This window comes from Hibiscus syriacus, unplaced genomic scaffold (assembly GCF_006381635.1).
Source record: "Hibiscus syriacus cultivar Baekdansim isolate YM2019G1 unplaced genomic scaffold, ASM638163v2 tig00009942_pilon, whole genome shotgun sequence".
Taxonomy (NCBI): Eukaryota; Viridiplantae; Streptophyta; class Magnoliopsida; order Malvales; family Malvaceae; genus Hibiscus; species Hibiscus syriacus.
In genome coordinates, this window is record NW_024062205.1 from 97495 (window position 1) to 169583 (window position 72089).

Genomic DNA, 72089 nt, shown 5'->3' on the forward strand with positions numbered 1-72089 from the left:
ATAGAGTTAATATTAATAGAAGTAGGAGGGATGATAGATCTTATAGGGATGCTCTGTTGTCTAATGGGAATAGAAGGGGGAACAATGATCTAATGTCTGAGGATATCCAGAGGAGGAATGTCAAGGGAAATATTTGAGATGCATATCCCAACAGACAGCGCCAACTGGGTGAAGAGGTCGTTAACAGGGATTATCAAATACTCCTTTCAAGTGGAGCTCATTCGGACGGCATTATTAAAAGAAGGCCATGATGTTCAAATTGCGAGATGGGGCTATGTCTGGAATTCTTGTGTGATAGTTCTTAAATCTCATGAGGAGATGCTGGAGTTATGGAGTAAGAAGGAAGAAGTTTTAAAACAGTGGTTCGAGCGAGTGGAACCTTTACTGAATGAAGCCGGGGTACCAATGGCCTTCTGCATGGCGGAATTAAAAGGTGTTCCTTTGTTATGCTGGAATGAACCCTTCTTCGAGAAGTTGGCTGGTAGATGGGGCAGTGTGGTAGATATCCATGATAATACAAGGAAAAGAGAAGATCTCACAATGGCAAGAATCTTATTGAAGGTGGAAAGTCCTTTTGATGTTCCAGAGGTTATTACTCTTGGATCGTATGGAAGATCATACAAAGTAAGTATCAAGATTGGATCAGCTAGTGAATATTCTAGTTCGTTTTTCAATAATTTTCCGGTGGAGGATTCCGGTGAGATATTTTTGAAGAGAGGATGTCTGAGAAGGATGAAGACAGATTGTTGTCAGTCATGGGGAAGGTGAGACTTGCGCAGAAGGGGAAAATCGTTTGTCAGTGGACAATTGGATTGACCAGGGAGTGTTTCGTGTTTCTGGAGGAGCTAGTGAGGACAGACAGCTAGCAAGACTTTCCTTAGATAGGAAAGATAGTAAATGTGGTCTGTCAGAAAGTCAGACTGTTGGAAAGTTTAAAGTTGGTGAGTATGCAGGTTTGGGGATTAGAAGTCAAAATTATTCGGCTGATGGATCTCAGGCCCATTCTGAAGATTCTGGGCAGTCTGGGTCAAAATACTTTTCGGGTTTATTTCTGGGCCAGCATATACAATTAATAAGTTTGGGGAATTGGTTGAAAACATTCATTTATCAGGAAAAAGCAGGGGAGTGTCCAAGGTATTGGAATCGAGTCCAATTGTAGAGAAGCCATTTAGTGTAGAGATAGACCCCGAAGAAGAAATTAAGACCATTGGAACAGGTTTCAAATAACAACTCAAGGGGGAGGCAGTTACTTCGCTCTAGAAGGGAGTTTACAACAGAGAGTAATGTGCTGGAAACTAGAAGTCTGAGCAATTGCAAAAGGGTTTACAACAGGTCGAGGGAAAGAAGATACTGGTATGGGGATTTGTTGAACATCTCGTCTGAAACAGGGGTGCCGTAGTTAAGCAGAGGAGCTAGATGTTGATTCCAGTACTAATTCAGTTCTGTTTATCAGCAGAGAACATTGCTGAGGGGAGTCTTGATCCTTATCTTGACAATGGATATGGGGGTGGGAGTGTAGGAAGGGAGATTGAAGGTTACTTTTCAGAAGGTGATTGCTTAAAGTCCAAATCTGGTTTGCTGATTAGAAGGAAGAGAAGAACTAAAAGGATCCTGTATCGTGAAGCCCTAGACCAGGTGAGCATTGATACAGCATCCTCCTCAGCTTTTTCGATTCTGTTGAAAGAAGCGGTGGAAACTTGGGAGGTTAGCAAGCTTTTGGGTGTGTCTTTTAAGGAAGGGAAAGAAGCCTTTTTGGATAAAATCATAGCTTTAGAGAAAGGCGTAAATGGGGTTAATAATGGATTGGTTGATTGAGGAGTGTGTCTGCACCTATTTCCTTTTGATGATGACAAAGCTAGTAATATGTTCATGGAATGTTAGGGGTTTGGGGAAAAACGAGAAAAAGAGGGCTGTTCAGAATTTAGTCTCCAACTTTAATCCTACTTTTCTTTGGCTGCAAGAAACTAAGACTGAGAAATTTAGGAAGTCTTTTTTTAGGAGAAGTGGAATTAATAAACTAAAAGGAATTTTGGAATCTCCTTCAGTTGGATCAGCGGGGGGCCTGTTGTGTTGTTGGGATGACAATGTTTTTGAGCTGGAGAATCAGTTTGTTAGCAGGAGATTCATAGCTACTTTCGGTAAACTTCGGAGTATTGATTCCGGGTGTGGTTTCATTAATGTCTACGGTCCAGCAGTGGAGGAGGAGAAATCTGGTTTTTTTGAAGAATTGAGCAGTTTTCTTAGTGGTCAGACTTATCCCATTTGTGTGGGAGGGGATTTCAATGTATATTTACAAGAAGATGAGAAGTTGGGAAGGGGTCAAAGTAGGAGTTCAATGGAGATCTTTAATGAGTTCATTCTTCATACGGGCTTGATTGATCTTCCTTTGAACGGGGGTAGGTTCACTTGGTGTAATAACCAAGATAATCCCACTTTTGTTAGATTGGACCGTTTTTTGGTTGATTGTCGTTTCCTAGAGCTGTTTCCGGGCGTTGTGCAGTCGCTTCTACCAAGATCTTTGTCAGATCATAATGCTATAGTTCTGGAGAATAAAGGGGTGGACTGGGGTAGAAAACCCTTTAGATTATTCAATTATTTGATGGATGAGGAGGGTTTTGAGGATCTGGTTGTTTCTTCTTTTCAGAGTGGTAAGGATAGTCAGAATGAGGCAGGCGTTTTTAGTCTGATGAGGAACACCAAACATGCAATTAGAAGTGGTCTGGGAACAGAGAGAAGTATCCAGGTGCTTTGATTTCTGAGTTAGAGAAGAAGATTTCGTTGATAGAGGATGACATTCAACAGAAGCAAGGAACTGTTGACAGTGAGGTATTAATTGAATTGAAAAATCTAAGAGCAGAATTGTGGATGCTTCACAAGATTCAGGAGCAGATCTGGTTTCAGTACTCGAGAACTAATTGGATTGTTGATGGGGACCGCAATACTAAATACTTCCACACTTGTGCTACGATTAGGAATAAAAGGAATGCTCTACTTGCTTTAAACTTCAAAGGGGAAACAGTTGAAGACCCAACGGCAATTAAGGCCATAGTTAAAGAGTATTTTTTTAAGATCTATAATGAACGAACTACTTTAGAGATTGATGATTTGAATCTGGATTTTCCCAGAATTTTTTTGGAGCAGAAGCAGTTCTTAGAACAGGAGTTTTCTGAGGAGGAAGTGTGGGAAGTGGTGAAATCTTGTGGCAGCAACAAAGCTCCGGGTCCTGATGGCTTTAATTTGGGATTTTTTAAGAGGTTTTGGCAGTTCCTTAAGGTAGATATTATGAAATTCTTTCATAATTTTTACTTGGGGAAGGAATGGGAACATGGTGTAAATCACACTTTCATCACTCTTATTCCTAAGATTTCTAACATTGCTGGTCTGGACGATTTTAGACCTATAAGCCTTGTTGGTGGATTGTATAGATACTCTCGAAATGTTTGTCAAGAAGACTTAGGAGCTGCATTTCAGATTTGATCAGTCCAAGTCAATTCGCTTTTATCCCCGGTCGGCAAATCCTGGACTGTTCTCTTATAGCAAATGAAGGGATTGACTTTTGGAGGAAGAATGGTTTAAAAGGGTGTGTTTTTAAGGCTGATTTCAAGAAGGCATATGATACTCTTGACTGGCCTATTTTGTTCAGAATAATGAAGGAAATGGGCTTTGGTTCTAGATGGATAGGTTGGATTTCGAAATGTGTCACTTCAGCGACTGTTTCAGTTTTGGTGAACGGAGTTCCTACTGAGGAAATTACTATGCGAGGGGTCTTCGGCAGGGCTGTTCCTTGTCTCCATTGTTGTCAATTTAGTTGGGGAACTATTGAATCTATTAATAGCGAAGGCTGTTTCACGAGGGCTTTTTTCGGGACTGGTCATTAGAAAAGACGAGAGGGATTTTAATTTAACCCATTTGCAATTTGCTGACGACCTTATTATGTTCTGTGGGGCGTCGGAAAAACAGATCTTGAATGTAAAGAGGGTTCTCGGGTGTTTGAGATTATTTCTGGTCTCCAGCTGAATTTAAAGAAGTGTAAATTATTGGAGTGAACTTAAAGGAAGAGGAAATTAAGGGTTGGGCAGCTATGATTGGATGTTCAGTGGGCTCTTTTCCCTCAGAATATTGGGTCTCCCTCTAGGTCCACATAGGAACTCCAACATTCTATGGGATCCAGTGGTTCAAAGCTTTAATAAGAGGTTAGCGGGCTGGAAAGGCTCTCTGTCACTGGCAGGCAGGCTAGTTCTAATTAAATCAGTTCTATGCTCACTCCCGATTTACTTTTTGTCAATGTTCAAGGTTCCAGCTTCAGTTTACAAGACTCTAAATTCTATCATGTCAAATTTTTGTGGGGTGGTGGTGATGGGAGAAAGAAGATACATTGGGTAAGCTGGTCCGATGTTTGTAAACCAAAAATTGAAGGAGGATTGGGGGTTCCTAATTTAAAGGTGGTGAATAGGGCACTTTTGGAAAAGTGGGCTTGGAGGTTTGCTATTGAGAGGGAGGCGGTTTGGAGGGAAATGCTTGCATCAAATATAAATTGGATCCTTCCTTGATGCAGTTTGACAGTAAAGTCTCTCCTAAACTATCCTGGATGTGGAGAGATATGGTGAGAAATCATTATAATGCTGATTCGTTGGGCTGTAGTATCAGAGGTAAATATAGCTTTAAAATTGGCAATGGGAGGAACATTCGGTTTTGGCAAGACAATTGGACAATGGATCATCCTTTGATGGTTTTGTTCCCTAGAATATTTTCTATTGCAGTAAATAAAGAAGGAAGATTATCTCAGTTTGGGGAGTTCAGTTCAGGGGGTTGGATTTGGAATGTTCAGTTGAGGAGAGAGTTGAATGACTGGGAATTTGAGCAATGGGCAAATTTGATGGTTGTTATCTCTGATTTCTCTATTTCTGCTGATGCCACTGATGGACTGTTTTGGAAGGGGAATGGGGAAGGGGTTTTCACTGTGAAATCATGTGTCAACCTATCTTATTCGGGTTCTCCCGATTCAGAGGAAGCTAAATTTTGGAAGTATAATGTTTGGAGGGTCGGTTGCCTCCAAGAGTTGAGACTTTTCTTTGGCAAGTTATATTAAAGAAGTTGGCGGTCAAGACAGCTTTGGTTAAGAGAGGTGTTCGGGGCATAAATGATACTTTGTGTTCTTTCTGTAATCTTGAAGACGAGTCTTCATCGCATTTATTTTTTTCCTGTTCGTTTGTTTGGCCAATTTGGATGAAATTCTTGGGATATTGGAATTTTCAGTCGGTTTTTCATGCAGATGCTAAAAGATTCCTATTGGCTTGGAATGACTTGAAGACCAACTCTCTTATCTGGCCATTTATTCCTGGAGCTGTTCTATGGACAATTTGGAAGACCAGGAATTTTATTGTGTTTGAAGGAGGGAAGCTTGACCGAGCAGAGATTTTCTTTCTAGCTAGGTGCAGGCTTGCTTCATGGTTTCTAGCTAAGGAAACTCAAGTTACTATTTCCAAGGATGATATTATTGCTGACCCGTCCATAGTGGATTCCTACTCATCCCATTCTTATCTGGTTTCAACCGTGTTTCCTTGGTCCCCTCCTCCAAAGGTTTTGTTAAACTTAATGTGGATGCGGCTACCTCAAGTGATTGGAAGAGGAGTGGCTTAGGTGGTATTTTGAAAGACATGTCTAGTTCGATTCTTGGCTCCTTCAAAGAGCCGGCTGGTCCGGGGCCCCCAACTTTAATGGAATTGAAGGCTATCCTAAAGGGTTTAGATTTTTTTGAATCTATTCGTCATAGGGTTAAAGATAGATTGATTATTGAGAGTGATAGTCAGGTGGCAGTTGGCTGGATTAAGGATGTGGTCTCTTGTCCTGTTGTTTATGTTCAAATAGTTAAAGACATTATTCAAAAGCTTAGTGTTTTTGAAGGTTTTATTAGTTGGGTTAGTAGGACAGCCAATATAGAGGCGGATGTCCTAGCTAAGGCGGGTATTGGTTGAATTATGCTCTGTTAAGGGCTGTTTCTTTTTGGTTTTATATCTCTTGAGGGAGATGGTTTGTATTACTTTGTTATATTTGAGTTTATTGAATCCTAGGGCACTCCTTTCCTCCTTGTGTGGATTAAGGAACTATTTTTAAGTTCCGTTAACCACCAAGGGGGTTTATTGAGGCCTTTTATTCCTATCAAAAAAAAAAAGATTATTCATAGCACAAACACCAATCATCTTCCTTAACTTCTGAAATGCTTCTAGTTTCAAAGGCTTGGTTAGAATGTCGGCCATCTGGTCTTCAGTTTTACAGTAGATGAGATCAATAACTGCTTCTTTTGTAAGATCTTTCAAGAAATGAAACCGAACGTCTATGTGTTTGGTTCTCCCATGTAAAACATGATATTTAGAGAGTTTGATGACAGAACTATTGTCACAATAAATTGTTGTAGCACTCTCTTGCTTAAAATGAAGATCTTCAAGTATTTTCCTTATCCAAACTGCTTGACAAGCACATGTCGTTGCTGCTACAAATTCAGCTTCGGTTGTTGATAAAGTAACAATTGGTTGCTTCTTTGAACACCATGAGTAGCTGCTGAATTCATCATGAATACATAATCAGAAGTACTCTTTCTATTGCCAAGATCACGTGCATAATCACTGTCAGTGAAACCAAATAAATTTGATTTTTCACCTTTCTTGTAGAACAACTCATATTCAATGGTTCCTTGCAAGTATCGAAAAATCCTTTTAGCAGCCAGAAGATGTATTTCTCTAGGACACTCCATATATCTGTTAAGACGACTTATGGCATACATTATATCCGGTCTTGTGGTTGTCAAGTACATCAAACTCCCAACAATTTGCTTGTACATAGTGTTGTTGATCATTTTTCCGTCAGGATCTTTCATTAGCTTAAAATCTGCTTCAGTTGGTGTGCTAACATAATTGCAATTCTGCATTTGAAATCTGTTTAAGATGTCTTGCACGTATTTCTTTTGGGAAATAAAGATACTAGCAGTGGATTGTATCACTTCTATGCCAAGAAAATAGTGCATCAAACTAGGATCAGACATATCAAACTCAACTATCATGGATTGCTTAAAATTTTCAAGAATGGCACTATCATTTCCAGTAAAAACAGATCATCTACGTATAAGCAAATAATAAGTAACTTCCCTTCAACTTCAGTTTTGACAAAAAAATGTATGTTCATATGGACATTTGTGAAAACCTTTCTTCAAGAAATAAGTTTCAATACGACTATACCAAGAGCGTGGAGCTTGTTTTAGTCCATAAAGTGCTTTATTCAGCTTATATACTTTATGCTATGTCCAGATTTAATGTAACCAGAAGGTTGTTCAACAAATACATGTTCTTCCAAGTCTCCATACAGGAAAGCCCACTTCACATCTATTTGAAAAATAAGTCACGAATTTTGTGCGGCTAATGCTATCACCAATCCGACTGTATCAAGTCTTGCAACGGGAGCAAAAACTTTTTTATAGTCAATGACGAACTCTTGCTTATAGACTTTAGCAACTAAGCGTGCCTTGTACTTATCAATTTCGTCGTTTTCTTTCAGTTTTGTCTTGTACACCCACTTCACACCAATGACCTTTTGTCCCTCTGGAAGTTCTGTCAACACCCAAGTATTGTTCTTTTCAATAGTAGCAATTTCATCATCCATAGCCTTTCGTCATTTTGAATCTTTGACAATATCTTTAAAAACTGTTGGATCACAATCTGAAAATAAGGAAAAATGAGTGAATGGATCTTCATTTTGGTCAATTCCTTGTACCTCGTAGTCCTCCATCCATGCATGCCATCTTCGAACTCGTTGAGGTCGTTCATCTTCGGTTCGTTGATTGCTTGCTGGTACGTTGTTGCTCATTTTCTGTTGGTTGTGCATTCTCCAAAGGCTGTTGTGTTTGTTCTCCATTTTCACCATCAAAATCTGCTTGTATTTGTTCTTGAGCACTATTTTCACCCTCAAACTAGAACCTTTCTTCATTAAAAATCACATCACGACTAATAACAATTTTCTTAGTGATAAGATTGTACAATTTGTACGCTTTTGACTGTTCACTAACACCAAAAAAAATGCACTTCTCAGCTTTGTCATCAAATTTGGTCTTCTTTTGATCCGGAATGTGCGCATATGCAACACAACCAAAGATTTTACTCGGCCGTTTTCCGCTCCATGCTTCTTCAGGCGTCATATTTTAAACAGTTATTGTAGGACTTCTGTTCAACAGATGAATACTCCAACTGACAACTTCGGGCCAAAATCTTATTGGAATATCGCTTCTTGTTAAAATAGTTCTTACCATATTTAATATTGTATGATTCTTCCTCTCCGAGACACCAATTTTTTGCGGGGTTTAAGCTGTTGTTAGCTGCTTTTGAATTCCATGCTCCTCACAAAAAACAATAAAATCTTGTGAGTTATACTCTCTACCACGATTACTACGGAGAGTTTTAATAGGCATTCCTGTTTCTTTTTCTATGAGCGTCTTAAAGGTTTTGAAAGCTAAAAAAGCTTCAGATTTATCCTGTAAAAAATAAACCCAAGTTTTTGAGATATAATCATCAGTAAATGTTATAAAATAACGTTTACCACCATTTGATGTCGGATTGATAGGCCCACATATATCGGAATGAACCAGCTCCAGCACCTTTTTTCTCTCGTTGATTTTCCTTTTGGAGAGTGATCTCGATGTTGTTTGCCAACAAGACATTCTTCACAGACTTGAGACGGACTCTCAATTTTAGGAAGACCGGTTACTATGCTTTTCTGTTGTAGCAATTTTAGACCACCAAAATTTAGATGTCCGTATCGAAAATGCCATAACCACACTTCATTTTTCATTCTTGTTTAAAAGCATGATTGAGTGGTGTTGTTGAGATATAATGGGAACATCCGGTTTGTTATCATGTTTACTTGAGAAATTAAACTCGTATTTTCATCATGAATGCGACGAACTCCATCTTTGATAAAAATCTCATATCTCTTCTCTTGAAGCTAACCAACACTAAGCATATTAGTTTTAAAATCATGAACAGAGAAAACATTGGAAATAACTTTTGTAGTATTCTCCTTGATGTGAATTTTCACATTGCCTTTATCCAAGACAAAAACTTTAGAATTGTCTTAGAATGAAACAATGCTTCGGAATGCTTCATCTAATTCAAAAAACGTCTTATCGTCACACATATGGTTAATGCAGCTTGTGTTTAAATACCACATATTCTGGTGAATTTCTTCTTTCACATGACATGCCATCGACAGAGAAACTTCTTCTTCCTTTTATTTTTCTTCAAAATTCGATTTGTTCTGCATTCTGATTTGTAATGGCCATACATGTGACATCTGTAACATTCATTATTTGACTTGTTTACAAACTTTTGTTTGTAACCATTTGAATGATTATTTTCACGACCTTTGCCTTTCCATCTGGAATCCTCATCAGAGTTGTGTTGCTCCTTTTTGTCCTTCCATCTTGATTTCCATCTTCCAAGACCTTTTGGATTGGTTGCTGCCTTCAACGCTTGCTCCTCTTTCTCTTGCTGGATAATTTTTGTTCATGAACCAGCAAAGAGCTATGCAATTCATCAAGTGTAAAGGAACAAACATCTCATGATTCTTCTATCGAATAAACAACAAAATTAAATTTTGGTGTCATCGATCTAAGAATTTTCTCAATGATGACAACATCCTCCATTTTTTCTCCATGGATTCTCATCTTGTTGGCGATCACCATTGTTCTTGATAAAAAAAACAGTAACCGACGCATTGGACTTCATTCTTAAGTTTTCAAATTCAGCTCGAAAACCTTGCAACTGCACGCGCTTCGCTCTTACATTCCCTTGATGCTTTCTCTTCATCGCTCTTACATTCCCTTGATGCTTTCTCTTCATCGAGTCTCATATCCGTTTGGACTTTTCATTGCAAAGAATCGTCTTCAAAGTGGCTCGATCAATGGCTTGGAAGAGATAGTTCTTGGCTTTGAGATCCTTCAATTTCAATGTTTCCAATTCTCATTTCTGTGTAACTGTCATTGCAACTCCTTATTCTGGTTCTTCTACTCCTGATTCAACAACATGACAATACTCCTTAGACCTCAAGAAGTTCTCCATTAGCATGCTCCAATGGTCATAGTGACCATCAAAATGAGGAATTGCAGGCTGGACAAAATTTGTTGTCGCCATTAACATGGCTCAGATACCACTGATACAAAAACGAGAGAAGTGAACACTTTTAAAATAGAACATAGTGAAGGAACAAGTGAATGAACAACTTGATACTTTTATTCATCATGCTTAGCCTTTTATAACGAAACTTTGAGACTAAAAATATCTCAAACATTCAGAAAAATATGAACCGGATGATTTCCTAAATCTGAACTAACAAAGATCACATAATCCTATAAAACAAATAACAGAAAATTAAAAAACTGAATTTTTATTCAGATAACAAGAATTTACTATACTATATATGCCCATATAGCATCATGGTTTTGGAATGTATTCTAAATCTTCTTCGATGAACTGAAATTCTCACATCACATGACACGAATCAAGTGACTTCAATGGTTAAAGGGATAGTTATTATCTTTAGAGATTTCGAGTTTGAGTTGCAACAATTGTAGGGTATTTGAATGTTCATTATCAAATTATTGAAAGTTTTTAAAACATATACTTTGACTTGTAATCACTCACGATTAATAAAGAAAAAGAAAGGAACTCACATTACATAAACTTAAAATTATTTCTTATATTACTGGATAAGTGAAAATAAATTTTACATCTTTTTAGAGTCGTTAAATTAATTGAATTTAATGACTTGAGATTCAAACTTTTATATCAAACATAATTCATTTCTTTTAAATTTTATTTCAAAAAATTATTAATATTTGATTAAAGTAATAAAAGTAAAGAGTAAACTGATTTAAAATTTCAGATAACACTCATTATACGAGATTACATAAAATGTAGGTGGCTATGACATTTCATTATATTACACTCTACCCGTAATGTAAGATTATTATGTGCCTGCAATATAATAAAAGATTATCGTGCAAATTAAATTAGAGTAAATTACACCGTTTCTCACTCTACTTTACTCTCTCTTATTTTGCTCAACGAACTTTTAATTTTTTTTAATTTTGCTCACTGAACTTTACAAATTGAATCATTATGCTTACTCCCCGTTTTCTCTCTAACGGCTAATTTTATTAATATTATTTAATATAAAATAAAATTAGAAGGTGATCGGATGCCACCATCGGCCACCGTTGATAGCCGTAGGTGGTGGTCATTTTATCCAAAATGGGATGAGTCGCTTCGCCTCGACGTCATGAGTTCGAATCCTACCTCCATTTTTTTGGAAGTTGCTTCGAAGTCCACGAATTTGAGATTTAAAGTGAGGAAACTGAAACGTTTCTGTCCCAATTCACGAGTTTTGAGACATTTTTCGATGAAACAACCACCAGATTCGGACTCAGGGGGTTGAGAGGAACCGACCTATCCCATTTTGGGACAGAACGACCACCATCTACGTCGATCGATGGTGGCTGGAATAAAAATGACATGGTGGCCGGCGGAGAAAAAATGGAGAAAGAAGGAAAAATGGTAAATTACACCATGAGTCATTAAACTTTACTCTATCTCATATTTTACTCACCAAAACGACGTCATTTTAGAATATTTTTTAGTTTTTAAAAACGACATCGTTTTGATTCCTATGCCACGTCATAACATCATTAAAAAGTTAACGGCAAAGTGAGCAAAATGATTCAATATGTAAAGTTTAGTGAGCAAATTAGAAAAAATAAAAGTTCAGTGAGCAAAATAGGAGAGAGAGTAAAGTAGAGTGAGAAATTGTGTAATTTACCCATTAAATTATTGTTGTTAAAGAGAGTCTTATTTCTTGAGTTCAAGTATCTATCTTTATAAGTTGTGTACGTTGTCAATAGTTAGGAAAAAATTATAATCATATACTATCTTGTAACCACATGAGACTGTTAAAAAAATCATGGTACATATTAATCTTTGTAATTTTATATTTGATTTAAGATTATATCATGTAATATAATGTTGTTTTTCTTAGAGATTTTGATTTCGAGTAATTGTATCTATAAGGTATATTTGCATTATCAGTTAGTTAAGAATGTTTCGAAAATATATTACCTTACAATCACCTAGACTATTAAAATGTATTAAAGCTTGTAATATTTTTTTTTTTTGACAAATTCTAAAGCTAATCTTAATCCTACCAAGAGAGGAGGGAAAGAGAAAACTCTAGAGAAGGAGGGGGGAGTATTCCTGGTAGGTTTAGAACTCATGACTTAAAAGACATATGAGAAAATAAATATGAACAACTTGACCGACCGACCGATCAAATATTTTTTTCTCAAAACATATAATATTATTTAAAGTAAAATGTTTAAATATAATAACATTTTCAATAAAATCTCCATCATGTGTTCAACTGAATAAAAATATAATTATATGTATGATATTATATTTAATTTATTATTAAGTTGGGTAGTTGGAATAAAGATTTGAAGTTAAAATATTAGTCATGACTCACATGTAGTCTCTTCGTGCTAAAGTTGACAAAATCTTCACAATTCCCACCTTTCTTTCATTAATTTCTTTATATATATATAATTAAAAGAATTGCCAGTTGGCAGTAAACCCTAGCAGTAAAAAGAAAGAGCTGAGTGGAGCACCACTCATGCAAGTATATAATATAAATTCAAATATCTAATTAAGGATAATTTATATTAAAAAAGGTTAGGGGCCAAATTGCAGATCAAAACCAAAGTCGGGTCAAACTGCAGATCAAAGGTAAAAAGTTAAGGGCCGAAATGCATCTCAAAGCCAAAGCCAGGGGCCAAAAGATGCATTAACCCTTTAGCTAGAGAGATAACAAGACCATAAAAATTGTTGAATGGAGTGGCATGCATATCGCTAGATTCTAACCATGGCTTCTAACAGCAACTGTTGAAGTCATTAGACCTCGTCAAGATTAGTAAACGTTAAAACATAAAAAAACAAATCATATGTTTTTCACAATAACTAAAATCTGTCAAATCTCAACCATGGCATGCTGTTTTCTAGTATATATATATATATACACACGCACACAACTCTCCTTTTATCTATTAGTTGTCAGCCACCAACTCTCATAAGGTACGTTATCTCTATCCTTTTTCATCTGGCACAAGATTTTGATTTCCAGTGTTTGGTTTGCCAGAAAATCTTTTTATTGCAATGGCTTAGTTTCATATGTTTTTATAGGTGTAAGTAGTCATGGCTGACACCTTGGCTATACCTGTTGAACGACCAGCTAAAATGAGTGAGTCTTCTTCTTCAAGCAGTGCAAGATTTTTCTTCTTCTTTTTGTTTAAAATGATAAATAACTTCAGTGAGTTCGTGTTTTTTGCAGGTCCTGAAAAATCTGATATAGAGAGCTCTGAGGATGAAAGGAAGAAAAGGATTGGATCTTTTAAGAAAATGGCAGTTAGTGCGTCGAGCAGGTTCAGGAATTCTCTTAAAAAGAGAACCAGGAAACACAATAGAGTTATGTCGGCCGGAAGTATAGACGACAACATCGACGTAGAAGAATTACAGGCGGTCGACGCGTTCCGTCAGGCACTTATATTAGATGAACTATTGCCTTCTCAACATGATGATCATCACATAATGCTAAGGTCACACAATCTTTCATTGAATATTCTATATGAATGGTTGTTACATACATATTTCAGCTAATCATTAGGTTGCATTGCAGGTTTTTGAGGGCGAGGAAATTCGATCTCGATAAAGCGAAGCAAATGTGGGCTGATATGATCCAATGGAGGAAGGATTTTGGGGCTGACACAATCATGGAGGTAACCAAAAGCATATCATTGAATCAATCACACTGCTATACATATATATCTGTTGCAACTTTTATGATCTGCAATCTGAACTTGCTCCGTTTGGGTGCGGTTTCGATGTTAAGGACTTTGATTTCAAGGAATACAATGAAGTGATCAAGTACTATCCACAAGGATATCATGGAGTTGATAAAGATGGACGACCTGTTTATATCGAGAGGCTCGGTCAAGTCGATGCTAACAAACTGACTCAAGTCACGACAATAGACCGGTATCTGAAGTACCACGTAAAGGAGTTCGAGAAGACCTTTGCTGTCAAGTTCCCTGCTGCATCCATTGCTGCAAAAAGGCAAATTAATCAAAGCACTACCATATTGGATGTTGAAGGAGTGGTATGTGGACTAAGTCATATATGTGTGTATGTGTGTGTGTGTGTATGAATGTATATCTCCAACTTTTGCTTTGTTGCAGTCCTACTGCCTGTGTGTTACAATAAATTAAAACTTTCAGGGTCTTAAAAGCTTCAACAAGGCTGCAAGGGAGCTCCTACAGCGCCTTCAGAAGATTGACGGTGACAACTATCCCGAGGTAATCTTCTTAATCTCAGTTAGCAACAAAGTTCTTTTTCAGTGAAGGCAACACTAATTCAATGCCTATATATTGCAGACTCTGAACAGAATGTTTATCATCAATGCTGGCTCTGGGTTCAGGCTCCTATGGAGCACGGTCAAATCGTTCCTCGACCCGAAGACCACCTCGAAAATCCATGTAAGTACATAAATCCACCAAATTACTTGAAGCTAGATATAATTATAACGTTGATGAACAAACGAACAACTTTTGTGTTATATTTCATCAGGTTTTGGGTAACAAATACCAGAGCAAATTGCTGGAAGTGATTGATGCTAAGTGAGTCCCTTCTCAACCGATCGAATTCATCATTGTTTCTCGTTACATGCCTTTCTATGTTCAAAACATTCCTTAGCTCGGTTTTTTGTTTTTCGACAGCGAGCTGCCGGAGTTTTTAGGCGGTAGCTGTAACTGTGCAGACAAAGGAGGCTGCATGGTCTCGGACAAGGGTCCATGGAATGATCCTGAAATATTAAAGGTTACTCATTAACAAAAAGATTGATAAGTTTTTAATTTAATAATTTTGATTTGCTTCTTGAAATAATCAAATGGGTGCTTCATTTCAATGATCTTAGAAAGTACAAAATGGCGAGTTCAAGCGCAAAACGAGAAATTTGTCAGGCATTGAGGTAGAATCTGCAATTTTCATACTTAGCAATCCCAAGTCTCAATATCTAGCACCCTGCAAATTGACTGCCTAACTTACTCTTTTTGTTCGATGTTTCCGACACGAAGATGAACAGTTCCATCGAAGCCGAAACGGCTGCAGCCACTGCCGAATGGCATGCAGAGAACACACCACTATCTCCTGTAATTGAAGTAAGTTTTCTCAATATGTAATGCCATGTCAAACAATGCAGAGAAATTAGGAGTTCTGCGATTTTAACACTGCGCTTTATATGCATTGCAGTCTCCCAACAAGAAGTGTCAGGATTCGTTTGCCTATGATAAATGTGTTCCGATCATCGACAAGGGGGTCGATTCTGTTTGGCCTAAATTAGTGGGAGATGAAAAATTTTCCATTTCCAAAGGTTAATTCTTTACGTGAAGATAGTTTGATTAACCATCCTGATATTGTTGTAACAGCGTCACTTTGTTTTTCTGGACAACACTGTGCAGATTGTTACCAAGTGAAAGACGAAGGGAAAGGAATGAGCAGCAACGTTTTCGGAGGATTAATGAGCTTCGTTATAAGTATGGTAGCCATGATTCGCTTGTCTCGCAACATGCCGAGGAAGCTAGGCGAAACTGCGTTGTACAACGGTCAAGTTCACCATGCAAAGCCGATGATCACGGGGCGTACGGCCGATCAGTCGCAACTGCCGCCTATCACGAGCAATGACTACGTTGCCATGGAGAAACGCATGGCTAAATTGGAAGAGGCGATGAGTTTTCTCATGCAGAAACCGGGAACCATGCCGCCCGAGAAAGAGGAGATGCTGAATGATGCATTGAGCAAGGTCTACGCTCTGGAAGTAGAACTATCTGCAGCTAAGAAGGTATATATACATATACATACTTGGCTAAGTTTAAAAACTCAAAAATCTTGAAGAATCCGAACAAGGACGTGGGCATGTTTTCCGTGCTTGGATTTTAATTGCGTGTTCACTTTGGTTGAATATCCAGGCACTTCAGGAAGCCCTTGATAAACAGGAGGAACTTCGAACGTACATTGACAAGAAAAAGAAGAAGAAGAAGAAGCTTGTAAGTTACCAAAGCTTTTATACTCTTCATATTAGTTTTAATCCGTCTGTTATATTTCATGTTCTATTCACGTAAATCACACGCATTTTCTCGAAATCCGAAAATGCGGTGCATGTATACATCACGTCTCTTTTCCTTGGATTATGATTGCAGAACCCCTTCCGTTGGTAAGCTGGACCCTGATGTTGGGAGGCAAATGACAATGTTGATATTCACCCTCAACGTATGAAATCCTTTTGAATATTGATTTTGGCTTGCAAAATAATCTTTGGGTATTATTTTTCTTTAGTTTGTGTCTACATTTTCGAACAATTATTGTCTCAAAACTGGTTTTGTCTGGGCCTGGTTGTAATGTGTTGTTTTAAAGTTCAAAAATGCTGTCTCGTTAGTGTGAAGAACTAACTGATGTAAAAGATTAGGGTGGACTGATCAATGTGCATAGACTCCTCCCCCCTTTTAACTTCAAACGCAAAACCAAATTTGTATTCAATTAACTTCAAAAATGAAGAAGATTTGTTTGTATTCAATTCAATTATGAGCGAATTGTATAATAGAAACGAGGGTAAACACTTTAACGCAGCTTTTGTAGGTGGCATTTATAAATGCAGTAAAAACGGAATTTTTAAAAGTGTTGTACAAAAATATAATTTAAAATCTAAGTGTTTGGGATTTTTAAAAAGTGAGTTTGAAAAGTTAAAAGATTTATTATAGACATTATATTGTAAATTAAAAATATAACAATTAAATTATATTTACAATTATTAATACTATTATATATAAAATATATCAACTTAAACTATAATAAAAAATATTTTAAAATAACTCATTAATAATATTTTTATATATGAAATATTTTATTAAGAAAAAAATTATTATCAATACCTTTTAACATATGGATCATGGATGTTACAAAAAAAAACATTAGTAATTAAAATAAATTATTAAGTAATAAACTATTTTTTAAGGATGTTAGTATTAAATTATTAAAATAAAATGTAAATACATAATTGAGTGCAACCTATGCATTAGTAAAATTATAATTTGCTTTCAAATGCACAGTTTAAACTAAAAAAAGCTAAAAATTCTAACTTTTGCGATTGATTTAAAACCACGGTTTTCATCACAATTTTTTTTCATTTTTTAACCGTTTGACATATTTTATAATTAAAATGAACTTTTTAACTAAAGATGCTTTTAGAAAAGCACGCAAAACGGGCTTAAAGTTTTGTTTGGTTGAATGGAAAAATAGGATATAATAAGAGAACGGAAAAGTGAAAAAACACAAATTTTGAATGTGAAAAAGAAAAGATAAAATAGAAATGATCATTTTCTATCGTTATGTGTAAAAAAAAGAATTCAATTTTATTTATTCTTAAAAGCTTAATTTTATTTCCTCTTATTTTTCAACCGGAAAAGGGAATGTAATTTTCTTTTTGTTTTTCTACCAAGCGTAGCCTAATTAGGATTTATAGACTCACCATGGGAAAAGGAACATCACCGTTCTGAAACAGAGAGAGAAAATCAGCCATAAGAACATAGGAAATACCATAAAAAATTATTACCCAGAAAATCTACAATAAACAAGAGAAATTCCATACCCCAAGTTTGGCTTCTTCTTGACTGTCTATGTAAGCAAGAAGTTCTTCTTGCCTCATCAAAGCCTCGTGAAGAGCCTGTTCGATACATACAGAATGAAAATGAAGATCTCAGAAATAGAGAACAATAATGATAATAATTACAAGTATATTAAAGTAAAAAAAAGGGTAACCTACCACCTATCACTTAGCTTCTTATTTGGTCACCCGACTATTATTTTCTATAAAATCATACCTAACATTATATTTTAGTTTTGTTTTGGTCATCTGTCGTTAAAAAATCAATGGTGATGTTCACATGATATTTTTAATTATTTTTAAATGCTGACATGACATTGTCTTATGATTGACATATCAACATCACCGTTAATTTTTAAACGGTGGATGATCAAAACAGAAACCAAAACATAGTGTTATGTAGTGATAGGTGGGTGACCAAATAGACACTAAAGAAAAGGCTTTGTAAGCATGAAAAAACACGTGATTAATAACTTGATAACAAATACTCTTATAGAAGAAATTGATATTTCTAGCAATATCGTGTAGTCGCATAAAGGCAACGAGTTTGACACCATAAAAAGTAATAAATCCTTACAAAGAAAGTAATAAACCCAACATCAAAAGAAGATTTAACAAACTCTGCACCCATGCAAAATGACAATGGTAGCACTATCAGATGCTTTAATGAAAATGAGTTGACACAATTCATAATTAAAGTACCGAAGTCGAAACATTCATCACTCTAGCTCTATTTGTTTGAATGACCTACTAGATGGAAATGGAATAAGAAGCTCTAACATAAATATGGAAAAAAAATTTGGTGAAAAAAAAAATTAAGATTGCCAACAGTACCTTCTTGGTAGCGATTAGCTCTGCTTCTTCGCCATCAACATGACATACAGCAGCATTCAACAATTCCTCCTTCTCATGAGGCATCTCAGATGGCTTTGCTTGTAATGTATCAACTTTCTCCTCAAGCTCAACCATCTTCTTGAGCACAGAAGATAGTACATCTGCCTGAGAAGGAAGAGTTGGAGATGGGGGAAGCGCTTCCCTTTGAGCTGTGTCAAGGGTAAGTTCGGTACCAGAAAATGTGCCAGGAAGATTTCTGGTTATATTGAAGGCTGCTGAGTGCAGCAGAGTGTAAAATGTCATGAAAAAAGCCATAAGAGTCGGCAAAACCCGAGCTCGAATTCCTTCTGGGTTATGAGGAATTTCAGGCAATGTTAATGCACCTGAATTGGAAAATAGTTCATTTTCTTAATCATGTTACCAACGAGATGAGGAAGCTTTTAAGAAAAAAATATGTAGAATCTAAAAGGGTAACAGTATACAAGATTATATTTGTTAACCTCTGGAACCAGAAGGCATCAGGAGGGAGGTTTGTTTATTCCAACTAGCATCAACAGTTTTGTCAACCATTGGAACATATTCATCATAGCCTGAGAAGTTACCAGCATGGCTTGTTCTCCCAACAACCTTAATCTGCATGAATTACAAAGCCCAAGAAGAGTATTACCAACATTGCGAAAAATGCCCATGATACTAAATTTGGGTGCATAATCTGATTAGATGAATAATGAAGTCATCATGATAATCATTGTTCAAAGCATACTGTTGATTGAAAACGAAACAAAACAAAAAACCTATAAATGCAACTAGCTGACTGAAAGAAAAGAAAGCAAAAACTGTTTAACTTATAACCAGTTTCATACTGATGAACTCAGCATCCACAGCATTTTAATGATCCAAAAGCATAATTCTATATCAACTTCACTTGTATCCAACAGTATATATACTCATAATGAATGTAATCTGAGACATTATAAACAACAAGCAATGTACTTCAATTACATAACCGATATGAAGGATTAGAATGTCAAAATAACCTACTTCATGAACAGGGGTCAGCCTAAGCTGTGAGTAGTTCTTCATTGCTTTTGGGGATGTGATATCTTCAACTTCCGATCCAGATTCAGCCGTGAATGTATCACTACCTTTCAACTGCTTCACACGGCAAAATATGCAATGAGATAATGCAAAAATCTTATCTCAAAAGTCAAAAGCGGAATGTCAAAAATATGTCAGAACAAAAGGATCATTGGAAGTTAGAAAGAAAATATACCACTGGAAGATGTGGCTTAGCATAAGCAATAACTGTCCCATCACTATTTAAAACTTTTACGACTTGTCTAGGATATCGTGCCTCAGAATTAAGAACCATCTGAGAAAAAAAACAATAGTGTGTTTCTTCGTTAGAAAAAAGAAAAGAAAAAACACCGATCAAGCCCTTGAAATTAACAGCACCAACAACATACATAAACTAAGGCCAGGTTATAACCTTCAATATTTCGAGACTTTTCCAAGGCCCTTTATCAGAGCGAAGGCAACCTCCCTGATCTGCACAAGTACAGCTACCGCCCAGAAATTCTGGCAATTCACTGAAAGGAATTTAAATATCATCATAAGCTTTTTGATGGAATGAGGCAAGCAGCGAGTGTTAGATAGTAAAAATAATATATATATATATTAAGCGCAGAGTGATGGAAAAATCGTATTGCAAAATAGAGTAAAATAAAGATAACACTGTAATATAACATGTCATAGAAGTTCTAAGCCCATTTACCTGACATCAATAATCTCGAGCAATTTGCTCTGGCACTTGTTTCCAATAACCTGAAGTCAATGCACACATTACATGCATGTATAATTACAAATCACCAACAAATAAAGGGATTGAGAATTAAAAAGAAAAAAATGTATACTCATTTTCAAAAAGTATAGCAGAATTAGATATTAAATTACATGGATCTTTGAAGTTGTTTTGGGATCCAGAAATGTCTTCACAGTATTCCACAGAAGCCTAAACCCAGGTCCAGCATTGATGATAAACATTTGGTGAAGCGTCTGCAAAAGTAAAAGGACAACATAAAATTTTGGCTTAACATAAAATAATATATAAACTTTTGATAGAAGCATGACTTCGTAATTCCTCATGCCAGCACATTGATATTGCAGACCTCAGGGTAGTTGTCACCATCAATCTTCTGCAACCGCATAATCAGTTCCCTTGCAGATTTGGTAAAATTCTTAAAGCCCTAAGAATGGATGAAAAGAAAAAACAATTATCAGTTAGCAGACAAAATATTTATGTATTAACAATGCAATGAACGATCCCAAAGAACATACCACACCATGGACATCTAAAATTGTGGTGCTTGAATCAATGTGCCTCCTTGCAGCAATTGTACAAGCAGGAAACTTTACACTGAAGGCCTTCTCAAATTCCTGGACATGGTATTTTACATACCGATCCAAGGTTGTAACTTGCATGAGTTTGTTGGGATCAACTTTTCCCAATCTTTCAATATACACAGGCCTTCCCTCCTTGTCAACACCATGATAACCATGAGGGTAATACCTTAAAACCTCATCCAACTCTGTAAACTCAAAATCCTGCAAAAACGGATAAAATTGCAGTGAAAAACATTGATTACAACCAATACTACCTCATCCAAACAATTAAAAACAATTACCTCCCTGATGGTGTCAACACCAAACTCCTTCCTCCATTGGAGCATATCTGCCCACATGTGTTTAGCTTTATCTATATCAAATTTCCTTGCTTTCAAGAACCTATATAAAATTAAACTACAACTGATTATCACATGTTGCATCACTAGAAGTAGGCAAAGCAGCTAAAAGAGAGGATAGCAGCAGAAACAGCACCGAAGCCAAACAAAAATATACATCAGCAAGCGGACAGCAAATAAATTGTGTTCTAAAAGCTAAACAAAGAGCATGATAAATAAACTCAGAATTCTTCTTATGTTTTTCTTAATAAAGCCAATTAGATTCAAGTTAAAATTTTAACAATCAAATAACATTCAGGAATCATTACAGAAATAACAAAATAGCATATATAGAGTGCTTATAGCTAGTTTGTTCACAGCTGATTTGACAATAGAACAAAACCAATAAAACTCGGATCATAGTATCAAAAAGAATAATGATAAACAACTACATGGGAAAATATGAGAAAAAAAGTAAGAGGATAGCACCTCAACATCATGTGATAGTCATCATGCTTTTCAGGAAGCAAATCCTCCATAATCAATGCTTGTCGAAATTGATCGACTACCTGAAGCTCCTCAAAATCACGAATATCCTCGATGGATGAGCTGACACGGCCACCACTTTTCCTTCTACTCCTCCTGAGAGTATGTTTGAATCTAGTAGATGCATTTAGAGCTTTCTTTTTCAAGGATCCCATTTTTGAACGTCTTTCATCCTCTGAGTTCTCCAAATCAGATTTTCTCTCTCTCCTCTCGTCACTACCCGAAATCCCTTCCAAGCCTACCTCATAACATATACCAAAGAATTGCATTTACAAACAAGTATTGTCTTTAGATGAAGAAATAATAAGAAAGAGTTCAAAGCGAAAATCCAATTCTAATTCTTTTTTCATCTCATTTATCTCTGAAAATTCTTCAGAACCCCAGAAACAAAACAAAAAATCATCAATGCATGGTTAAAAATACCAAACTAAGACCAAAAACAAATAAATGAAAATAATGACCAAATTTTCCAATGTTATATCCGAAAACCAAAACAAGAATCGATTCCCTTTCTTCTTCGTCCACACTACCAGGAGTTTGTAAGCAACCAAACTGAACCCGAAACGATACAGCAGAAACAGTAAAATAAGTTCAAGAACCAAAAATTGTTAAACTCACAAGGCCTAGCGAATCGATCGAGTGGATCAGACATCAACGCTCGCGCAAAAAAAGAATCAAGACGGCGGCGGCGCCAGTAATCAGATTTCCCGGTGGAACGACAAAAGTACACGCGCGCCTTATAAATAGAAGTAAAAGGTCAACAAAACAATAAAAAGTCTAAAGAGAAGAGTCCAAATTCGGAGTGCACTTTTACTTTGAATTCAATTTTGTTAGGAATAAAACAAATTTGGAGCACTTACTGAGTAAATAATAATCGTGTCTCTGCGTCACGAGTCACGAAGAAGATCCAACGGTGTAAATTCCTCTGACCAGAAGTTTTTATTTGATAATATAATAGGGGGAAAAAGTATTTTTTGTTGTAAAATTCAACAACGTACGGGGAATCTTTTATGGATTTAATTCCTATATTACATATAAGGGAATAACCCTTTTAACTTAGAGGCGGTTTGTTTTCTCTTAATGGAATTATTCAGCGTTGAATGATGACTCGTTCAGTATTTACCGCGTTTGTTTCGTACCTCTAAATGATTCAGTGCTGACTGATTCAGCACAGAAGTACATTCTGAATGATTCAGCACAGAAGTACATTCTGAATCATTCAGAGCCATTATCAAACAGCATGTCACATTCAGAACTAATTCATACAGAGCCTCTGAATCATTCAGTATTTGAATTATTCAGCGCTTAATCATTCTGAAGTAAACAAACAACCCCTTAGTCTATTTTATTTATGATTTCAAAATTTTAATAATGATTCAACTTAACTTTTATTTAGATTTTAAATTAATTTAAATTTATCATTTTATCCTAATGTTTTAATGTCACCTTATAAGAAAAGTTTGTTAAAGCATATGGATATCCTCATAAATAAGTATAGAATATAGTTAAATTCCAAATTTTATAGGAATTAAAAAATGTGAGCAAAATTGCTTGTGATTATTAATTTAAATTTAAATAAATAAGCAGGAATCAAATGATTGGTTGTTATCCTATAGTTAAATTTAGATTTGTATAGTTAAATTATTTAATAAATAAGTACTAAACAATAATTTAGTGATTAAGGGATGATTGATATCCTTTGATGTTTTAAGTTCGAGTATAATATTTGTAGAGATGTTTGATTGTCAATCGTCAAATGATTGAAAATCGTTTTAGTAGATATTTTCTTATAATCACCCTAAACTTGATATACATTCGTCCCTACGTACCAACTTAAAAAGTAAAATAAATCTACTTTAATTCATTTGATAATATTACTATTGTAATATTTAAAAGATTATATTTTGAAAAATAGTAATAATATTTATAATTTAAATGTTTAAGAGATTATACATAATTTAAATATTATATAAAAACAAAAAGTTTTTTAATAAAAATATTAAATAAATATATAATAGAGTAAAGTACTCAAATCGTCCCCCACTATAGGGTATTGCTTTGTTGAGTCTCTTGACTATTAAAAGTTACAAAATAGCCCTCAACTATAGGATATTGTATTGTTGAGTCCCCTACTATTGAAAGTTACAAAATAATCACTCGATTATTCATATACTCCAAACTCAAAATTTTATGTTAAAATTTTGACGATAAGCTGAGCTAGACATTAACTTGCTGACTGTGATAAAATATAATCTTAAACTCTCAAACGACTATCATATCTCAATCAACATGTTAACTTCAAGCTAAGAATATCATTAATTTTTTAATCAAAATAATGAATTTGTAACATATGAATAGTCGAGTTATCTTTTAATAACTTTCAATAATCGAGAGACTCAATAAATTTATATCCTATAATTAAATATCATTTGCAATTTTTAATAGTGAATAGACTCAATAAAATAATATCACGTAGGTAAGACCATTAAAGTACATTACCCTATCTAATAATGAAGAAAATATACTAAATTAAGAGAAAATAATAGTAAACTATTTTATATTCACTTTTATCTCAGTCGAGAAATCTTGACTTCAACCGGTAGTGCATGACTACAGGAATATGTGTGGCAGTACTGAGTGTGTGTTTACGGTACTATTTATTTATTTGTTTGTTTGTTGAATCATATAAAATTACTAATTTCACAAACCTTCTCTTTCTGACTTTTTCTAATAAGGGTAAAGTATATAAATAGTTTTCAAACTTTTAGAGTGCTTGCATTTTGGTCACCCAACTTTTGAAACTTGCAATACAATCATCGAACTTTTAGTTCGTTTTCATTAAAGTTCATGTCATTACCTCCCGTTAGTTTTTTGCTGACGTGGAATCTCTTTTTCTTCTTCTTCTTCTTCTTCTTCGCTCACTTGTTTCTCAATCTATCATTCCATTAACTCTTTCACCATCTTTATTTCTTCTTCTTCTTCTTCTTTTTCTCTCACACCCCCTTTAACCCCACTTTTTCCTTTGTGATTTCATTTCTTTCTCTCTTATGAATTCATATATATTTTTTCTTTGTGTTTCGGTTCTCTTCCATTTTGAGGTCGATTAATCAATACTAGTACTGTGATTCTATCGGCTTTGTTGCTTCCAATGGAAAAGCTAAAAGGCCTCAAATCTGTCGTCGCTTCTTTTTCTGAGATCAGGTTTCTTTTCTTTTTTCTTTCGGTTTTGACTCAAGTATTTTGTCGTACGAGATTGATTTATGAAGTAACAAAAATTAATACCAAAAAAATCTGCAGTTTCTGATTTGTGTCTTCAATGAAAATGAGAAGAATAAATTCATCAACCTCGTCTCCACTATCTAAGGTACTAATATTCAAATCAATTTTTTTTTTAATTTTTATGTGAGCTTCAGATCCTTATATTTGAAGGTGAATGTCATTTGATTGAAGTGGAGACGATTTTACTGGAATGGAATTGTCGTAATCGTCTTTCGGGTGCGCCCGGAATTGGGCTTCGACTTGGGTTAAATGATTAGAAGTCGCCACCGATCATTTATTTTAAACAAAATAGGATGACCGGATACCTTATTTCTTACCTGATTTGCATCTTACCAGTGATGTATCGGATTCGGGAGTCGGTTACAGTCAAGAAAGGGTTAGTACCCTTGAACTGCCCTTTCGGTACTGTGTAATTTCCAGTTGTCTTAAATTAAGAAAATTATAAGTCTAATTTAAAAGGTAAAATAACGATCCAAATTACTTACCGCTGACAGTTTTAAAAGTGTACCCTTACAAAAGTCATGAAATATGTTAGAGAGAGAGAAATGAAAACAAATACAATTGAGAGAGAAAAAAGGAAATAGGGATTCAACATGAAGATAAAAAATGAAGAAAATAATAAATAAAAAAATGAAGAAAATAATAAATAAAAATATAGATAGAATAGTAAAAATCTATATACAATTAGCAAATAAGAAAGAAAGTAATAAAATGAACATCAAGAAAATATAAAACAAATAAAAATGGAAATAAAGTAGAAAAGGAAAAAAAGAAAAATATACATATATGCAATATAATCAAATAACAAATAACCAAAATATATAGTAATACAAATATCAAAAGTATATATACATAGTGATAAAAATATAGTAATATATAAAATATATAACAGTGATAATATATATATATATAGATTAAAATGACGAAAGAATAAATAATAATAAAAAAAGTAAAAATAATAATAATAATAGATAATAAAAATATATAATTAAATATATATAATAATAAATATATTGTTGGAATTAAAAAATAAGAAATAAAAAATATTAATAATAAAATGAAGCGACCGAATTGAATGAAAAAAATGTTAGTGGCTCAAATTAAAAGGAAAAATAAAAAAATTATAGGCCGAATTAAAATGGATTTAGGGGGGAGAATTGAATATTTAAAAAAGGAACACGCCTCGGGGGTATATCTAGGTTCGAAACTTCGAAACCCCACCCCTTTTTGGTCATCAGCACAACCCACGTTTTGGGTTATTCGAACCAAATCTCAAGAAAAATAACATGCACATGCGAGAAATGAACGAATCAAGGTAAAAAAGATGCTACCTTTTATTTCATTTTCGAATCGTTTACAATAGTTTTGCCTTTGTATTTTTCGTGCTTTCCTCTGTATTTTGTATGTAAATCGTGTCTTACAATAGTGAGTTACAATGGCTATTTATAATGCTTCTGGATCCTATTTTTAGGAGTTTGAATCGTAATATAACTTTATCCTATTTTTAGGAGTTTGAATCCTAGTAAAACTCTATTATATTTTTAGGAGTTTGAATCATAGTAAAACTCTAACGCTGTGTTTGTTTTCTGAATCCCACTAAATTAGGGTTGTTGAGAATATTGTACCCAGACAAAAAGGTGTGTTGACAACTGCCCCTCTTTGCCCATAGTCGTGTAACAGGAATAGGGCAAAGATTAAAAGACACACTTTTCGTTCGGTAGAGTTGAAAACTGACTCTGATGTTTCAATAACTCCATGTCGAATTGAGTTGCAGATGAAGTCGAGTTCATGATATGGAATTGAAGTTGTAGTTCAGAATTTGAATCGGCACGTGGCTTCTCGTTACCCTTCGGTCTTCTTTTTGGATCGGAATCGAACTCAGAAATCTTTGTTGACAGATAGTTTTTCTTGACTTAAGCTATGTTGTTTGAAAATGGTTGCTTGTCACTAAGGCACGGCTAACCCAGGAAAACTTCGATTGCAACCGGAAAGTAGTGTGATTGATTTGTCATCGAGCTGAATGGAATCGAACTCGACAATTTTGTTGGCAAATAGTCCTTCTTGCCTTGAGCTATGCTGCAAATTTGATTTACCTCTGAGTTGAATGTAATCGAACTCGAAGGTCTTTGATGACTGATAACCCTTATTGCCTTGAGTTATACTGCAAATGATGTGCCTTGGAGCTGAGCATAGTCGAACTCGAAGGTCTTTGTTGACAGATAACCCTTCTAGCCTTGAGTTATGCTGCAAATGATGTGCCCTCGAAGCTGAGCATAATTGAACTCCAAGGCTTTGTGTTTCAAGAGAAACATTTTCAAAGTTTTTTTTTTCAAGAGAAACAATTTCGAGGGTTTTTTTTTTGTGTTTCAAGAGAAACTGTCTTAATAGAGACAAAATTTGTTTCAAAAGAAATTGTCTCAAGAGAGACAAAACTTAGTTCTAAAAGAAACTGTCTCAAAAGAGACGAAATTTGTTTCAAGGAAAAGATATTCAAAGATTTTGTTTCAAGGGAAACTGTCTCAAGAGAGACAAAACTTGGAAACTGTCTCAAGAGAGACAATGGTGAGCACGATTCCCTTTGTCGTGAAGTTGAAACCGTGGGTGGCCCCTTCGCCGTGAAGTTGAGCCAGAAATTGGATATCCTTCGTCGTAAAGTTGAAATCCAAGTAAGTTGTATTGTTCTGAGTCCAATATCCTCCGCCGTGAAGTTGAAATTGGCTCTGGAACTGGGAAATTATTTGTTGACAACCAGCCGTCCTTTCGCTATGAAGTTGAACTTGTGTTGTCTCGAGTCCAATATCATTCGCTGTGAAGTTGAAATTGGCTATGAAACTGGGAAGCCCATTCGTCGTGAAGTTGAGCCTCAAAATGGCCCGATATCCTCCGTCGTGGAGTTAAAATCGTGGATGTGTGGGTACAATATCCTTCGTCATGGAGTTGAAATCGCGGATGGCCCCTTCGTTGTGAAGTTGAGACTTGACTTGGATATCCTTCATCGTGAAGTTGAAATCCAAGTGTTGTATGTTGCGGGTGGACACGATTCCCTTCGCCGTGAAGTTGAAACCGTGGATGACCCCTTTATTGTGAAGTTTGGCTTCGAGCTAAATATCCTTCGTCGTGAAGTTAAAATCTACTCTCGAGCAAATTGTGTCGCTTTGAGTCCAATATCCTTCGCTGTGAAGTTAAAATTGACTCTGAATGAAATTGGAAAGTTATTTGTCGATAGATAGTTGCCCCTTCGCTGTGAAGTTGAGTAACCACCATCAATTTCTGAATATGCTTTGAATCGAATATCTTTCGTCTTAAAGTTGAAACTTGACTCTAAAGCTACAAAAATTATGCATGTGAAGAAAATGATGCTCTACAATGCATGCATAATGAATTAGTTCTTGTTTTATTCATCGGACAAAATCTCATTTTTGCCTGCTGGTTCCTGCACATGGAGGAAAGACCTTCGGAAGATCTGATAATTCACATCAGGATATTGAATTCCCAAAGATGCCCCAATATTTGATGTTGAATCTCAAAAAATGCCCCAACATTTGATGTTAAATCTCAAAAACTGTCCCAGTATTTGATGTTGAATCTTCAAAGATGCCCTCATTGTTCCTCATTTCTTGCTTCAACATTGTTTCTAAGCATGAGCTTTGTGTTTGAGAGCCACATGTCATTTACCAATATCCACTTTAGAGAGATTGTCTTGTTTTGAAAAAAATGTTTTTCTCTCTTTTATTTTCAAAGTTCTAAAAATATCAAAAAAGAGTTTCGAAAAATGTTTAATCAAAAGTTTTAAAAATATTACACCTTTCACGGTTTTACAATTGAGACAAATCATAAAACTAGAGTTCATTGGATATCAAAGAATTAATTACATTGTTAATCCTTCAATAAATTATAGCTATTTGACACATGCCAAGATCAAATCTATTTTTGGGAAATGGTTAAGTAAAGAAATGATAAAAAAGTCTCAGGTTATTGTGTTTGGTCAAAGGTTTGGCATTTTTGTTTATTTGATGCTCAAAGATTTGATGGGGTAGCTTGTATGCTCATCTATTGGAAGAGTTCTCTGATTCCCAGCTTTCATGGTCACGCTCGGATTGTGCGATACCTTATCAAGGAATTTGTGTGATCGCCTCAACTGCCCAATTTTTGTATTCGAGCTGCCTTTTCAGGTTTTCAACTCGAATCCTCATTTGGTTTCAAGACGTCATTCGAAATTTACGTCTTGAACCCCCTTTGTTATTTTTCTATATCATGCATTAATTACACTATTTTTTGCAAATACAGATTAATCCTGATGGGCGGGATGAAATATGAAGATAGTCTCTTTTGTTTAAAACTTCATGTATGATTAGAATGGACTTTAAAGGCACGTAATGTAGGCCATGGTTCATGGTTATGAAAGAAAAGGATAAATAGGCCCAAACAAGTGTTTCAGGGTATCGAACCAAGGATCAATTCATTCTGATGCCTTCAATCCAGTCTTGCCCAATTTGAATTTGCTTGTATGTATTTATCTTGATTTTCTTTGGATGTTCCATGATCTTCGAGTAAAGTGATTCTAGAATGATTGTGCTTGATCAATCTCATAATTTGAATCTCGACGCGTCATTTGAATCGAGTGAATCTTTGCATATGCGTCTTGTTTGCTTTTTTCTTTGTTTTTGCTTTTTGCTTTTTTGTTTTCTTTTTGCTTTTTACTTTCTTTTTTCTTTTTTTTTTGTTCTGATTGGATCTTCGCACTTGGCATTTAGTATCTCATTTAGATTGATGTCTTCACTCATGTGAGCTGATTTTTTTCACCTTGCCCCCCAGTGTGGAGGGTGATCCTTGGTTAGGGTTGAGTTAGAAGAAAAATACTATAGGCTCAAAAGGGGACACAAGGGATATATATATTTTCTCCTGTTGTGAAGTGATGAAGAAAGAAAGCCGTTCATCATTTCATACATAGAAGTCTTCACATAAAAGGTATCCCCAGGGGATAGATTTTCAGGATTAATTTTATTCACATGAAAACAATGTAATTAATGCATGATAGAATTATTTCAAATGAATTCTTCTTTCTGCTTCTTGCTCCGGACATGTCTCAATGTTCAGGCTCCCTGCGAGATGCCCCAAGTTGTGTCTTAGAAGAATGCTCATGTTCAAAAGAACAACTCAATGTCTTGGGTTTTAATGGTATAAAAAATGTCAATTTTGAGTCTAAAAAGAAAATGGTGTGACTTTATTAACTAAAAGAAACGTTCAAAAGTTTCAAAGGGTGATAATGTCAAAATCTGGTCTTTTGGTAATGACCATGAGTTATTTTGGGTAAAGAATCAAGGTATTTTATTTTGGGATTTAAGATAGGATAAGAAAGGTCTTATCTTGCCATATGTCAAAAATCTATAATTCTTGAAGAATTAAAAGAATCCTTAATTCATTTAATATTTGAAGAACTAAAGAATAAAATTTGTTCAATAGCTTCATCTTAGAAAGTAGCATAAATTCAATCGTTTAAAAGATTAAGCAAACATGAAAGATCAAAGACGTGTTCAAACAAAACAATGCTCTAAGTGCAAATGGTATATGCAATGTCCCCTTCTTCGGCTATCAATACCCCTGAATCCATTAGGTTTTGGATCTTGCGCTTCGGTGCCTTATAGTTCTTTGAGGAGTATTTGAAGCTTCCTATGTGGTAACTGCATACAACTTCAACATCGTAGCCCTTAGGATATGGGGATTCTGTTCTTAGATTATCCTGACAGGCTTTGTCCAACAATCAGCTGATAAGGCTCCCACTGTATTGATTTCATTTTTTTAATTATTAAAATCTCGCTTCTATGTGGTGTCACGTGATTAGGACAACTTCATTGAATCCTCCATGAAGAAATTTCATGTTTATGAAAATGCTTAAAATGAAATATAGATGCAAAAATGTAAGAAATTCTCGAGGCATTGATCCAAAAACAAGTATGTTATTATAAATAATCCTTATTGGGGACAAAAATGTTTTATCTTTTAAGAGACAAAAATATCCTGACAGCTTCTGACATGTTGACTAGTCTTCTGCCTTCGTCTGTCACCGGTTGAATAACCTGTTGAACTGCTCCGTCTTCTCTTGATGAACTGTGCAAATGTTGAGTTGCTTTTTGTACTAGTCCAAGAAGTCTTGAATGACTGCATCTCTGGCATTTATCTTCTGTTGAACATGTTCTCAACGAATACGTCATTGGATCCCTCAATTGATAAGAACTATGTGAAATTCATTTGTCTGTTTCTTGAATTCGTCAGCAATGGTCTCTAATTTCAGCTATCGTTTTGCCATTGTTGTATTTGAAGGGACCCCTAAGATCAATAACCTTCATCTTGCCCCTGCAACCTCTGCCAGTCAATTCTTCCAAGATAGACTTTCATTATGCTTGATGTTGACCCGGTTATTTCTGAGTCCTTTATAATGTAGCAGAGTAATATACTCTTCAATTGTGGGCACCACGTCTTCTGGATTGAATATGACACATAGTCACCTTGTAGATTGTCCTCTGCATTTTCATCTCTTGTATTACGACCCCCTTGTCCATTAATGCAAATTATTTATGTTTAACAAACACGTTTTTGGTTGATCAACATCTCTTTTATTTGATGCAAATGATGAAAATAAAATAAAAAAGAACAAAAATGAAAAGAGTTAGTGAGACAAAAATAATAAAATCAGTCATGAAAATAAAAGTCCTACCCCGCATGATATATACCCCATATGCTCATGATTCCTACTCAGACATGATCTCTATCCCGCAAGTTGATTTTGAACAAGTCCTAACCGCATAAATTTCTAGTTCACATACTTTGAATATGAAATAAAGCATGAAATAATATCAAAACAGCCAAGGGTTTGGAAATGAGTTTTTAGGGTGGGCTCTAATTCCCTATATTCTCTCGGTTTAGGTTCTAAAAAAGAGGTACCTGAGTTCTCCTTGCTGGTGTCCCCTTGGGCTTGCCATACCCTTAGTCCTAAGCCTATTACAAGCTTGTGTGGACTAAGTTAAACTCGAGAGGACACATTCCCTTATGTCTGTGCGGTGAATAAATTCACACGAAGACATAAGGTATATGAATCCCGAATGCTACTTGCTAGGCATGTGCGGTGAATAAATTCACATGAATGCGTCGCTTTTACCCCCACTTAAATAGGGTTCAGAGCTCAGGTTTAGAGCCTTAAGTGAAAAACAAGTTTGGGAGGCTGAAATCATTAGAAAACGATTAGTACAACTATTTACTCGAAAATATAATCAAAAGTAAGCAATAAGGATCGAAATGTTACCTTAAAATTTAAACTTATCCTTTTCGTTAAAAAGATAACTGGAAACTACCTTAGCCTGACTCACTTACATGTCCCCAGCAGAGTCGCCAAGCTGTCGTAACCGTCTTTCGGGTGCGCCCGGAATTGGGCTTCGACTTGGGTTAAATGATTAGGAGTCACCACCGATCATTTATTTTAAACAAAATGGGCTGACCAGATACCTTACTTCTTACCTGATCTGCATCTTATCAGTGATGTGTCGGATTCGGGAGTCGGTTACAGTCAAGGAAGGGTTAGTACCCTTGAACTGCCCTTTCGGTACTGTGTAATTTCCAGTTGTCTTAAATTAAGAAAATTATAAGTCTAATTTAAAAGGTAAAATAACGATCCAAATTACTTACCGCTGATAGTTTTAAAAGTGTACTCTTACAAAAGTCAAGAAATATGTTAGAGAGAGAGAGAAATGAAAACAAATACAATTGAGAGAGAAAAAAGGAAATAGGGATTCAACATGAAGATAAAAAAATTAAGAAAATAATAAATAAATAAAATAAATAAAATAAAAAATAGATAGAATAGTAAAAATCTATATACAATTAACAAATAAGAAAGAAAGTAATAAAATGAACATCAATAAAATATAAAATAAATAAAAATGGAAATAAAGTAGAAAAGGAAAAAAAGAAAAATATACATATATGCAATATAATCAAATAACAAATAACCAAAATATATAGTAATACAAATATCAAAAGTATATATACATAGTGATAAAAATATAGTAATATATAAAATATATAATAGTGAATATATATATATATATATATATATATATATAAAATGAGGAAAGAATAAATAATAATAAAAAATGTAAAAAAAATAATAATAATAGATAATAGATAATAAATATATATAATTAAATATATATAAAAATAAACATACTATTGGAATTAAAAAATAAGAAATAAAAAACATTAATAATAAAATGAAGCGACCGAATTGAATGAAAAAAGGTTAGGGCTCAAATTAAAAGGAAAAATAAAAAATTATAGGCCGAATTAAAATGGATTTAGGGGGGAGAATTGAATATTTAAAAATAGGAACACGTCTCGGGGGTAGATCTAGGTTCGAAACTTCGAAACCCCACCCCTTTTTGGTCATCGACACAACTCACGTTTTGGGTTATTCGAACTAAATCTCAAGAAAAATAACATGCACATGCGAGAAATGAACGAATCAAGGTAAAAAAGATGTTACATTTTATTTCATTTTCGAATCGTTTACAATAGCTTTGCCTTTGTATTTTTTCGTGCTTTCCTCTGTATTTTGTATGTAAATCGTGTCTTACAATAGTGAGTTACAATGTCTATTTATAATACTTCTGGATCCTATTTTTAGGAGTTTGAATCATAGTAGAACTTTATCCTATTTTTAGGAGTTTGAATCATAGTAAAACTCTATCATATTTTTAGGAGTTTGAATCCTAGTAAAACTCTAACGCTATGTTTATTTTCTGAATCCCACTAAATCAAGGTTGTTGAGAGTGTTGTACCCGGACGAAAATGTGTGTTGACAGGAATCAATGAGTTTGAAAAAAAAAGTTGAACGGAGGTGTGAGAAGTAGAAGAAAGATGATTGACGGGGGTTTAACAGAGTTAGGTGCCACGTTAGCAAAAACTAATGGGAGGTAACGATAATGACCTTATTGAAAATAAACTAAAAGTTGATGATTGAATTGCAAGTTTCAAAAGTTAAGTGACCAAAATGCAAGTATCCTAAAAGTATGGGACTATTTATATACTTTACCCTTTTAATAATTGTGGAGTCTGGAAAAAGGCCATATTTTATTGCACACCATTTTCATTGCCTTTTACATTATTAGTACCTGTTTTGGATGGGATAGAATATAATATAGAGAAAATAACCTCAGTGACCAAAAATGCCTTATAATATACGATTTTAACCAACTTTTTTTGGATTTGCCAAAATGACCAACAAAATCGCAATGCGATCGTTAATTCACAACGCGATCTCAGGTATCGCAAATCAGTTTCCAGATTCGCAACGCGAACTTCGACTATCGCAACTCGAACTTCGACTATCGCATTGCGATTTACATATTCGAGTTGCGATAGTCCAAGTCCGCGTTGCGATTTTCCAAGTTCGTTGCGATAGTCTCCAAGTTCGTTGCGATAGTCTCCAAATTCATTGCGATAGTCTCCAAGTGCGTTGCGATAGTCTCCAAGTTCGTTGCGATAGTCTCTAAGTTCGTTGCGATAGTCTCCAAGTTCGTTGCGATAGTCTCCAAATTCGTTGCGATAGTCTCCAAGTTCGTTGCGATAGTCTCCAACTTCGTTGCGATAGTCTCCAAGTTCGTTGCGATAGTCTCCAAGTTCATTGCGATAGTCTCCAAATTCTTTGCGATAGTCTCCAACTTTGTTGCGATAGTCTCCAACTTCGTTGCGATAGTCTCTAAGTTCGTTATTGCATTTGTTTCTTAAGAATTTTCTCTAAAAAGATAGTATTTGCGCGGACGTGTCGAAGACACGTATTACCACGACCACGACCACGACCCGAGACGAGACGGACAGCGGCGGCGGCGCGCGAGAGTCCTCATTGTTCTCTATCACTCAACAAGGAAGTGGGAAAGCCAAGCCTTAAATATCATTCCCAATAGTGTTTCCAATACTATGTGGGATTGAGCATTACCAACACTTGTTCCCAATAGTGTTTCCGGATACACTTTAAGTTCAATTATAATCAACATTTACTACTTGCTCGAAATACCGAGCAGAGTAGACAATATCGTGATGAATTGTTTTGTTAAGTTGGTAAAGCATGTTCTTGGATTACGAGAGGCTTATTGTAAATGTAAACCAAAAATTTCTTCCATTTCTTCATAATTTAAAGTGCTAGTGAATTTTCAATCCCACATAGTATTGGAAACATTATTGGGAATGGTATTTAAGGCTAGGCTTTCCCACTTCCTTGTTGAGTGATAGAGAACAAGGGGGACTCTCGCGCGCCGTCGCCGCCGCCGTCCGTCTCGTCTCGTGGTCGTGGTCGTGGTCGTGGTCGTGGTCGGGGTAATACGTGTCTTCGAGACGTCCGCACGAATACTATATTTTTAAAGAAAATTCTTAAGAAACAAATGCAATATCACCAGTCGTTGCGATTTTGGACTATCGCAACAAATTTGGAGACTATCGCAACGAATTTGGAGACTATCGCAATGAACTTGGAGACTATCGCAACGAACTTGGAGACTATCGCAACGAACTTGGAGACTATCGCAACGAATTTGGAGACTATCGCAACGAATTTGGAGACTATCGCAACGAACTTGGAAACTATCGCAACGAACTTGGAGACTATCGCAACGAACTTGGAGACTATCGCAACGCACTTGGAGACTATCGCAACGAACTTGGAAAATCGCAACACGAACTTGGACTATCGCAATGCGAATATGTAAATCGCAATGTGATAGTCGAAGTTCGCGTTGCGAATCTGGAAATTGATTTGCGATACCTGAGATCGAGTTGCGAATTAGCGATCGCATTGCGATTTTGTTGGTCATTTTGGCAAATCTAAAAAAAATTGGTTAAAATCGTATATTATAAGGCATTTTTGGTCACTGAGGTTATTTTCTCTATAATATAACCCTAATTTAGTACCCACTATGTCTTCTTTTTTGACTTGACTCTGCTTTAAATAATTTGTTCAAAAGTTTTAATATTGCTCCCCAATCAGAGCTTCTAACCCCGTCGTTGAAGAGGTAAGGAAATTTTACTATCCAATTTTATGCAATTCCAAAGCTTCATCTTTCTTTTTAGGATCGTTGGATGAAAAAATATCAAAGGTCGTGATTAATTCTTTATTTTTTATTGAATATTTTCTAATTTTCTACCATCAATCTCAGCGTTTGATTTCTCCTCGTCTAATTATCGTAAAAGAGTATAAAACCCTTTAATTTTACACTACGTAATTGAATTATAACTTATATAAGTATCCATCGTCTAATAAAGTTAGAAAGATGAGAGTTTTGAGAGTGTATTAAAACAAGTTATAAAACTCTTAATTGAGTATTTTCTTTTGTTTTTAATAAAATTTAATTTAATTTTTTGTTAAAATCTCAACTAAGTATATTACATCAATAAAGATGTTTATTTTTTGTGATATATGACATTAGTTGACTGGTTGAAGGTGGGTGACGTGTCAATGCAATTTTAATGGACTTAACTTTTAGATTAATGTTTGTCGCAATTTTCAAATTTAAGTATTAAATAGACAATAAAATTAGTTAAAATATCAAATAGATTTGAAAAATGGTACCCACTAGGTACTTATGGCCAACTTAAGGGGCCTAACTTTAAGGACACATAATATATATTGATTGCTAGAGATGACGTATTAACCTACTTTTAGTGAGGTTAAGTTTTTGAATTATCATATTAAATTAATAAAATTATATTTGTGTTCATTTATTTATTTTTAAAGGTATTTATGTATGGTTTGTGTTTATTTAAATTTTAAGTATCATATTCGTGTTTATTTAAATTTTTAATATCATATTCGTGTTCGTTTATTTATTTTTTAAGATGTTCGTATTCGTTTATTTAGCTTTTATGAACATGTTCATTTAACATCGGTGAGCATGCTCATTTTACATTTGCAAACATATTCGTTTAACGTTAGTTTAATGTTCATCAACCAACACTCTATTTTTACTCTATTATTTACAAGCCAAATAAAAATGGTAAAACTATATTATTGGTCCTTAATTTCTTTAGACTTCACAGTTTGAACTCCAAAGCTCACATTATATTCAATTTAGTCTTACCTTCACTAACAATGAAAATGTAAAAAGATAAAAGGAAAATGAGAAACGAATAAATGAGTTTGTTTGCGAACATAAATAAATCGAGCACACCTCTATTTGTGGTCAACCATTTAATAAATGAACAAAAAATTTGTTTTATTTAGCTTAATAAACAAACATAAATAAAAATTATATGAACAATTTATCGAATGCTTTGTTCGTTTATACCTAAATGTATATGATGATTTTCAAGTTTAAATGGTAATTAGGTACTTAAAACCAAGTACCTAAGATCAAATTCAAATATCAAACATGTCCAAAGAAATTGAGGTACCAATGAGATACCTAAGATCAAGTTCAAAGTGTAAAATACATATTCACAATTTTATATTTCATAAACTAAAGGTAAAAAGGATAAGAGGTCCCTGTACTTTTGAAAAAAATCAATATGGCCATCATTTGTTTTTTTCTCTCAATGTGACCCTCAAACTAAAAAAAATTAATGTGGCTCTTTGGCCAACGTTTTTTCATCGTTGACCGTTAGGGTATTAGCGTGACAATTCAAGGTGTTGACATGATAGTATAGGATGCTGATGTGAGAGTCCATATGCCATGTTTTAGTTACAATTTAGTCTATCTATCATGTCATCCGCCACATTATCAACTATTGTGGACTACCACATTAGCGTCGTGGACCGTCACGTTAATACAACGAACTGCAATGTCGACACCGTAACAGTCAATGGTGAAAAACGTTGGTCAAATGGCCACATTTGATTTATTTCATGAGTTGGATGACCACATTGAGAAAGAAAATAACACGAGGGCCACTTATTTTTTTAAATACAGAGACCTCTTTGATGCATTTTCACCTAAACTAAAATGTAAAGATTCTTCTACGATACAAGAACGGAGCCATGTGTATGATGGGAAAGACTCTGTCCCTAAACATGGTTTAAATATTTTTCAAGTCATTATTAAATTTTATCATTTAACAAATTAAACCATGAACACTGTATTTTTAATTTAAATTATTATTAATTTTAAAATTAAATAAATTAAATATTAACTATAATTTTAGAATTTTTATCATTTTAACACGACATAATGATAAAAAAAATGTTTCATATTCTTTCTTTTATATCCCATTTCGAGATTAAAATATCCTTCGTAAATAATAACCGTTAGTTAACAAAAAAACAAAAGTTCTAAAATAAGGAATTTTATCCTAAAATAAAATATTGATACAAAATACTTTGAAAAAAATAGAATAAGGACTAAAATAACTATTTAATTAAATAATTTAGTCAATTTTGGCGATGTCTAAGGTACGACAGTCTTAATTTATGACGAAGGGAAGACGCTACCGGAAATGTTAATATATTTTTTAATATTTTCGGTAAAACGCTACCTAAAATATTATTTTTTTCATCGGAATGTTAATATTGGACGTTACCTAAAATGTTTAACATTTTCGGTAGAGCGCTACCTAAAATATTGTTTTTTTCTACCGAAAATGTTAATAATGGGCGCTACCTAAAATGTTATTTTTCTACCAAAAATTAAGTAGTAAAATTAATATTTTCGGTAAAAAAATAATTTTTTAAGTAACGCTTTACCGAAAATATTAAAAAAAATATTAACATTTTTGATAAAATTTTTCTTTAACCATATATTAAGGCTGTCGTAAAGCAGAATTATCCATCAATTTCACTTTAAAATAAAGTAATGAAGATTGAGAGGAAGCTTCCTTTGGAGCATTTTACATTGCCAACACGACACACGAAGCCAACAGGGATGGACGTTACAACAACATTTTTTCCATGATATTTGATATATAATCTATTAATCAAGTAATTCATATTTAGTAATATAAAGGCAAAAAACAATCATCTTAACCTAGTTTATTGTATTCGTAATTATTAAAATTTGAACCACTAATTTTGCTTAATAAGTACTACAGAGATAAATACGACCGTCCTAATCTAGTTTACTTTATTTGTAATCACTTAGAATTTAAATCACTAATCTTACTTAAGAGATTTAGTATCTTATCTCACTAGACTAACCGATTATTTTCTTTCCTCGACTTTCTTCTATAAATTTACTCTCTCTCACATTCCTATAAAAAATATTAGATGACCCCTGCTTACCACGTTATCTGTGGTCCTAACTAATAATAATTTTTTAAATAACGCTTTACCGAAAATATTAAAAAAATATTAATATTTTCGATAAAATTTTTCTTTAACCATATATTAATACTGTCGTAGAGCAGAATTATCTATCAATTTCACTTTAAAATAAAGTAATGAAGATTGAGAGGAAGCTTCTTTGAAGCATTTTACATTGTCAACACGACACACGAAGCCAATAGGGATGGACGTTACAACAACATTTTTTTCATGATGATTGATATATAATCTATTAATCAAGTAATTCAGATTTAATAATATAAAGGCAAAAACAATCACCCTAACGTAGTTTATTGTATTCGTAATTATTAAAATTTGAACCACTAATTTTACTTAATAAGTACTACAAAGATAAATGCGACCGTCTTAATCTAGTTTACTTTATTCGTAATCACTTAGAATTTAAATCACTAATCTTACTTAAGAGATTTAGTATCTTATCTCATTAGACTAACCGATTATTTTCTTTCCTCGACTTTCTTCTATACATTTACTTTCTCTCACATTCTTATAAAAAAATATTAGATGATCTCTGCTTACCACGTTATCTGTGGTCCTAACTAATAATAATTTTTCATCTTATTTTTTTAAAGTGAATATTCACTTATTTTTTATTTGTAAATAAAAAATAATAGTTATTTTAAAATTTATGATTATTATTAAATAAGACCATAAATTACTTGGTGAGATGTGACCATAAAATAATTTCTCTATTCCCACACACGTAACCATTGAACACTTGGGATCTTCCCCCGCGTAAACTCGAATTCGTTTTTATCTATCTTTAGGTTTCATACCATGCAAGTTATATTCCCTTTTATAATCAGGACTGATCTCCGGGTTTTTATTCTTCTTCCACTTCCTTAACCTCCTCATCTCACATGTAAGTTCCATTCACCATTGCTTGTAGGATTTCCTTATTTTTAAATATATATCTGAATTGATTATTGTTTATGATCTCATTATTGATTTGAATTATATTATTATTGTTGTTGTTTATATAGATCTTGTTGTTGTTTTTATTATTATTTAAATTATGATGTTAAAAGCAGTGCCAAGAGAATATTATAACAATGATGAGGGATACTTCTTATTACGATCTATTGGGTGTCGATGTTGATGCATCCTTTGCTGAGATCAAGAAGGCTTATTACCGAAAAGTAGGTTTCTCTTTTTAATCTGCATCATGTTTACGTTTCTGGGTTCCTTTGTTTTATATATATAAAGATCCATTTATAGTTTTGTGAATTTGGGTTTTTTCTGGATGTAAAATTTGCCGTTCAGATGTTCGTTGAAAGTTCAAACTGGGTAATGAAAATGTTCTGAATTGTTATTTGTTTGATAACTGGTCTGTTTCAGGCAAGGCATGTTCACCCTGATAAAAAAACCCGGAGATCCAAGGGCTGTCGAGAAATTTCATGTAAGCTATCGGGTTTTAACGTTTTGAAACTGCTGTAATCGAAAGTCATAGTAGTGAAATCATGTTCTTCATCTTCATTTCCTTAAATTTAATGGTAATTATCTTCAGTGTTTGATTATATATGCATATAGGCACTCTCTGAAGCTTACCAGGTTCTAAGTGATCCTTCAAAACGTGAAGAATCTGACAAACATGGAAAGGCAGGATTCCAACCGTAAGTTTATATCCTTTAATTGTCATTTTCAAATCGTTAGAGAATTTGGGTTCGAGTAGTTATGTCTTCAGAATTTGTGTACGCTGTCAATAGCAAAAAAAAAAAAAAATTGAACAGATACAACATTGTAATCATCCCAGACTATAAAAAAATGGGATGGATCCTTATTCATTCCTTCAAACTGACTTCATATTTTTACTGTGACAGAGACTCCATGTTGGTTCCTGCAGCCGTGTTCGGAATGGCTTTCATCGAAGTGAATACTTCGATGAATATGTCGGGCAACTACAAATGGCTACTTTGGTTTCTGTTAAACTTGAAAGTGAAGATAGTTCACTAGATAAGGAAGCTCGTTTGCAAAAGCTTAAGGAAAAGCTTGCGGTAAAACCCTCTCAATGAGTTTCATTCTCCTCTAAATGTGTTCCTTTTCAAATTACACTTGTATTACTTTTCCCCTGCAGGCATTGCAGAAAGAAAGGGAAGAAAGGCTTATCATATTACTGAAAAAAAAGGTTTCAGCCGTTTGTTGATGGTAAAACCGACGAGTTTATGACTTGGGCAAATTCCGAAGCACAACGACTTTTGAAAACTGGTAAGCTTCTTACCTACTGCCATTACCAGTAGCTTATCATGACTACTATCTTATTTTGCTTCTTACATGTTAACTATAGCCATTGACTTACATGTTAACTATAGCCATTGACTTACATTTTCCACACTTTCAGCTTTTGGTGAGGAAATGCTATGTACTATTGGATATGTTTGCAGGAGGAAAGGTGCGAGAGAACTCGGCAAAGAAAAGTATATGAATGTACCCTTTTTAGCCGAATGGGTGGGCGAAAAAGGGCACCGTGTAAAATCACAAGTAATCGCAGCTTCAGGTACAATTTTCTGCAATTTAAAGGGGTTTGGATCTTATATTTGATGGCATTCAAGGCCTTTTTCCATATTATAAAGGGGCAAGTATGTGCATGTATATCTCTTTGTAGGTGCTGTTAATTTGATTCAGATACAAGAAGAGCTTAAGAAAGCTAACCAAGGAGAAAACGGAGAAGAAAGCTTAATGAGAACCTTCGAAGATAGAAAGGATGCAATGCTTCAATCCCTTTGGAAGGTCAATGTGGTTGATATTGAAACGACTTTATTTAACGTCAGCTTAGCAGTAAGTACTAAACAGTTTTCTTCCTTAACTTTATCTATGTGATTCATACCAAAAAAACCAATGAAAATTTTGTTATCTTTTGCTATTGATCTTTTTGCTATCCAGGTACTTGAAGACCCTGATGTACCCAAGAAAGTTCAGGCTTTACGGGCCAAAGGATTGAAAAGGCTTGGATCGATTTTCCAAGTACGGTTTTCTCAAGAGTCTTGTAATTCATTTCGAGTTTTGTTTCGAATCATATGATTAGGCGTCTGAGGCACAGTTTTAGTTTATGTTCTTGGTTTGTACTGAACTCGGAATTCTATCTTCTAATTTCTCAGGGAGTGAAAGTTTCTTATGGTAGAGCAGACAGCCCCCGGAAGAAATATTACTGTTGATGTCTTTAAGAGGGAATGGAGGTTCTCACGGAGGCCAAGAGTCTGAAGGAAGAGATAGGTTGGAATGCTGGTCAGAGGTATTAGAAGCTGGAGAATTAAATGAGCAAAGTAGCAGACTTATTGCCTAGTCTTGAAGGCAATGAAACAGACCTATTTATACCTTTCTCCATGAGGGCTCTCACCAGATATCCGTCGACCATAGGGTTTTAGCTTTCCTTGTCACGAGGGTTCTCAACACCAGCACGGTGACATGATTGGTGAGGGTTCGTTTTCATATTGTACATCCTCATGTGGATGTCGATGTGATTAGCGAAGGCTTTATGTCATGGCAAAAGGAGTTTTGATGTCATTTGGAGGGTTGAACTTGACCAGCACAACCCTATGTGCAATAGGTTCCTGATGATAAGAGGCTAAGCCTTCGCCATACTGTCAATGATCGTTGTCATCTAGTCGGCGATCAAGCCCCGAGTCGCTTCCCCAACTTACCGTCACCACGTTGGCGAGGTGTCTCTAGAACAGGACCTCGTAATTTCAGCTCTCTTTAATTTTGAGTCTAACAGTTCGACATCATTTCTTCCTTCAGATGCTCTTATTCACCGTGCGAGCCTCCAGCTTCATCAAAAACATCAACAGCAAAAGCTGTAAATGCCGATTCCTCAGCATATTCGTATCGATACTCGATTTATATCCCCTTCTTTGTTCTATGCATGTGCTTTGTTGGAACTTTCTGAAAGTAGGCTCCATTATTGATGGGATTAAAACAACATAGTGAATTTCAAACAAAGTTGATCTTCAACTAGATGAGATAATATGTAGATCAAAGGCACAATCGACACCTATATTCCTCTAAAAACCCTTGTGCAAATCACCAATTCCAAGTTAAGTGAGACATTAGCATGTATCAGATATCTAGAAATATGCTTGATTACAAGTGCTTCAACAAGTTTTTCATGTGAAAAACATATAATTAGGGTGAGAGAAAATTCGATTTGGTTTAAAAAAATGATTGAATTATATTTTTGAATTTTGAGTTATTTAAATTAAATTATTCAAGTCAATTCAATCGCTTGATTTAGTTTTCGAGTTGAATTCAGATTTTTCAAATTTCAAAATGACATTGTTTTGGTCTTTAGCTTAATAATTTGATTATTTTGCTATTTTGTCTTAATTGTCTTGCTTCTTCAATACCTCTTATGTTTTAGGTCTGTTTTAACTAAATTTGAACCACATGCTCCTCAATCAATTAAGATTTTTTTTTTCAATTTCAATTTAGCCCCTCAATTTTGTATAATTTTGTTGCTAATGCTAATTCCAGCATATCTAATGATGTATAGATATATAGATGTAAGCAATTTGTTGGTCAAACTTGATCCTGGCTCCCATTAGGAAGTTGACTTGATAATATAATTAAGTTAATTAAAGGGATAATGTACCTTAAAAAGAGAAGAACAAAGGCAAAAGAGTAATTAAAAAATGGAGACAGACCTCAGAATGCCCTTTTTCGCCTTTATCTTCCACTGAAGGCGAAGCCTGGAAGAACACCAAAATAAAAAAGAGAGACTTGTTGTCAGCCTTTTCTCTCTTTATATTGTTTCTTTGTTGGCTGCAATAAACGAACCATACAGAACCAAAGTTTTAATCTTTCAATCGTCAATCGATCCTTCCTCCAGACATGGATGAACGCTTTATGGCAGCCGCTCGAACCGGAAACGTTGGTGATTTGTACAGGTTGATTCGCATAGACGGAAACGCTTTGCGACGCTTCGAGGAGGCGGAGTTTGCCGACACGCCTTTACACATCGCCACAGCAGAAGGGCATTCGGTTCGCGATGGAGACGAGGAATTTGAAGCCGTCCTTCGCTCGGAAACTAAACCAAGACGGCTTAAGCCCGATGCACCTTGCGGTTAAAAATGGGCATACAGAGATGGCGTTGCGTTTCGTTGAAAGGGAAAAAGATCTTGTTCGCGTCGTAGGGAAGAGCAGTAAGACTCCTTTGCACTTGATATGCAAAGCCGGAACCCACGACTGCCTGTTGGATAGATTTCTAGGGGCTTGTCCTGAATGTGTTGGAGATGTTACGGTTAAGAATCGCACCGCTCTGCATATTGCAGCAGGGAACAAGAGATTGGATGTTCTTCGAGTCCTGATTCCAACACTTTGAAAGAAAGATTATTATCGGAAAGTGGTGAACCAGAAAGACGACGATGGAAACACTGCATTGCACATGGTTGCTAGCAATAGTCAACGCCAGGTTTGTTCACTTACTCCCTTTAATTTTGGAATTATACCTAATTAATTTGACGTAGTTTCTTTTGTACGTCATGGGCATTTTAAGTGATCATCTCAGACTATGAATTAAGCAGATGCTGAAACTACGATTAGACTGCAAGGCCGATAAGCACGCCACGAATCAGGCCGGTTCGACGGCACTGGATGTCGCACAACAACATAACAACCGAGAAAGCATCATTATGCTACGTTGCGGCTTTATTCCAAAAGTTTCGAGCTTTAGACACAAGCTCGAGAAACAAATCGGCAAGTACGTTAAGAAAGCATCGTCGGTATTTTTCAAGACAGACAAATATATCAGGCAATGATCGCAACACCTTACTAGTAATTCTAGGATTGCTTCTAAGTGCGGTAGACATTAGTTTTTTCATTTCATTTCATTTTATTATTATTTATTATATTATTATTTATTATTTATTATTATTCTTAATAAAAAAATATTATTACAAACAGGCCCAACCAAAACCAGACCGACCCAATTACAAGAGTCCAACCCAGACCGGCCCAACAAGAAACCCTAAGTTAGAGTTTGTATCTCAACCCCAGCCACCGCCTTACTTCTTCATCGTTGGATCTAACCCTGATCCAACAGTCCAAATGGTTACAGATGAAACACTAGGGTATCATAACCCTAGAGCCACGACGTCGACTGCCTCTCTGACACCTCCACCAATCGTTGCCACCCTTCAACGGGAGCCTCCAGAGGAAGCAAGGAACGTCGTCCACGTTGAGGGCTATGGTGAGTCACCACTATAGTTTGGTGACTCACCAAACTGCCACCCTTTTACCCGGTCCAAGACGAGCGTCGGTGATGGCTATAAAACCATCGACCGAACCTGTGAAAAAAAGACAGAGGAAGAAGAGAGAACAGAGGGAAACCAAAACACAACCCAACAACAACCATTCGAGAAAAAAAAAAGAGAAGAAGGAGAACTTACCCTTGAAGCCTCGATCATCGCCGGAAACACCAAACGTTGCTGGAGAACTGAAAATACCGAAGGTATTTTCTTAGATCTACTCCGATTAGGAGTCTTTTATGGGAAACTAAGGCCGGATTCGGCCTTGGGGAGATCGGGGCTTTATTTTTGTGTAAAATAATATTTTCCGGCCACTGGAGGCGGTGGCGGAGTTGGCGACGGCAGACGACTACCGGGCGGCGACAGACGACTACCGGTCGGCGACCGGCCTTCCTCCGATTGGAGGAATTTAGAGAGAGAAATCTCTCTCTCGGTTTTAGAGAGAGAAAACTGAGAGAAGAGAAAAGAGAAAAATGAGAAAATGGCCCAAAGGGCCGGCTATAATAAGGTATATACACCATCTCTTAAACGACGTCGTTTAAGGGAGGGCCTTTGTGTAATTTTGCGCACGGTTAAACTATTCTCGAAGCTATTATAACTTTAAAAACTTGCAATTTGATCCATACATCATGTTTTTATTTATTATAATTTGGTATTCAAATTTTAATTAATTATAATTTAGTCCTTTACATAATTATATATATTTTAGGTAAAATAATTGATTTAGCCCTTGTAACTTTAGTAATTAATATTTTAAACACGAACAACTTGTTTTAATTTGTTTTAATTTAATATTCGAATTTGATATAAGTTTATTTTAGTCACTAAATTAATAAATTGGTAAAATAGCATGTTTAGCCTTTGTAATTTTAAATAACTAATTATGAATTAGGGTTTTTAATTTTAATATGTTATAATTTAGTCACTAATTTTAATACTTTCATTTATTTTACAAGTTTTCTTACTTTTTATATTTTAATACTATAGTTTTAATTTTACTTATTTTAGTCACTGTTTAGTTATATTTTAATTTTATATATTTATTTTTAATATATTTAATTATTATTGTTATTATCATTATGTAGTCATATAAATATATATAATAAATAATATTTATTAATTTATTTTTTATATTAAATAATAATCTTATTTATAAATTAATTTTATATAAATTATTTTTAAGAAAAATAATCATATTTTAATATGTATTTTTTAATATTAAAGGGTTGTCTTAATGCAACTAGAATTCTTTTTCTGATATTTTTAATAAATATCCTATTTTTATATTAATCTATTTTTTAGAGAAATGTTTTATTAATATTTATTTATTTTTTAATATTAAGAAAAAGGCTATCTTAAAGCACCTAGAAGTCATTTTCTGATATTTCTAAGTAAATAAATATCTTATTTATAAAAATAATATATATATATATAGAGATATTAATATATTTTCTTAAAATTATATTAATAAATTTGAAATAACAGGATTATGAATTAAATATATTTTTGAATTTTTAAATTTCCAATAATAGAGATAATTTATAATTAATGAGTACCAATTTTGGGCGTTATAGGGGTGCTAATCATTCCCTAAACGTAATCGACCACGAATATCTTTTTTACTATTTTTTTTTGTTATACGCAGATCATTTTATCTTTTAAATTATGTTTTCTTAAAAACTATTTTAAAAGGTTATTTTTAGGTATTTGACCTACCTAACCCAAAGGGTCAATGGCGACTCCCAAAATATTTTATTTTAAACCAAAATAATTTATTTATTCATTTTAATTTTCCCGCCAAGTAAAATTTCGTACCCGGGCAAAAATCGGTTACGACAGCTTGGCGACTATGCTGAGGACCTGGTCAAGCTTTAAAATCAATTATAAATTGTCTCTATCAATAAGAAATTAAAATTCATATTTATTTAATTTATAATTCTTTTCTTTCATATTTTTTATATACTTATAATATTTATACTATTTTTTTTATATATATTCTTCTTTATTTTGTTTTATTTTCAAATATTAAATTTCATTCTTTATTTGTTTGTTAAAGGTTTGAAAATTTCTTCTCACACACTACACTTGCATTGCATAAACATAATCTCTATAATTGAGATTTGTCCCTTTTAAGTGGGAGTGAAAGCGACGTCTTCGTGAGAATTTATTCTCCGTGTCAGACCTAGCAAGTAGCTTTCGGGGTTCATATGCTCTATGTCTTCGTGAGAATTTATTCTCTGTGTCCAGGCATAGAGAAATGTGTCCTCTCGAATTGAACTCGATCCATTTAAGTCTATAGTGGACTAGGATTGAGGGTTGACAACCCAAGGGGGCACTAACAAGGACAATTCATGTACCTATACTCTTAGAATTGAAACTTTGCTTAGAAACTCTTCCGATCTGAAGCCATGCCAAAATTTTGTCTAAAATAGGCGTACACGAAGGAGAAATGAATTCTAACTTTTTCCTTTTAATTTATTTATTTACTTCTCTGCTAAATAAATTGCATGTGAATTTAGATTATTTAAAGTATGCTATGTAGAAAGCATGTTAAATAGAAATATTTGAGTAGACATTAAATTAAATTTTTTCTTCTTTATTATTTAAACTAATTCATTTCTTTTTATGTTTTCTTTTATTTTTGTTGTTTGCATAACATCATACAGGATTAAAGGTATTGATCTTCGAGTTAATCATCTTATTGGAAAACCTTCATCTATGGATAAAAAGTGTTCAAATCAAATAGTTCCAAACTCAGAAGTGAGACAGTGGTCTGAGGACTTACAAAGACAAGGGGGAGACAGTTTGCAGGATTATTATGTACCAAATTTAGCAAGTTATGCTCCGGTTTCTCTAAAAAGAAATGATATGCAAGATCTACGAGGTATTTGGGAGAGTTGGGAGTCGAAAAAAAAGTTACAGTTCTATCAGGCTTACGGAGACATCCCCTATTTGCTCTATGTCGAAGTTGATGATGAATTGCTTCGAGCCCTTATTCAATTCTGGAATCCAGGTTATAATTGTTTCACTTTCAATAAAGAGGATTTGGTTCATACTATTGAAGAGTATACAACTTTGCTACATATAGAAGGGGCTTTGGAGAATTGAATTTATTCAAGGTCATTTAAAACTTAACCTTTCCGAGTTAAATTAGCAAAGATTGCAGGAGTATAAGAGGAATGGGTAGTGGACCGTACGAAACAAAAGGGCGAAGGTGAAGGCATTGCCTGGACCAACATCAAAGAAATTATTCAGAGTCATCCATATGATAAAGTACGATTTGATCTCTTTGCTCTGGGTATATATGGTATGGTCATATTCCCGAAAGCATTGGGATACATTGAAGCTGCAGTAGTAGATTTTTTTGAGCAGCTACCAAAACATGTCAATCATGCTTCTGTAATTTTAGCTGAGACTTTTCAATCTTTAAGCGTTTGTAGAAGACTGGGAGGTGGACGATTTTCGGGATGTGCACAATTGTTATATGTATGGATCCGTAGCCATTTTTGGAGGACAGAAAAGGTTTCATATTGTCGCTTTAGTACGGATTATTCATATTTGAAAGAGTTTCTGGAGAAAGAATGGCCGAAAGAAATCACGAAAGACATGTGGATCAATGCCCTTCGAAATCTGCAAAGCAATGACATCGTTTGGCGTGCCATGGGAAAATTCAAAGGGAATTCTTTTACAAATGTGGTGACTATAACTGGGTGATGTTGCTTGGATTGTGGGGAGGAATTAGATATGCACCACTTCTGGTTATAAGGCAGTACGAGGGTCGTCAATTTGTTCCTGTTACTGATGGGTTACATTCGTCTGAGTTTGCATTTCATAGCAAAAATTACAAAAGAAACATCATGGATGTCGTTAAAGCTTGGAAAATAACTTTCTATATTCGAGTCAAAGAAGCAAAAGAAATGTTAACTCCTGATTATGAAGAATAGAGGTCTGTCAGGAAAAACAAAAATATTCCTCTACCATACCAAAATGAGGATATCTATATGAAAGATCACATTCGGGTAGTTCCATCAGAGATTGAAATCCTAAGAGCTGAGTTTGAAGAAGAAAAACAAGGTTGGTCGAAAGAGTTAGAACAAATGCGTTGAGATAAAGCTATGTTGGGCGTTGATGTTGACTTTCATTCAGTACAATGCACAATGTTGAGGGAAAACAAAGAAAAAGTTGATGGTGAGTTCAGAACGTTAAAGAAGAATTACCATGAGCTGTAAAAATCCCAGAGAGCATCAGGATCGAGCAGAACAACAACACAGATGACCAAAGAGTTGAACATTGAAAAATGTCGAGTTGAAGATTTGAAAGGAAAAAATAGTTGTTTACTCAAAAGCCTTGAGAAAGGAAAGCAGAAAATGGAAGATCTTGAGGTTGACAAAAGAGAGCGAATTATAAAGCACAAAGCTGAAAGTCGTGAGATTATGAATAAAATGAAGAAAGAAAGGGATCGAGCCAAAGAATTAGAAGATATGAAGAATGGCATACTTGAGAGATTTGAGGATGAGAAAAAAAAACTATGTTCAAGGGATTTGAAGCTGAAATGAATAATATGATTGCTGAACTTGAAGTTAGAGGCCAAAGGATTGATGAGTTCGATGTTGAAAAGGAAAAATAGGATTTGGAGAGAAAGAACTTCAATACCAGACTCGAAGTAGAGCAAGAGGTGGCCAACAGTTGGATGCAACGATGTAAAAACAAAAATGTGCAAATCCAGAAGCTTAATTAAAGGACACAAGAAACACGAACAAAACTTGAAGAAGATTTGGATAAGTGTATAAACAAAAACACAGAGTTTAATGATTATATCTTGTAACTTGAGGAATCATTATTCCAAGAGAAGGTTCGTTTAGGACCTAGTGATCTTAAACCGAGTTATGAGGAGAACACTTCACTACGAAGACGAATCCGAGATCTTGAAAATACTCTGCACAATTGTCAAGTCATAATCACTGAGTTAGAGCAAACTCTCAAGGGAACTAATGAACAATGGCAAAAATCTATTGATTTCTATGAAGAAAGAAGTGAAGAAATAAGTAATATGGTATTCGAGGCCATGGTACAAATAAGCGAAGTTGCCAGATATGTTGGGGAGTTAGCTGCTGAAGCAAAGATTATTGAGCACCATGTTGATCCAGTTTATAAGTTTAGAAAGAAGATGTCATGGCTGATGAAGGAAATCATAGAGCTTAATAGGAAAACTATGTCGTATTTGTAGTTATGAACTATTATATAGAAACTTTTGTATGCCGATGGAAGTTGTTCTATTACAGTTAACTTTTTGGGATCAATACCTTTTGCATACATTAATTTTGCATACATTCATTATTCATTGCATTATTTTATTTATGTATAATTTTTATTTTACATTAAGATAAACATTCATTAAGTAAAATTTGAAAAAAATAATATGAAAAGGATTTTTAATCGCAGTTATCCTGGCCAAACGAGAAATTCAACACCACTACGGTACTAGAAAAGAAACTAAGAAAATGGAGGATAAAATACAACGTCTCGAGGAAAAGCATAATAAATAACAAGCAGAAATGAGAATGAAGTTAGAAAAAACTGAAGCTAGCATTGCAAACTCACAAGACAGTATGATGCAGAAAATAGAAGATATGCTCAAAAAGCAAGCTACTATTGGGAAAATTCATGAAAATCTTGTATCTTTTGACCATGAACCTATGTATCCTTTAGGTTTCCCGCCGGAACCAGTTTATTATTCTGGTATCACACCTGTGCAAATCCATGCTCGCACTTCAGCACTTCAAGAGACCAAACCTAATGAAAATCAACAAGTGGATCCCGCGTCTTCAAGCAAAAATCTGCTTATGTCAGATGTGAAGATAGGAGAGTTTAATGTTGAGCATCTAATTCCAGATTTGAATGAGTTGAATGAGAAAGAAAACATCAATGAAGAATTGACCAGACAGATCAAGAGCTTGGAGGAAAGAATAAAATCCGTAGAGGTAACTGAATCATTCTATGGGTTTGATGCCAGCGAGTTGAGTTTAGTTCTAGACCTAATCTTCCCATCAAGTTCAAAGTTCCTGAATTTGAAAGATATGATGGTAATACATGCCCTTCGTCCCATATTACCATGTTTTGTCGCAGAATGGCAGGTCATGTGAAAGAAGAGAAATTGTTAATTCATTCATTTCAAGATAATTTGACAGGACCAGCCTTAAAGTGGTATACTCAACTAACCAAAGTCCATATTAGATCATGGAAAGATCTTGCAAAGGCATTTCTAGAGCTGTACCGCCATGTTACAGATATGGTTCCTGATAGATGGACTCTCTAAAATTTGGAGAAAAAGAACAATGAAACATTCAGACAGTACGCTCAGAGATGACGTGATAGAGCGGCACAAGTTCAGCCACCACTGTCAGAAAAAGAAGCCACAGTGATGTTCGTCCATACTTTAAAGGCTCTATATTTAATCCATTTAATGGGGAATGCAACCAGAAATTTTGCAGATCTGGTCATTTCTAAAGAACTCATTGAAAATATCATGAAAAGTGGCAAAATTGAATCAAGTGAGGGGTCTAGTTCCAAAAGACCCATGTACCGAAAAAAGGAGAATGAAATTAACAATGCGAACACTTACAACAAGAATACCTCAAAAAGTGTTACGGTAACCCAACCAAGGGTTAAGAATGACGAAACAAACACTAATCGAACGGAATCCAGAGGATCTCGCAGGGAAAATGAAAGACCTTCTTTTGCACCATTACCAGTACCCTACGCTGAGATCTATGATTCGCTGTTAAAGGTAAATGTAATATGACCTTATCCTTTGATTCCCATGCAACCACCATTCCCTCCATGGTACGGTGTAAAAGCACGATGTGTTTACCATGATTGAATTATGGGTCACTCTATTGAAAATTGTTTGACATTCAAAAGGGTGGTCCAAAATTTGATTAATAATGGAAAATTGGAATTCAATTCATCTGCTACATCAAATCATCCGCTGCCAAATCATGGAGATAAAAACGTGAACGCAATCCAGGAAGAAAACAGAAGGAAAACCAAAACTGATGTTTCTGAAATTAAATCTCCCTTTGATGGATATTTCGACAACTCTCCCTATCTGGTATGATTCAGCAACAATTCAAGCCAAAGCATAATGAAGGCGAAAATTATTGTGAATATCATCAAGAAAAGGGACATGAAATTCAACTATGCCCTTAATTTAGGGATTTGGTGTAAAAACTGATGAATGAAAAGAGATAGAGTTCTTTGAAGAAGAACTAGGAAAAAGAGAAGATGACGTTTGCACATCAGAAGATTCTAAACCTAAGCAGAGAACGAGTGACCCCGTGATTATCACTGTGAAATCATCTACAGTGAATCATGCACCAATAAAGCCGAAAGTGGTTATCACAACTCCTTTACCATTTCTATATAAGGATACCCGCAGGGTACCTTGGAATTATACTACCAATGTTTCAATGGTAGGAGGATATGTTTCTCTGGAAAAAGCAAAAGATAAAGGACAGAGTGTGGATTCGACATCTGAATCAGTGAGTGAAGTCAGATTCTTTACAAGTTGTGGGAGGTGTTATTCTCCCGAGACATCGAATGCATCAGAACAGACAAAAACAAAGGGAAAAGCTACAATGATGTACTAAAAGGTATTTGATGATGAATCCCCGCCAACAATCAATGAGTCCGTAACAGAAAAACAATCACAAGAATTTTTGAAATTTCTTAAACATAGCGAATATAGTGTGTTTGAACAACTACATAAGCAACAAGTGCGAATTTCAATTCTTGATTTGTTGATGAATTCAAAAGTACACAGAAATGCCTTGATGAAAATGCTTAATCAGACATTTATTCCTAAAGATATATCTCTCAACAAGCTTGACAGGATTGTGGGGCACATAGTCGCTGATAATTACATAACGTTCACTGATGATGAAATACCTAAAGGTGGAATGAGATCAGTGAAAGCTTTGAATATTACCACACATTGTCATGGCCATGTGTTGCCAGGAGTATTGATTGATAATTGATATGCTCTTAACTTGATGCCATTGGATACACTACAAATGATGCTAGTAGATAAATCGCACATGAAGAATTATCAGAATATAGTGCGAGCTTTTGATGGAACTCAAAAGGAAGTAATGGGAAAAATGGAAATAACATTATTAATCGGTCCAATAGTATATAATATTGACTTTGTGGTAATGGATATCTACCCTACATATAATTGTTTATTGGGGAGGCCGTGGATTCATTCTGTAGGAGCTGTTCCTTCTTCGTTGCATCATAAACTGAAGTTCGTTGTTGACGGTTAACTGATATGTGTAGGATCTGAGGAAGAAATCGTTGTCTCTGTAACAAGAGACACTCCGTATATTGAAACAAATGATGATGCTCTCGAGTGCTCTTTCTGAGTTTTGAAATTTGTCAATGCAACCTTTATTGCCGAGGGAAGCAAAATTCCACATCCCATATTGTTTGATTGTACTAAAATGACTGTACGACAGACTTTAGGCATTGGAGCTAAAACTAGGAAAGGTTTGGGAAAGAATCTTCAGGGAAGTTCAATTCCTGCAAGTATGAAGATGAAGAAAGATCGTTTTGGGCTTGGATTTAAGCCTAACTTTACACAAAGGAATAAAAAGATGAAAAGAAAAGGTGAAGATAGAAGGGCAAGAATGAAAGGAGAAGAAATTCCTTGGGAACGCATGTCTTTCCCTTATATGAAGTCCACATTCAAATCTGGAGGAATGGTTAATGTAGAACAACAGCTGGTTGATGCTCTCAAAGAAGAAAAGTTGATGAAAGATCAAAATATAGTTGAAGAACCTATGGAAGGGTTATTTATCAACATGATCACAAATGACAACAAGACTGACAAATACTTGGCTGGAATTCGCCCTTGTCTTCCAGGTGAAACGCTCAACAATTGGACTGCTGAAGATCTCCCAATAGTTTTTAGTATTAACTCAAAGTAATACTCAGAACCAATCTTTTATGCTTTAGCCCAAGAATATAAAAAGTTTTTGTTGTTTTGTAAGGGAAATTGTGTTAAGTTCTCTTAATATCAAATATAAGAAGTTTTCTTAAAATTCTCAAATGGCAATTATTCTTTACATTTTTTACATTTTTACATTCATTATTTCTCATTCCTTATATTTATTTCATAAATTTACTATATCCTTTTGGAAATATGTCCGACTTAAATTTGTAGGTGTCACAATGTTAATAGCATGATTATTCCTAAATTTAATCATGAGATAAGTTTAGAGCGGCCCATATGTTTGGAGGAAATCAATGAGTATGAGGATGAAGTAGAATGTGATGTTCCTACCAAATTGTTAAGACTGGTAGAAAAATAAGATAAACAAATTTTACCTCACAAAGAAGAAATTGAGACTGTAAATCTGGGAACTGATGAAGAAATGAAATAAGTGAAAATTGGTACTACTTTGTCTGCCCAAATAAAAAAAGAATTGATAAATCTCCTCCAAGAGTTCAAAGATATCTTCGCCTGGTCTTATCAAGATATGTCTGGTTTGAGTACAGATATAGTGGTCCATAAACTTTTGATCAGTCCAAAATATAAACATGTTCAACAAAAGCTCAGACGAATGAGGCCAAAAATGTTGTTGCAGATTAAAGAGGAAGTGATGAAGCAGATTAATGCAGGATTCCTACAGGCAGCCAAATATCTGGGATGGGTAGCCAACATAGTTCCAGTACCAAAGAAGAATGGGAAAGTTCGAATGTGTGTGGATTACAGAGATCTTAACAAAGCTAGTCCTAAAGATAGTTTTTCATTACCTCACATAGACACATTGGTGGACGATACTGCAGGACATGCATGGTTTTCTTTCATGGATTGCTTTTCAGGGTATAATCAGATAAAAATGAACCTTGAGGATACGGAAAAACAACATTTGTAACCATGTGGAGCACATTCTGTTACAAAGTAATGCCATTTGGATTGAAAAATACAGGGGCAACTTATCAGAGAGCAATGGTAACTCTTTTCCATGACATGATGCATAAAGAGATTGAAGTATATGTGGATGACATGATTGCCAAGTCTCGAACTGAAGAAGAACATATTCAAAATCTAAGAAAGCTTTTCCAAAGATTGAGAAAGTATCAATTAAAGCTCAACCCCGCTAAATGTACTTTTGGGGTAACATCAGGGAAGCTTTTGGGATTTGTAGTCAGCAAAAAATGAATTGATATTGATCCAGATAAAGTAAAAGCAATTCAAGATCTTCCACCACCTAACAAAAAAAAGAATTCGAGGCTTTTTTGGGAGATTAAATTATATATCTCGATTCATTTCTCAATTAACTGACAAATGTGATCCAGTGTTCAAGTTACTTCGAAAGAGCAATCCTGAAGTCTGGAATGATGAATGTCAAGAAACTTTGGATATTATTAAGAAATATTTATCCAATGCCCCTATTTTAGTACACCAGTGCCTGATAGACTGTTAATTCTCTACTTGACAGTCTTTGAAAATTCGATGGGATGCATACTGGGACAGCATGATGAATCTGGAAGAAAAGAGAAAGCCATTTATTATCTGAGTAAGAAATTTACTGATTGTGAAATTCGATACCCACCAATACAAAAATTATGTTGTGCCTTGGTGTGGGCTACTCGAAGACTCAGACAATATATGTTATATCATACCACTTGGCTGATATCTAGACTTGATCCTTTAAAGTTCTTAATGGAAACACCAGATTTGACAGGCAAAATGGCTAGATGGCAGATGTTATGATCCGAGTTTGATATTGTATATGTCAACCACAAAGCAATAAAAGGAAGTGTCATAGCTGATTTTCTGTCCAGTCGTGTATCAGATGATTATCAGGCTCTGAGTTTTAATTTTCCAGATGAAGATTTGTTATGCATATCCATGAATGAAGAAATCAGAACAAATGATGAATCCTGGAAGCTTTATTTTGATGGGGCATCCAACGCCTTGGGACGAGGAATTGGAGCAGTGTTAATTTCTCGAGAAAATATTTATTATCCTCTTACAAGCAGATTGGAGTTCTTTTGCACCAATAACATGGCAGAATATGAAGCTTGTGTCATGGGATTGAAGGAACCCATAGAAAGGAAAAATTAAATTTCTCAAGATATATGGAGATTCATCGTTAGTGGTGTATCAATTACGAGGAGAATGGGAAACGAAAGATCCCAAATTACTGGAATACCGAGATTTTACCCTCGAATTAGTGGAAGAATTTGAAAAAGTCACCTTCAATTATCTCCCTCGAGAGGAAAATCAAATGGCAAATGCTTTGGCTACATTAGCTGCTATGTTTCAGGCAGATAAAAAAATTTGATATGATGCCGATCAAAATGCAAGTATATGAAATTCCTGCACATTGCTACAGTGTGGAAGAAGAGGCAGGTGACAAGCCATGGTATTATGATATCTTGCAATATATCAAGTATCAAAATTATCCCCAAAATACATCTTGGATTGATAAAAGAACATTGAGAAGAATGGTTGTTGGATACTTTCTTGATGGTGAAACTTTGTATAGAAGAAGCAATGATCAAATGCTGTTGAGATGTGTAAATACTAGCGAAGCCAGAATCATCATTGAAGAAGTACATAGTGAGATATGTGGAACACATGCAAATGGCCTTTCCATGTCCAGAAAAATAATGAGATATGGATATTATTGTGCTACCATGCATACATATTGCATTGATTATGCAAGGAGATGTCATAAATGCCAGGTATATGCGAATAAGATTCATGCACCTCCATCACCTTTACATGTAATGATAGCACCTTGGCCTTTTTCTATGTGGGGAATAGACGTCATTGGGGCAATCACACCAAAAGCATCAAATGGACATTGTTTCATTCTAATGGCAATTGACTATTTTCCAAGTGGGTTGAAGCTGCTTCATATGCTAATATTAAGAGGTCTACAGTTTGTAAATTTATAAAGAAAGAAATAATCTGCCGGTATGGGCTACCAGAGAGAATTATTACAGATAATGCTCTGAACCTGAACAACAAAATGATGACTGAACTTTGTGCACAGTTTAAGATCAAGCATGCAAACTCAGTGGAATATCGCCCAAAGATGAATGGGGCAGTTGAAGCAACAAATAAGAACATCAAGAGAATCATTACAAAGACTACTAAAACTTACAAAGATTGGCACGAGAAGTTACCTTTTGCCTTATATACATATCGAACTACTGTGCGAACATCTACTGGGGCAACGCCTTTTTCTTTAGTCTATGGAATGGAAGCAGTCCTACCAATTGAAGTTGAGATTTCATCACTTCGAATCTTGAGAGAGGTAAAATTGGATGAATCTGAATGGATCCAAGCTCGATTTGATCAATTGAACTTTATTGAGGAGAAAAGATTGAAAGCTATTTGTCATGGGTAGATGTATCAGAAACGGATGATAAAGTCTCATGACAAGAAAGTACATCCAAGAGAATTCCAAGAGGGTGATCTAGTGCTGAAAAAGATCTTGTCTATACATAAAGATTTCTGTGGGAAATAGATGTCTAATTAGGAAGGATCATACGTTATAAAAAAGGCCTTTTCCAGAGGAGCGTTGATCTTGGCAGAAATAGATGGAAAAGTTCTGAGAAACCCAATAAACTCAGATTATGTCAAGAAATATTATGCTTGAATAAGAAAAAATATATTAAGAAAAAATATAATAAGAAAAAATATAATAAGAAAAAATAAAAATAAAAAAAATAAAAACAAAGAAGAAAAAGATGAAAACCCGCAAAGGCCGTCTTGCAACCAAAGAAAGGATTTGAGTTGAAAATTTGAAAGGGCTGCTCAAATGCATGTTGATATTAGGCATCTGACAATTAAACCCTCTTAAGATTTTGATATTTTGGGAGGAAATCTACACCTACAAGTATTCTGGCAATGTTTGAGATCTTCCAGACATAAGCTTACCTCAGTGCTCTAAATTATATCAAGTTGATTAGTTTAGAAATACTTATGCTAATAATTTGTTGAGTCATTTGAATTTTTATTATTTCTATGTTTGCCATAACTTTAAATACATTTTTATATATTTATTATTTATTCCAAGTTTATCTTTTTGCAAATCAATTTCTTTTTGAAATTCAATTTATTCTTTTATATAAACATCTTGTAAATAACATAATCTTGAAACAAACAAAATTTTTTTGGCTATCACTTTATGTTAATACTTTTAAGTACATGAATCCAAAGTAAGTCTTATCAACATTTGTAATCATTGTTGAAAAGCAAACAAGTTATTACCATCACAAAGTCATTTGGAACCAAGTAAAACAGAAAAATAGAAACGAAAATCTGGGCAAAAGTCACAGGAAAGAATGAATGTGTTCTCAAATGTTTTACGAACCAGTAATTATGGTGCAGAACCAATGTTGCGATCATATGGTGTTTTCATTTATTGATCCAAAATGAAGTTTGTCTTCTTCAACACCAAGCTTTGAAGTGAGATATGATAAAGATTTTTCCACTGAAGGGGAGCTAAAATTTTAACAACAAGAAACTAGTGGAGCCAACTAAGATTGAACATCATATTGTTGTTAAGCATCACATAATATGGTCTGAATGGCTTTGTTCGAGATCTGATTAGATGTGGAGATATGAAAGGAATTAGGATAAATCCTCCTTATGATGTATTTCAAGAGTCAAATCAGAACATACTGCTCTCTTAATTTATCTCTACTAAGTTTGGCATTTCTACATCTACATTCTTCAAAGATGATAGATTCTTTCTTCGAAGATGATAGATTCTCTTTTCAAAGAAGAAAGATTTAATGGATTTCTATGCAAGTTCAAAAAAAGAAAGTCAGTTTTATCAAAGACCAAATGGGGCATCAAGGTCATAGTTCTAACTATGACGAGAGTTCCAGTTTGAAATAATTTTGACAAAGTGAAAGAAAACAGAGTTCGCCACTTTGAGATCAAATAAAAATGAACTTAACATTCATGCATCATATTTAGACATTTGCAAAATAAGGCATTTTCATTCATTTTATCCATGTTGAATATGTGACATGAATTTCAAAGATTTGAATCCATCATTCAATGGATTAACATTTCCGGAAGAGTTCATAATGAGAAGAACTCATCTGAAGAAGGAAGAAGAAGTTCATAATGAGAAGAACTTGCTCAACCTTTTGCTCGAATTCATCACTCGATGGATCAACATTTCCAGAAGAAGTTCATAATGAGAAGAAATCATCTGAAGAGGAAGAAGAAATTCATAATGAGAAGAATTTGTTCAACCTTTTGCTCGATTCTATCACAGAAAGAGATAGATCAACTTTAACATTTCCAGAAGAAGTTCATAATGAGAAGAACTCATCTGAAGAGAAAGAAGAAATTCATAATGAGAAGAATTTGTTCAACCTTTTTCTCGATTCTATCATAGAATGAGATAGATCATCATCAACATTTCCAGAAGTGTTCATAATTAGAAGAACTCATCTGAAGAATGAGAAGGAGTTCATAGTAAGAAGAACTCACTTGAAGAAGGAGAAGAAGTTCATAATAAGAAGAATTTGTTCAACCTTTTGCTATATTTCATCACAGAAGAAGATGGATTATCATCCCCAATTGAAGAGTTTATAATGAGAAGAACTAATCCCAAAGAAGAACTTGTTCAACATTTCAATCTTAATCAATAAAAGTCAAATGAAAAAAACTCATTGTCTTTTTTCGTCTTTGCCCTATTCTTGTTAACACAAGAATGAGCAAAGAGGGGCAGTTGTAGACATTTGTTTTTTTTCATTTCATTTTATTTTATTATTATTTATTATATTATTTATTATTATTATTAAAAAATATTATTACAAACAGGCCTAACCAAAACGGACCGGTCCAGTTAAAAGAGTTCAACCCAGATTGACCTAATAAGAAACCCTAAACCCAGTTAGAGTTTGTATATCAGCCCTAGCCGCCACCTTACTTCTCCACCGTTGGATTTAACCCTGATCTAACAGTCCAGATGGTTATAGATGAAACCCTAGGGTATCATCACCCTAGGGCCACGACGTCGACCGTCTCTCTGACAGCTCCACCAGCCGTTGTCACGCTTCAACGGGAGCCTCCAGAGGAAGCAATGAACACCGTCCACGTTGAGGGCTATGGTGAGTCACTACTATAGTTTGGTGACTCACCAAATTGCCACCATTTTACACGGTCCAAGACGAGCGCCGGTGATGGCTATAAAGCCATTGACCGAACCTGTGAAAAAAAGACAGAGGAAGAATAGAGAACAGAGGGAAACCAAAACACAACCAACAACAACCATTCGGAAAAAAAAGAAGGATAACATACCCTTGAAGCCTCGATCATAAAATAATATTTTCCGGCCAGCGGAGGCGGTGGCGGAGTTGGCGGCGGTAGACGACTACCGGCCGGCGGCCGGTCTTCCTCCGGTTGGAGGAATTTAGAGAGAGGCGAGAGAGAAATCTCTCTCTCGGTTTTAGAGAGAGAAGAGAAAAGAGAAAAATGAGAAAATGGCCCAAAGGGCCAGCTATAATAGGGTATATATACCCTCTCTTAAACGACGTCGTTTAAGGGAGGGCCTTTGTGTAATTTCCTGCATGGTTAAACTATTCCCGAAACCACTGTAACTTTAAAAACTGCAATTTGATCCATATAGCATATTTTTATTTATTATAATTTGGTATTCGAATTTTAATTTATTATAATTTAGTCCTTTACATAATTATATATTTTAGGTAAAATAACTGATTTAGCCCTTGTAACTTTATTAATTAATATTTTAAACACGAACAACTTGTTTTAATTTGTTTTAATTTAATATTCAAATTTGATATAAGTTTATTTTAGTCACTAAATTAATAAATTGGTAAAATAGCATGTTTAGCCACTGTAATTTTAAATAACTAATTATAAATTATGGTTTTTAATTTTAATATGTTCTAATTTAGTCACTAATTTTAATACTTTCATTTATTTTACAAGTTTTCTTACTTTTTATATTTTAATACTATAGTTTTAATTTTACTTATTTTAGTCACTGTTTAGTTATATTTTAATTTTATATATTTATTTTTAATATATTTAATTATTATTGTTATTATTATTATGTAGTCATATAAATATATATAATAAATAATATTTATTTATTTATTTTTTATATTAAATAATAATCTTATTTATAAATTAATTTTATATAAATTACTTTTAAGAAAAATAATCATATTTTAATATGTATTTTGTAATATTAAAGGGTTGTCTTAAAGCAACTATAAGTCATTTTCTGATATTTTTAATAAATATCCTATTTTTATATTAATTTATTTTTTAGAGAAATGTTTTATTAATATTTATTTATTTTTTAATATTAAGAAAGGGGCTGTCTTAAAGCACCTAGAAGTCATTTTCTGATATTTCTAAGTAAATAAATATCTTATTTATAAAAAAATATATATATATATATATAGTTATTAATATATTTTCTTAAAATTATATCAATAAATTTGAAATAACAGGATTATGAATTAAATATATTTTAAAATTTTTAAATTTCCAATAATAGAGACAATTTATAATTAATGAGTACCAATTTTGGGCGTTATAGGGGTGTTAATCATTCCCTAAACGTAATCGACCACAAATATCTTCTTTACTAAATTTGTTTTGTTATATGCAGATCAGTTTATCTTTTAAATTATGTTTTCTTAAAAACTATTTTAAAAGGTTATTTTTAGGTATTTGATCTACCTAACCCAAATGGTCAATGGCAACTCTCAAAATAATTTATTTTAAATCAAAATCATTTATTTATTTTTTTAATTTTCCCGCCAAATAAAATTTCGTACCCGGGCAAAAACCGGTTACAACAAGTGCAACCTACCAAGCCACTCTCAGCCCTCCGGGTGGTATTTCGCAAGATAAAGCTTCCTTGAGGCAATCGGTCTTGAAAGAAAGGGTCTTCCTTGGATTCTATATTATAACCTACGTCGTCTTCACCATAGCGTGTTTCCTAACACTAGCCCTACTCAAACAGTTTCCGGGTGGGTTCACGACGGCACTCGAAGTGATACTTGCGTTTTTCGCGACATGCTTCAACGGTTCGATCAGACTCTTAGCCCCGTCCTTTGCAACGCCGTGATTATCGATGTATTTTCCGGTGGTTTTCTCCTTTTGATGGTGTTCATGTGTATCACGTACGAGGTGTCGAAACTGAGTGCTGCGATTCATTAAATGCAGTAACACCTTGGTTTTTCAAATTGTTAATTAAGCCAATTTATTTTGTGTCTGTGTAGTATGTCGATGTAGCATATATTTTAAGGTAAATTAAACCCCATGATGATTTAATTATGGGAGATAAATTAAACCCCATGATGGTTTAATTATTAGAGATTTTAGTTTCATCTTTTAATTTTGTGAATTAGATCACTTAATTATTTAAATGGTATTTAATTAAGTTATTTTTTAAAGTGATGATTAACAAAATTGATATAATTATACATTTAATCATCGTTATCCAACATTCTATCAACAAGCAACTTCAGGTTCCACTCTTTCGCTCTAATAATTGATAATTTTTATAAATTAAAGTATGAATACAACTTTATCTTCTCGTCACTCACACTCTGACCCAAAAATTAGTGTCTTCTACATGATTTAGTTTTAATAAATGTGTTATACCTTCGAAAGTACAATTTCTTCGTTTATTCAGACCACCTTCGAATGGGACTCTCTCACAAGGAAAGTCCTTTATTTGATTGAAAGTTCATGGCAAGACCTTTGCTAAGTTTAAGAGATTTGTCAAAATTAAATTTATTAACTAATGGTTACGTTCGTATACTTTATTAACCTACAGATAATCATGATCTTTAAGTCTGACGTAATATACATAAAAAGTCACCATATATATTGTTAGGAAAATAAACCGAGTACAAGTAATTTCCCTATAACCAGATTAGTGAGAATGTGAAATAAAAGCGGAAAAATAATACCCGAAAACTGATAACGGAGTTCAGCCAATTGTGCTTACGTCTCCGGGCTGCTGCAGATCTTTTACTAAGAGAGAAAATTTACAGGTGTTTACAAAACACTCACTGCTCACAAGAAAATTCTCTAGTATTGGGAGAAAGAAATGATTTTTGGGATGATTTTGAAGCTAAATGGGTAAGGGTATTTATAGTATAAACTTAGGGACTAATCTTTGAAAATACCCTAAAGTGCAATGACTAAAGTGAATTTACCCATTCCTATTTTCAACAAACATCTACCAAAATTTTACCAAACTTTGAAAAACATTTTTCAAAGAAACATTTACCAAACTTTGAAAAAACATTTTCCAAAGTTGGTTGCCAAACTTTGAAACTTTTAACAATCTCCCACTTGAAGACTGATTTTAATATGTCTTCACACCTCGATCAATGCAGCAGCATGTCTGGTCTTGTTATTCTAGCATGCCAACTGAAGCTGAACACAACTTCAGTTTGTCCGTAGTCACCGTCTTTGTCAACATGTCTGCCGGATTTTGAGCTCCACTAATCTTTTCAAGTTTCAAAATCCCATCTTCCAGAAGAGACCGGATAAAATGATATCTCAATTGTATGTGCTTTGTCCTGAAATGAAAAGACGGATTCTTTGCTAGATGGATAGCACTTTGACTGTCGCAATACAAGATATTGTTTTCTTGTTTCTTGCCTAACTCTTCCAAGAAAATTTGGAGCCAAACCATCTCCTTGCTGGCTTCCGTAACAGCGACATATTCTGCTTCAGTTGTGGAGAGAGCAACTATCTTCTGTAGTTGAGAAAACCAACTCACTGCAGTTCCTCCTAGAGTATAGACATACCCTGTAGTGCTCCTTCTAATATCGACATTTCCGGCTAAGTCAGCATCTACATAGCCTGTCAGTATCATATCTCCACATTTGAAATAAAGTGCTTTGTTTGTGGTACCCTGAAGATATCTGAGGATCCATTTGACTGCTTCCCAGTGTACCTTGCCCGGATTATTCATGTACCTGCTAACAGCTCCCACTGCATGAGCAATATCTGGTCTGGTACAAACTATGGCATACATCAGACTTCCAATTGCTGAGGCATACGGCACCTTCACCATGTGTGCACGTTCTTCCTCCGTCTTTGGTGATTGGTCTTTGGAGAGTCTGAAATGAATACCTAAAGGTGTACTTATTGGTTTAGCATCTTGCATGTTGAACCTGGAGAGTACTTTGTTGATGTACTCAGCCTGTGATAACATCAAAGTCCCCGACTTTGTGTCTCTCTTGATCCTCATCCCAAGAATTGCTTTGCAGCGCCCAGATCCTTCATAGCAAACTGCTTCGACAATTTTTGCTTCAAGTTTATGATCTCTTGCATGTTTGAGCCTGCAACGAGCATGTCATCAACGTACAACAATAAAATAATGAAACTATTGTCGAACCTCTTGATGTAGCAACAATGATCTGCTTGGCATCTGGTAAAACCACTGCTACTCATGAAATTATCAAACTTCTTGTACCACTGTCTAGGAGCTTGTTTTAAACCATACAAGCTCTTCTTCAACCTGTATACCAGGTTTTTCTTGCCTGCCTCTATGAAGCCTTCTGACTGCCTCATATAGATCTTCCTCCAAATCACCATGAAGGAAAGCTGTCTTTACATCTAACTGCTCAAGATGTAAATTCTCTGTAGCTACAATTTTCAACACCAGTTTGATAGTAGACAGTTTCACGACTGGAGAGAAAATTTCATTGTAGTCAATACCTTATTTTTGCTGAAAACCTTTGACAACCAATCTCGCTTTGTAATGTTTGCTCCCATCGTGCTTTTCTTTGATCCTGTAAATCCACTTGTTGTGAAGCGCTTTCTTGCCTGGTGGTAATTCAGCTAATTCCCACGTCTGATTTGACAAAAGCGAGTCCATCTCATCTTTCATGGAAGACTCCCACTTGACTGAATCCTCCACTTGCATTGCTTCATCATAGAACTCTGGTTCACCATTGTCAGTCAGCAACAAGTAGTGCAAAGAAGAAGAATACCGTTGGGTTGGTTTAGGAATTCTGGAGGAGCGTCTTAGTTCCGGTGTGCCTGGTTCTTCTTGAACTGCTTCAGGACTGATTTGAACATCATTTCCAGAAATCTCCTCAAACTCAGCAAATTCCTTTGTTTCAGCTTCGGTATTACTTGATTATGCGGTTGACATGTCTTTGTACATCATATTTTCATTGAAAATGACGTCTCTGCTTCTAATAATCTTCCGATTTTCGTAGTCCCAAAATCGGTAACCAAACTCATCACCACCGTAACCAACAAATACGCATTTGTTGGACTTGGCATCAAGTTTACTTCTTTCAGCAGAGTTTATGTGTACATAAGAAATACAACCAAACACTCTTAAGTGTGAAAGGTTTATTTCTTTCTTGCTCCAAGCTTCCTCTGGTATTCCGCCATCCAAAGGAACCGAGGGCCCACGGTTGATCAGGTAAGCTGCAGTGATGATAGCTTCAGCCCATAGAAATTTGGGCAATCCGGCATGTATCCTCATGCTTCTGGCACGTTCATTCAGAGTTCTGTTCATGCACTCTGCTACGCCATTCTGTTGCGATGTTATGGGAATTGTTGTCTCCATCTTGATCCCATTGTTTGCGTAGAAATCTCTGAATCTACTATCTCTGTACTCTCCTCCATTGTCAGACCTCAACCGCTTGACTTTTAAACCAGTCTTATTTTCCACCATGGCCTTCCATTTTCTGAAGGTATGTAAGACTTCTGATTTTTCTTCAGAAAATAAACCCACACCTTCCTTGTTGAATCATCGATGAAGGTGACATAATATAGTGAGCCTCCAAGAGATGGAACTGGGGATGGTCCCCATACATCAGTATGAACCAATTCTAACCTTTCTGCCTTGGGTGTCTTGCCAATCTTTGCAAAACTGACTTTCTTTTGTTTGCCAAAGATGCAATCCTCGCATAGTCCGACATCTATATTCTTTAGATCCGGCAGCTTCCCTTTTGACAGAAGTATCTTCATTCCTTTCTCGCTCATATGGCCAAGCCTTTGGTGCCATAGGTTTGATTTTCCATCAACATCTGCTACTGCAATGATATTCTCTAAATTTGAGGTTACATAGAGAGTACCAGTCTTCTTACCACGAGCAATGACGAGTGATCCTTTGGTAATCTTCCATTCACAGCCTGAAAAGGTTGTACTGTATCCTTCTCCATCAAGCTGTCCTACAGAAATCAAATTTCTTTTGAGACCAAGAATATGTCTCACTCCTGTCAGCTTCCAGGTGGTCTGGTTTGGCAGCTTTAGTCGGATGTCTCCTTTTCCGACGATCTTCAAGGTTTCATCATCAGCAAGAAGAACCTTCCCAAAATCACCACTGACATAGTTCTCCATGATTTCTTGGCATGGCGTGGAGTGGAAAGATGCCCCTGAATCCAAAATCCATGATTCAATCGGACTGTTGACGCTTAAAATCATAGCATCACCTGTCTCCTCCGTCATGTTGGCAGATTCCTGTGCGCCGGTATTTTTCTTCGGTGCTCGGCAATCTCTTTTGAAGTGGCCCTTCTTGCCGCAATTATAACAGGTAAAATCTTTATTTCCTGTTCTTGATTTTCCCCTTCTGGATTTCGATCTGCCACGATTTGAATTTCTTTATGAAGTTCTCCCTCTGGACTCCGTGTGCAAGGCTGAGGAGGTTGATGCTTCACCCGATTCTCTCCGTCGAATTTCTTCGCTCAGTACCAGATCCCAAACATCGTCGAATTTTAATTTGTTGTTTCCCGACGAACTGCTGACTGCTGTAACAGTAGCATTCCAACTGTCTGGTAAAGATGATAAGAGAATTAAAGCTCGAACTTCATCATCAAATTCAATTTCCACTGAACTCAACTGGGTTGTGATTGTGTTGAGTTCATTTAGGTGTTGTGCCACCGATGCCCCTTCCGTCATCCGCAAATTGAATAATCGCCTCATCAAATGAACTTCGTTTGAGGCCGATGGCTTCTCATACATACTGGAGAGAGTCGCTATAAGACCCGTGGTCTTTTCCTTTGCTATGTTAAAAGCAATATTGCGGGATAACGTCAGTCGGATAACTCCGAGGGCTTGTCTGTCGAGAAGAGCCCAATCTTCATCCTTCATGTCCTCTGGTTGCTTTCCTGAGAGAGGTTGATATAGATTTTTTTGGTACAAAAAATCTTCAATCTGCATCTTCCAAAAGCCAAAGTCCGCACCATCGAACTTTTCAATTTTCACCTTCCATTCGTCTGCAGCCATCGCTCCCACTCGAATCTGGTTTCGTTTGGATCGTTTCTGACAATTTTTACGAACCGCCGTGTATTAGAACACCCCCGTCGACAAACTCGTATCGCCGACCGAATTTCACTATTCACAAAATTCACTATTCACGTGAATAGAAACCTCGCAAAAAATTGACAAAATTCACAACCCAAAAGCTCTGATACCAGTTGTTGGAAAATAAACCGAGTACAAGTAATTTCCCTATAACCAGATTAGTGAGAATGCGAAATAAAAGCGGAAAAATAATACCCGAAAATTGATAACGGAGTTCAGCCAATTGTGCTTACGTCTCCGGGCTGCTGCAGATCTTTTACTAAGAGAGAAAATTTACAGGTGTTTACAAAACACTCACTACTCACAAGACAATTCTCTAGTATTGGGAGAAAGAAATGATTTTTGGGATGATTTTGAAGCTAAATGGGTAAGGGTATTTATAGTATAAACTTAGGGACTAATCTTTGAAAATACCCTAAAGTGCAATGACTAAAGTGAATTTACCTATTCCTATTTTCAACAAACATCTACCAAAATTTTACCAAACTTTGAAAAACATTTTTCAAAGAAACATTTACCAAACTTTGAAAAAATATTTTCCAAAGTTTGTTGCCAAACTTTGAAACTTTTAACATATATTAGGCAAGAAAAGAGAGATTCGATTTTCATTATCTCTCATTATCCTTCTTCATCTTTTTGTTACCAACATTATTGTCAATCATTGTATTATATCTTCATCCTTTTTCGTTAAAATAGTATAAAATCATGGACAAAAATATTATTTAAAACATTTGACACATTATTTGGCATTAAGCCAATAAAAGCTTAATATTAGTTAACATTTTAAAAAAAAATAATATAATAGTTTAAATAGAAGAGAGATAATAATTAACTGACTACTAATGTATTTTACTTTTAAAATAATGGATAAACTACACGTTTAATACTTAAACTATTACTTTTGTTTTGTTTTAGTAAAAAATATTTTTTTTTCAAAATCATACCTAATGTTTAATTTAAGTTTCAATTTGGTACCATGTCGTAAAAAAAACAGAATTGTTGAGGTGATTTTTTTTAATAATGGTGTGACATTACTTTATGGTGACACACTAATATCACCATTTTTTAATGACGGGTACTAAAATGAAACTTAAACCAAACATTATGTATGATTTTGAAAAAATAATAAAGTTTATATACCAAAATGAAATAAAATAATAATTTAAGTATTAACCATGTAGTTTACCCAAAATAATTCACAATGGTATTTTATGGGTAAATTACAAATTTGATAACAATTCTTATTTTACTCATTGTACTTTTAAAATTTTTAATTTAATCACTAAACTTTATACATTGAACTTTTTTGGTCAGCCTGTTGTTAAATAATTAACGGCGTTATGAAATGAAAACTTATACCAAAATGACATAGCTTTGGATCTTTAAAAAATTAAAATTTTGACCAAAACGACGTCGTTTTGATATAAATAAAAAATTATATTTATTATTTTTCCTTTCCCCTCTTTATTCTTCTTCTTCATTCTCTCCTTTCCATTTTCTCTACTGTGGAAACTGAGGAGAAACATTCATTATGACGTGGAAAATCAAAAACGATTTTTGGTATTTTCATCATTTTTATTTTTTCCTTTTTCTCTCTTTATTCTTCTTCCCCCTCTTTATTTCTTGGTATTTTCATTTTTTAATTTCAGAGAGATAACAAAAACGATTTATTGTGATTGCTTGGTTCTTGGAAAAATTTATAAGATCTACATTGGAGTTGTTTTTGAACCTTCATGGCTACTTGATTAATTTCCAGATTTTTTATGGTGGGATTTGGGGTTAGGGTTTTGTATAGGACTTTGGGTGTAAATTTCAATTAGTAATTGTGATTGTTTGGTTCATGGCTACCTGATTAATTTGTAGATTTTTTATGGTAGGATTTGGGATTAATGTTTTGTGTATGATTTTTTTGCTGATTATTTTTAATTTTATTAAATAGAAATCTTACGTGGCATCTTACGAGCTGTTAGTGATATAACAGCAGATTGACCAAAAAAACTCAATCTATAAGTTAAGTGAGCAAAATAGAAATTTTAAAAGTACGGTGAATAAAATAGGAATCGCATGAAAGGTTAGTTATCAAATTTGTAATTTACCTTTTTTTTTAATTAATTCACCATGGTACTTTTAGTTTTGTGAGGTGTGAAAAAGCAGGGTGTGGTGTGGTGCGTACCTCATAAGAAATCACTCGTGTCCGTTTGTTAGATCTATTGCTGCTTTCATTTAACTTCTCTTTATCAAATTAACCACACAAATTATGAACTTTTGCATGCAAAAATTATGAAATTAACTATCCCAATTCCAACGAAAAAATAAATAAATGAAAATGAAGAAGGTACAAGCCAGTGATCAGAATCACTTGATCCGAAAGTATAATTAAGTTGAGCATAAATCCCGTCAAAAGGTGGTTCAAAGGCTGATAAATAAGGACTTTAAAAGGAGCTGGTCTAATTGTGATTTTATCCCTTTACTATATCATTTTTTGATTTTTATCCTTTTTAATATCTGCTTTAATTTGTTTCCTCAAAGGATGGCAAAACTCAAGTATTTTGCATCGATTCATTTTTAATATAGATGCTCATTATTAAGTGAGATAATTATAATAAATGTTTGATTAATTTAATATAATTAAAATTAAAATAATATTATGAATTTAGACTTACTAATAATATTATTATAATACTAAATTAAAATAAGAGAATTAGATCTCAAGGTTTTAGAAATAGTTGAGGGACTAAAAGTATAATTAGACACAAAAGCTAAACAGATTCTAACAACGGTAAAAGCCGCCTTAAACGACCTTACTCTTTTCCTCTTTCTCCCCGGAAAATAGACACGCACAAGGAAGCACAAGCAGCCTTATTTTAGAACACACTGCTTTCTTTCTATTGAAAAAACGCCGCCGTCTATCGGAGCTCAGTCAGGTACGGTTCGATTGCCTCCGGTTCCTATGTGGAAGAGTTGTTTGTTGATACGACTGTCTAACGCACCACAAGAATCTAGTTTTATTTATTAAAACTTTAACTTTCTTTTTTGGCTCCTTTAATATCGATGTTTTAGATTTAGATTTAATTCATGAATTTTTGCTGTGGTTATATCTTGACATGGAACTGTTACTTTGGCATTTATTTCGGATCTCTTCTTCACCTTTATAGCGATTCCGATTTTGTTCGTTTTACTGTATTTAGGGTTTTTTTCCCCACAATTATTAATATTTTGTCTTGCAATTGAGTTCACTCTTATTTAGTCCCCAGAAGGAAGCTAATTGCTCGATGCTTGGTTTTTCCTGACCTTTCTTTTTAAATATTTTGGTAAAAATTTTATATGCTATCTTTTGCTTTCTCTTGAGTTTTGAGTGAATTTGGTGGGCATACTAAGAGTGTTATTCTGAGCTCTTTCACTTTTTTCTCTCGACTTATTAGCTGTTAACTGATTGAAGTTCACTTTACTATCCGAAATGGTAATTATTTTCTTTTTCTTTAAGGGAAAAAGGGAAAGTGTTTTTTAATTTTGGTTGATTTAATCTTCCTTTTTGGTGGGTGTTTTGGCTAGTTTCAGCTTCGTTTTTTCTATTCCTTCTGTTTTGTGATATAATTTAACTTTAACTAAGGATTAGATAGATTCAGAATTTAAAATCAGATGCAATGAATTTTATTAGTGTTTTATTTTATAATCTATCAGTAACCATATTGATGCCCTATTTTGTTTTTTGGTGTTAGTAACCAAAGGTGTATGAAGCCAGTGGTTTTCCTTCTACAATATCGCAGATGATATTATCGGTTGAGTTCGTTTTCTGGATAATGTGAATTATGGTTGTTTGAATACTGTTGGAGAATTAATTTATATTGCAGTGGATCATGGGAGTTGCTTGTTGTGTTGCCGCTAGAGGCAAAACTATCGTAAATGGATCAAGTAGTGAGGTTTTACATAGGAATATCAGGTATTCACCGACGTGGAGTTTCCGTTGGGATAATCGAGGGCGT

The 72089-nt window shown here is 34.6% G+C and overlaps 4 protein-coding genes and 1 pseudogene across 6 annotated transcripts in view; 4 read left to right on the forward strand and 1 right to left on the reverse strand.

The window, feature by feature from the left end:
• LOC120203518 (RNA-binding motif protein, Y chromosome, family 1 member B-like) overlaps positions 1-137 on the forward strand; it is a 537-nt gene extending 400 nt beyond the window's left edge. The window contains exon 1 of the mRNA XM_039203801.1: positions 1-137. This exon is cut by the window's left edge and continues 400 nt beyond it. Within this exon, the coding sequence (XP_039059732.1) occupies positions 1-137 (137 nt within the window).
• A 13146-nt stretch (positions 138-13283) lies between these two features.
• Positions 13284-20558, forward strand: LOC120203404 (phosphatidylinositol/phosphatidylcholine transfer protein SFH3-like). The gene is made up of 14 exons (XM_039203706.1): positions 13284-13329; positions 13420-13684; positions 13765-13864; positions 13978-14244; positions 14363-14440; positions 14519-14620; positions 14712-14761; positions 14861-14960; positions 15058-15123; positions 15212-15301; positions 15393-15513; positions 15602-15981; positions 16109-16199; positions 20464-20558. Exons 1-14 carry the CDS (start codon positions 13284-13286, stop codon positions 20526-20528), a joined length of 1821 nt encoding a protein of 606 aa, XP_039059637.1. The 3' UTR covers positions 20529-20558.
• LOC120203403 (phosphatidylinositol/phosphatidylcholine transfer protein SFH6-like) lies at positions 17723-22576 on the reverse strand. The gene is made up of 13 exons (XM_039203705.1): positions 22518-22576; positions 21843-22137; positions 21318-21417; positions 20971-21237; positions 20802-20879; positions 20587-20688; positions 20408-20457; positions 20123-20222; positions 19907-20005; positions 19675-19785; positions 19134-19266; positions 18634-19016; positions 17723-17859 (listed from the first exon to the last, which is right to left on the reverse strand). The coding sequence occupies exons 1-13, from the start codon at positions 22549-22551 to the stop codon at positions 17758-17760; spliced, it is 1854 nt and encodes a 617-aa protein (XP_039059636.1). The 5' UTR covers positions 22552-22576; the 3' UTR covers positions 17723-17757.
• A 17838-nt stretch (positions 22577-40414) lies between these two features.
• On the forward strand, positions 40415-43408 carry LOC120203406 (annotated as a pseudogene).
• Positions 43409-70935: 27527 nt separating this feature from the next.
• The window catches only part of LOC120203407, a 3692-nt gene continuing 2538 nt past the window's right edge, over positions 70936-72089 (forward strand). For all 3 annotated transcript variants that reach the window (XM_039203709.1, XM_039203708.1, XM_039203707.1), the window contains exons 1-2: positions 70936-71030; positions 71826-72089. The exon at positions 71826-72089 is cut by the window's right edge and continues 190 nt beyond it. In XM_039203709.1, coding sequence (XP_039059640.1) covers positions 71964-72089 — 126 coding nt within the window. In that variant the 5' untranslated portion in view covers positions 70936-71030; positions 71826-71963. The remainder of the gene's footprint in view (positions 71031-71825) is intronic.

Bases quoted from the DNA above. Each gene is read 5' to 3' on its own strand.
- LOC120203404 (XM_039203706.1), top strand. From the start codon at position 13,284: ATGGCTGACACCTTGGCTATACCTGTTGAACGACCAGCTAAAATGA. The intron at 14,441-14,518 runs GTAATCTTCTTA...TATATATTGCAG, and splicing joins ACGGTGACAACTATCCCGAG to ACTCTGAACAGAATGTTTAT. The intron at 15,302-15,392 runs GTAAGTTTTCTC...TATGCATTGCAG, and splicing joins CACTATCTCCTGTAATTGAA to TCTCCCAACAAGAAGTGTCA.
- LOC120203403 (XM_039203705.1), bottom strand. From the start codon at position 22,551: ATGTCTGATCCACTCGATCGATTCGCTAGGCCTT. The intron at 21,238-21,317 runs GTAATTGTTTTT...CCGTTTTTGCAG, and splicing joins GTGTTGACACCATCAGGGAG to GATTTTGAGTTTACAGAGTT. The intron at 17,860-18,633 runs GTACTGTTGGCA...TGTATCGAACAG, and splicing joins AGCTAATCGCTACCAAGAAG to GCTCTTCACGAGGCTTTGAT.